Source organism: Rhea pennata, unplaced genomic scaffold (assembly GCF_028389875.1).
Source record: "Rhea pennata isolate bPtePen1 unplaced genomic scaffold, bPtePen1.pri scaffold_33, whole genome shotgun sequence".
In the NCBI taxonomy this organism is placed as follows: domain Eukaryota; kingdom Metazoa; phylum Chordata; class Aves; order Rheiformes; family Rheidae; genus Rhea; species Rhea pennata.
Genome location: NW_026907680.1, coordinates 2,556,348 through 2,626,193, shown reverse-complemented (window position 1 = coordinate 2,626,193; position 69,846 = coordinate 2,556,348). Strand labels below are relative to the sequence as shown.

At 52.3% G+C, this 69,846-nt stretch overlaps 1 protein-coding gene and 1 pseudogene across 1 annotated transcript; one reads left to right on the top strand and one right to left on the bottom strand.

The window, feature by feature from the left end:
• Positions 1-35,096: 35,096 nt before the first annotated feature.
• Positions 35,097-48,805, top strand: LOC134154709 (transmembrane protein 209-like). Its single transcript, XM_062601388.1, has 15 exons — positions 35,097-35,106; positions 37,046-37,172; positions 37,289-37,347; positions 38,088-38,219; positions 39,197-39,435; positions 39,847-40,051; positions 40,521-40,696; positions 41,650-41,721; positions 42,859-42,955; positions 44,324-44,449; positions 44,883-44,980; positions 46,966-47,080; positions 47,181-47,278; positions 48,099-48,172; positions 48,751-48,805. The coding sequence occupies exons 1-15, from the start codon at positions 35,097-35,099 to the stop codon at positions 48,803-48,805; spliced, it is 1,683 nt and encodes a 560-aa protein (XP_062457372.1).
• Positions 48,806-51,527: 2,722 nt separating this feature from the next.
• Positions 51,528-54,175, bottom strand: LOC134154708 (uncharacterized; annotated as a pseudogene).
• Positions 54,176-69,846: the final 15,671 nt, after the last annotated feature.

Genomic DNA, 69,846 nt, shown 5'->3' with positions numbered 1-69,846 from the left:
TCTGGCTGGCTTCGAGGACTGAGTCCCTCATCTCCAGCATCTGCAAAGGTGAGAAACACCGGTGAGATGCTGCCAAGGAAAGAATCTTGCTGCTGACAAAGGCAGCCAAAGTTTCCACTACTCAGAAAAGAAGAAGCTGCCTCTCAGAAACTCTGAAATACCCATCATTGTGGCTCACAGCAGCCCCTCCATTCTACACAAGAGCAGCTGTAGGAGAATATAGGCAAAAGTCTAAAAGCTCTGGCAGGATTATGTCCAGGGCAAGCACAAAGAGGCTAATCCAGCAGAGCATTGGGAAGTCAAGGCAGGCAAGTGCAGGGGAAGGCAGCTCACTAAACTCTAGGGCAATGTGCAGGGCAGTCCTGCTAGGGAGGATGAGAGAGGGCAGTGGGGGTTACGGCAGCTCTGTTTTCCCAGAAGGGAAGGTTCTTTCTCAGCCTCTGCTCTGAGCCTTCCCTGTCAGTGCTCTTTTACCCTGAAGGGAAGCCCAGCAAGGCTGAACATCCCTTTCCTGTTTGAACCAAGCATCTGAATAATCACACCGCTGAACAGAATCTCTCCATCTGCTATAGCAGAAAGGCCCAGCAGTTCCACGGCCACTAGAGCGAGGGCCCCAGAGGCTCTGCTGGGAGACGTTAATGGAGAGTCAAGGAATCATGAGAGATGCATTGCAGAAGTAGAGCACAAGCAGCGCCTTTGACAGCAAACCCCGGGGACAGTCAGGCAGGGCCCAGCGGAACCCATGGGAAGGGCTCTTGTCCAGCCAGCACCCACACCACGATGCTTTGGCAGAAAGCAAGCTGCCAATTGAAGGACCTCCATCAGGAGCACCTACCTCTCTTGAATTCTGATAGCCAATCTCAGGCCCGCCAGCTCCCGCTCTGGCCTCTGGCAGCTGCTTCCTCCAGCCCACTAAATCCTCCTTTGCAGAGCTAGGCTGAATTGCTGGCAGCATGCTGCAAATACACACCGTGGGGAAGTGTGACACAGAGACTCTCCACCACCCAAACACCCAGGGCTGCACAGCGTGCCCGAGGGAAAGCTCTGGGTGCCCACAGTAGGACTTTTTCTCCAGGCACCAAGGAGAGCAGCAGGGTCAGCTCCAAGGACAGGCTCCAGCACACACCATTACCCACTGTCCTGAGCACTCCAGTAGCCACTGCGGTGTGGCCCCCAAGGACAAGCTTTCTTGGAAGCTTCAGAAAGGGAACCGGGAATAACTGCTCTGTCCCTTGCAGTCCTTCCGTCTTCAGGCACTCATGTCCCTCCTTCCCATCCTCTTCAAAGTGCCCGAACAACTCGTCCTTGCCTCTAAGGGTTGCCTGAGCCATGGCCACACCCTCTCAAGCCTGCTGCTCGCCACCCCTGACTGCTGCCTGGAAATGACCCTCCTTCCTCCTTGCTGCTGGCAGTCAAAGGAAGGGCATTGCCCAAGGGGAAACACCACAGCTTTGGGGAGATATTCACCCAAGGCATCCTCCCCTCCAGCAGCATTCCCTGCACACCCCTCTTGCACCTCACACCAGTTGAGCTTTTCCACTTAGCTCCTCACAAGGCCTGACAAGGGCATGCAGACTCTTCCTCAGCCTCCAAAATTGCCCTGAGACACCCAGCCCTGCTCTCCACAGATGAGCAGCATTCTCCTTACTTTCATCTACGGGCTAGGGGAAAAGGCCCTCCTCTTCCCGAAGGACCAATTACATTGAGTTGCCCAAAGGTCTGGAAGCTGGAAGCAGAGGCAGCGGGGGCAGAAAGCCAAGAGCAGGCTCTGCCAGGCACTTGCTCTTGTTTGCCCAACCAGCAACGGAGGCCTAGTCCTCGTGGCAGAGCTTAAAAGGCATTCAGAGCTCCTCAGGACCTTGTGTCCAAGGGAAACATCACCCTCCAAGACACACAGGGCTACAGGGTCACCCTCCGCCATTCCCGGAAATTCCCAAGTGTCTCACCTGCCTTGAGGCTCTTCCTCCACCGTGCCTTCCTCCACATTGGTAGCCACCACTTTGGATTCAGGCTGCCTCTCTCGCTGGAGGAGGCACTGGCCAGATACATGCTCTGCAATCAGAAGGGAAGAAAACACACAGTCAAGCCAAAGGCTGTGCTTTGGGAATGTGTAGGAGAAACACAGAAGGCAAGGGCAGAACGAATTGCTTTGAAGGTGGAAGGAAGTCTTGGCACAAGTGAGCAGATTGTCGACTCCCCATCAGGGCTGAGCTGCCTTGCCTCTAGTGCCTCATGCTAGGCGAGCCACGGTGCTGCAGCCTTGGCTCCAATGCCCTGCCAAGGACCAACAAAAGAGAAGGTGCAAAGCCCAGCCAGGCATCAGCCACTCCATTACCTTCCTTGCTGCTGGCAACATCTAGTCCCTTCTCCTCTTCCCACGTGGGCTTCACAGCTCCCACAGATGGTCTTCGAGGGGCACTCTCAAGCACATACCTGTAAACCAGAAAAAGACACCACTCGCAAGGAAGGGCCCCGCATGTCCTTTGCTGCTTCTGTGAATTCTGGGCGCACAGACACATGGCCCAGCTGCTAGGAAGAGCAGCCTTTCCCAAAGGGGAATATGCAGGACAGGTCTCATCTCCTGCAGGACTCCCTCAGGAAGTGCAGGGACCCAGCATGCCTGCCTGCAGGGCCACCAGCTTCCTCCTCACACTGCTCCAGGCCTTCCCTCTACCCCTGGGGAGAGAGCTCCTTCTCAGCTTTCCAAAGCAAACCCTCCAGGTCAACACTGCAGCCTGTCTGACAGCTCCTGAGCAGGCTCCTGTGCAGGCACATCAGACAAGGCCCCTTTCCTCCAGCTTTCCACCCTCTTAGGAAATTCTAATCTAGACCTCCACAGCCCTTGCAATCCCTCCCAAGCTCAGGGCAGAGCATCTGCAAAGAACAGCCTCCATTCCTGGGCCACTAGTGGAACAAAGGCCTTCACAAGGTGGGAGCCAGCACAGAGCTCAGCAGAACCCCCACACAGAGCCCAAACAAAGCCAGGGCATGGCTGCAGCACACAGGGATCCAACTCCTCGGAAGACTTGCTCTGCAAGCACATCCTGAGCAGCCTTCACTAGCTCTGGCAACACACCTCGACCAAACCTGCAGTGAGGAGCTGCTCTTTGGGTGAGCCAGGAACTCAGGTGGAAAGGAGCAAACCAAAGTACTCACGTTGGAAAGACAATGAGAGAGCCAGAATGGATCAGGGAAGCCGCTGTTTGGGTGCTTGCGAGAACTGAATGCCTCATCTCTGGCATCTGCAAAGGGCAGAGACATGGGTGAGATGCTACGAAGAAAAGGACCTTGCTGTGCACAAGGGCAGACCATGTTTCCACTAATCAGAGAAGAAGCTGCCACTCAGAAAGAGGGAAACACCCCTCGCTCTTGCTCACAGCCACCCCCACCTCCATTCTACAGACCAGCAGGTGCGGAATAATACAGGCAGATGGCCAGAAACACTAGCAGGCTTCTGTCAAGGGCAAGAGCCAAGAGGCTGATGCAGGAGAGCAGTTGTTGCGTAGTGGAGAAGTCAAGGGAGGCAAACAGAGGCCTTCTGCACCAGAAAGCCCAGGCTGAATGACACGGCTGCACTGGAGACCTGGGCAAAGGCCCTGGCTTGCAATGACTTTGTCTGTGACACACCCCGAGAGTCTTCTGCAACTTGAGGAGCAGCTGTTGGACGCACTGCCCCACAATCCCAAACATGGCCAGAGGAGGCCTGGAGACAAATGGGATCCTAACACAAAGACCCCAAGGAAAGGCTGACTTTCTGGAAGACTTCTGGAGGAAGCCTAGCAGGAAAGAACTCCCAGGACCCGGCAGTGGGGGGAAAGCGGTTGCTTTGGACTTGGCCAGGCTTGCAAAGGGGTGAGAAGGAGAGCTGTGGAAAAAGGCAGACTTACATCCAGAAGAGCTTTGAGCAGCTGTGGGGAGGCATTCAGCCTGCGCAGAAAGCCTCTGTAAAACCACATTGTCACCTCTTTGCCTTCAATGAGAAGCACGCCAATGCCCTTGAAAAGAAGGGCCACGTTCTTCCCATTGGCCAGGCAGCAAGACAGAAGGTACACGGTCTCCTCCACGCAGGCCGCCACTGTTTTCCAAGGCACAGAGATGGCCACGGCTACGTGAGGGTACTTGAGGGTCTCAGCTTTCCTGCGCCCTAGGCAACAAGCAAAGAGCAGCCCAGTCACGGACGGAGCCCTTCAGCAGGCTCCCACACAGTGCTGGGCGCCTGAAGGTCTTGCGGCAGCACAGAGCTGCAGAGCTCTCTGCTTTAACCCCCACAAAAGCCCCCACAGGAGGCTCCTGTCAGCCCTCCCTGACCCAAATTCAAAGCACTCTGCAGCCTCCTGGGCCAAGTTTACCGCAGGGCTTCCTTCCCTGCACAGACACCAAGAGCAAGCCCTGGCCACCTCCTGGGAGCGGGAGGCAGGAGGGCAGGCCAAGCAGAGCAGCAAGGGGGCCAGCTGCCAGCAGAAGGCAGTGCACAGAGGAATGGTGCCGGCACTCAGGCCATGCTTTGACGAGCCTTAGCTGTGCCATGTCACGCTGGCTCCAAAGGAGGAGGAAAACACATGGGCTGCACAACAGCCTTCCACGCTGCCTCTTAATCCATCGGTGTTAGGAAGCAATAGGAAGGACTTGTCCTTTTGAGCAGACGGCTGCTGTGGCATCAACAGGGAACAACAGTGGCAACTACACGGCACTGGAAGCAGCAGCCACAAAAGCCCCACTATGGAGCCACGCGTTCGAGCCAGTGCAAGAGAGAGACACACCGAGAGACTCTCGTTGGATTCTGCATTATAATGTTGTGATAATCAAAACACCCTGAAGCTCTGCTCAGCACCCGGGGCAGCAAGTCTCAATTTCTAACAGCCCCTGGGAAACAGCAGAGAGCCACAGCCCCGCGATGTCCCCAGGGGAAGCCGAGGTTTTAGTCTGCCTTCTTACCAGCAACAGAGGCCTCCTCGTGGCTGAGGCCGTGAAGATCCACAAGGTTGCTTGAGAGGCGAAATGCAGGTCTCTGAACAGTCAGAGGACCGTTCTTGCCAGCAACGACTTGTTTTGTAGCAACACTGAAGGTGCCAAGGGGAATAATTCTCACATCCTGCAGCCAGAGAAGTAGAGAGAAGCCTTAGAAGCATGGGAGACAAAGAGAGAGTTGTTCTCCAAGCATGGCCACAGTGCTAGGTGCCCTGCCCATGGCTGGCATGCAAAGGGGCAAGACAGAGCCTTGTGGAAAGCTTGGCGGAAGCCCTGGAGAACTCCCTGAGAAGGCCATTCCCCATAGTTTCCTCCCCCTCCTCCTCAGCCTCCAAAGGCAACGTTGCCGCCCCTCCAGCACACGAAGAAAAGGCTTTCCCAGAACGGCTCCCTTTCTGGCCTTGCACTCTGCCAGGATCTCCAGAGAGGGCCCAGAAAGCCTCCCACCCTTCCAGCAACCACAGCTGCACTGCACATTGGGCACCTCCCTTTTGGGAGAAGTCGGTCTGGGGAACAGCTGTCATTTGCAGCATGCTTCTGCAGGGAGGTTGCTTCTGCTTGGAGAGGAGGGGCAGGACTATTGCGGCCCATGGCCCCGAGGGGTCAGTGCTGCTGCCAGCATGGGTATGGGAGGGGAGGGAGAGGATGGCACATCCACCTTGTTCAGCACCAGCTTCTCCTGGATGTAGTTGGAGACACCCTCCCAGATGGGCACGGCCACTGCAAAGCAAGGCAAAGACACATCATGCCCCCTGCACCACAAGGCACCATCAGCAGAGGACCCTTGGGGCACCCCCAGACTGCCCAGGCTCCCCAAAGCCCCCGGGCATCTACAGCCCATCTTGGCGCTCAGCCTCTCGACAGCAATCCTGGGCAAGGAGGTCGCGAAGGCCTTACCCCGCGGGGGGATGACGGGCACCCGCTGCTCACGCTGCGTGGCGCGGCCAGCGTCCCGGAGCTCCATGTCCGTGCCGGGCGCTCTGGCTTGGCCGCGCAGGGGGAGGGCCATGGCAAAGGCCTCCTGGCCGCTTGGCTGCTCCTGCTGCGCCCTTCAGCGCAGCCCCGCGCTGCCCCGGGCTCCCGTCGCCAGCTCCCGCTGGGGCTCGTCGGCTCCTGGCAGCACAGCGGTGCCCAGAGCAGCCCCAGCGCCTGCGCTGCGGCGGGCTGTGCGGGACGAGTGGGGAGGGTGCGTGGGCGGGCGGGAGAGGGCAGCGGTGGCTGTGACCCGGCAGGGATGTCCCCTGTGACGCCAGCCCATGTCACAGAGGGGACCGGGACCCCCGCAGCCCCTGGCCAGGGCTGGCCCTGCAGTGGGGAGGGGCTGCACGGGGCACTTGTGGGGCTGCCGTGACCCCCGCACTGGGGAGGTCCTGGGGCAGGGATAACCCCACCGGGGGACCGGCTGGGCTGGGTGCTGCGGCTGCACTCAGCCAGGCCATGGCCCCATGCTGGAAACCTGGCTGCGAGGGGAGGGGGGCAGTGGGGCACTGCACCAGCCTCCACCCATGGCGACACAGCACAGGCTGCGGCTCCTGCTGCCCCCAGTGCAAGGAAGTGCTGAGAACGGACCGATGGCAGGGAAACCTCCAGCAAGGCCTTGGCAGGCAGCAAAGCCCTGGCTCAGTGCCGAAGGAGAAGTTTCTTCCTGCCAGGCGTGGGCAGCTGGTGCATCCTGCCTCTGGGAATGTCCCCCAGAGCCCCCAGATGATGCCACACACGGGTCTGTGTCTCTCCACATTGCCCAGGGAGAGCTCGCAGGCTCTTGCGCATGCCCTGGATCACCTCTGGCACCTCTGGTGTCACCCAGTGTTTCCACGGCAGCAGCTGACTCCCACCTTCCACCACCTTGGACTGGAAATGGGAGGGGGGACAAGGAGCTCGCACACTTCTGTGCACCTCTTTTGGGCACACGGCAGCTTAAGCAGGATGAATCCCACAACCGTCCTGGGGGTTGGTGGCGTGCATGGGATGGAGGTGTCTGCCCCACCACCTGGAGGGCTTCTCCCCAAAGAAATGAGGGGCCCAGGCTGACTCAGCTCACTCACTCCCCGAAGCCTGGGGAAATGACTTCCCTGCTGGGTGCAGGAGCAGCTCCTCTGCCAGGAGCCGCAGTGCTGAGGGCACTGCCTGCCCGTGCTGAGCTGAGCTGAGACAAAACGGAGGGAAGCTCCGGACGCTCAGGAGGGAGGCAGCAGCTGAGAGCTCCTTCTGGCAGAAATGGGCAGAGCCCTTCCAGTGGGAAGTCTCTGGCTGCAGGGCAGTGCTGCTGAGCTGCTCGCGGGGTCCTGGAGACCTCGCGCAGGTGATGGTTGAGGCCATCTTTCCAGAGAGCTCTCTCGGTGGAGCAGCTGGTGCTTTAGGGCAGGGACTTGCTGCCACAGTGTCCGAGGGACAGGGCGGCACGGCTTCCTTCTGCCGGGGAGGGTGTAGGGCTGTGCGAGCAGGGCGTGCGTGCAGCCAGGTGTGCCGAGGGCTGTGGCTGAGAGCAGTGTCCTGGGAGGTCAGGGTGCCCAGGGCCATGCCTCTGCCACCTGCCTTGGTCAGCACTCAGCCCGCCTGGGCAACTGCCTGCAGCGCTGCGTGGAGAAGCCATGGTGGGAAGTAGCAGCCCACAAAAGGGCAGGATCTTGCTGTCCCAGATCAGAGGCTGTGTGGGGCAAGGCTGCTCAGAGCTGCTGCTCAGCCCCAGGAGCTTGCCCGGAGGAAAGTCAAGGCAGGGACCACTCCACAGGGAAGGAGGTTTCCTGAGTGTTGGCTTTCTGTTCCACGCTGTTGTTTTGGGGGAAGGGAAAAGGAGGTGCCAAGGCTGGAGAAGAGCTGGAGACTGGGGAGGCTGCTGAGGGGTCAGCAGGTCTGTGGGGAAGCTCAGAAAGTGCTTTTGCCCCTGCTCTGCCCACGCACAGCAGCAGCAGCAGCAGCAGCTCTGCTGGCCCCAGGAGCCTTTGTGGCAGCTGCTCCTTGGCACCTGCCAAGAGGTGGGTGCCCCGAAGCAGTGCCCTGCTGCCGGGAGGGCTCTCTGGGGCACAGCCAAGTGCCCCAGAAGTGGGCTGGTGTGTGTTGGCTAAGGCAGGCAATAGACATGGGAGAAGGCATTTGGTGCTGGCAGGAAAAGCAGCAGGCGGTGGAGCCATGGTGCGAGAAGGGGAGGAAGGCAGAACAGAAGTGCGGTGGGAGGGAGAATTAGGGAATTTAGCTCTCTTCTCCTCCAGTGCAGATGTTTTCCTCCCAGAAAACCCCACATGGCCTCTGCCAGCCCGCAGAGCCTCTGCCCCACAGGCCCCAGGGCCAGGCCAGGCACTGCCTTCTCTGCAGACAGACCTCTGGCTTAGGAGAGAGTCCGATTCCAACGAGATGTTACTCCAGCCTAGGCCTCTCTTGCAAAGGCTGGAGCAGCAGCAAGTACACGGAGGTTCTGCTTGCAGACTGCAGCTCACTAAGTGCTTGAGGCCAGTGTTGCGAGAGCTGCTGGTGCTTCAGCACAGTCTTTCTAGCACAGGCTGGAACAGCAGCAAGTAGGTGCAGAACAGCAAAGAATGCACTGATTGCCCCAACAGGGTCTTCTTCCAGCAGCCTGGGGCCTGGGAGCTTCCTCAGCCAGAGGCAGGAGCCACAAAGCCTTTGCCCGCTTGGTCCTTCCAGAAGCACACCCCCACCTTGGGCTGAAAGCACACCGTCAACCTGTGGCAGGGCCACATGCGGCTCCTTGCTTGGCTTCTCTCTTCCTCTTCAAAGCACTTCTGCTGGGCTTCTTCTCACTTCTGCACGGCAAGGAGATGCGGCTTTCAGCGACCTCTCTCTTGCCTCTCCTTCCTGACCAAGAGCTGTTAGCTCACAGCCTGCCCCGGTGCATGCAAAGTTCAGATGTGGTCATTCTCACCCCAACAGGCCTCACTCCTCCTGCAGCAAATACCCTCTGGCACTTTATTGCCCAGCCATTCCCTGTGCTTTGGTCCTTCTGTAGCTCTTATTTGGGGAGCCTATAACATGGAGAGGAATGAGAGGTTCTGGTTTTGGTTTGTTTGAAAAGATTGATCCCTACCAGAAGCAAGCAAGGCAGAAAGACATCTTGGGCTGGCTTTTTCCTCCAGACCACGTTTGTCACAGCAGAGAGTCAGCTGCCCGTATGGGAGCATGATTTGGATCGGAAAAGGGTGCGGGAACTCCTCATCACAAAGGCCTTAAGCCATACTGGGGAGCCAAAGTCCTCAGGTAAAGCCCACAATTTTCTCAGCCTGGTCTTCAAGTACGGCCTCAGAACACAAGTGGGCCTCTTGGCATGCTGGGCTGCCACCTTCAGCAGGAGCTCTCCTGGACGGGCTGAGTTCTTGCTTTTCTCTTTACTCATACAATTTCAAGAAGAAAACAAGAATTCCCCACCAGTGTCCCCGGCCACACTGAGTTGACTGTGGCTCCTAATGGCTCCATTCGCAGAAGGGCCCAGGAAGAGTCTGCATAGGGATTGTCAGAGAAGGAAAGCTCCTCAGATCCATTGGAGATGTGGGCCTTCCACTCGTGTATGCAGTGTGCTTCCCAGGCTCTGACAAAGGAAAGGTATGGGCGGAGGAGGAGGGCAAACTGGTTCCTCTGGAGTCCCTGCTTTGTGACAGGACCTATTTCAAAGCACAGAGCTCTCAGAGAGGTCCTTTTTGCTCCAGGATCTTTTCCTCACCCAGCACTGTGATTTGTTTCTCTACAGCTTTCAACATTTGCTGGCGTGTCCACAAACCTATTGCCTAACACTAGCATTTTTGAATGTCATCCCGTGCTGACTGGGAGCAATGTCATTTATTGGCTTCTGAGACTTTATCTGATTGTGCTCGATGCAGGAAGACACTGAGGGTCTTCTTGGTTGGTTTACATAGTCCTGTAGAGGAGTTTCCCTGGAAAAAAAGGAAGTTTCGACAGGGCAAGTGGTACCCGTGTGTGTGTTTGTGTATGCATATACATCTCCATCGAGAAGGCTCAGCAGAAAGCGGCTAAAAGATTTGTCCTCCATAAAACTGCCTTTCTGAGCTGTGAAGGAAGATGGGACGCTTGGAGACAGGAGTCCAACCTGCAGGAGTCCAGGTTGGGCAGTGGTGTAAGTAGATATGGTCGGTGGGTTTTCTGAAAACGTGTGGGGCATATCACAGAATCACAGAATGGGTAAGGTTGGAAGGGACCTCAGGAGATCATCTAGTCCAACCTCCCTGCTCAAGCAGGGTCACCTCGACCATGTTAGACAGGGTTGCATCCGGGCAGGGTTTGAATCTCTCCAGAGGAGGAGACTCCACAATGTCTCTGGGAAACCTCTCCCAGTGCTCGGTCACTCTTACAGGAAAGAAATTCCTCCTCATATTGAGGCGGAGCTTCCGCTGGTTCAGTTTGTGCCCGTTGCCTCTTGTCCTGTTGCGTGGCACTAGTGAAAAGAGTTCGGCCCCATCCCTTTGATGGGGATATCCAGTGGAATTTCCTTCACTCTCTTTCAAGAGCCCGTTGAGTGATAATCAAACACAAAAAATCAAATGTCTTCCTCTGTGTGGGCCCCTTTCATTTTGAGTTCCTCTGAGGGCTTTACATCTCTCTACATTTTTGCACTCTCCAGTCCCATGTACTATTTATTTCCACAAACGCTTTGGGCTACGTGTGCTGAAATACTAACACCGGATTTTTTTTCCCCCTCTCCCAGGTGCAAGTGAAGTTGGAAGTACATGTGTTGGCTTCCATGCATCTACTGAAGGATCTGCAGCAAATGCCACTTTCCAGGGCAATACAGAGGAATCGTGATATTCTGAGCAGAAAGGATGTGACCGGCACAAAATACAATGCAATGCTGGTGAAAAATATTTGCTTTACACAGCACGGTAATGGTTTCCCACTAAGTGGTCTGGCTGTGAGAAATCCTTGCTGCAGGCTGAACCTAAACTCCAAGGGGTTTCAAAAGTTGCCAGGCACACTGCACTTCCCTCTAACAAGCCTGCAGGGATACGGAGCATGTCTGGCACCGTAAAGTCCATGTCCCTTCTCGTGCGAGTAACCAACTGGCTAACCTTTCTTCTGCAGCTTAATGGAGCTGCCTAAGTATTTTGTATGGAAGCACATGTGTGGTCTTGCTCAAGTCAGGTGCTGCCTTTTAGCCACAGCAGTCCCTCTGCTCCCTTCCATTCTCTTCCTGCTACAGACATGTAGCATTTTCAGCGTTCTCTTAGCACTGAGCACATTGCTCCTGGATCTGTTCTGTGTCCACTACTTCAGTCCTCCTGCAGTGGAAAACCCTGTAGTGCAGCCCAGAATGCCCACTGGCAGGCACAAGGCTTTGATGCTGAGTGTGAGGGCACTTGTGCCTTGCACCCGGGAGCGTCGCAGCAGGAAAATGGTGTCAGTGCTGACAGGGAGGTGATTCCAGCCCCACCCACCTGGAAGCCAGGAGGAGGAACCTTGCTGCTGCTTCTGCTAGTGAGCTCACTTGGGCCTCAAGACCTGAGAGGCCACCAGTGGCCACAAAGCTGCTGTTAGTGCCTGGGAGGGAGCAACCAGCCTGGGGAGGCAGCAGGGGTGTTGGCAAGCTCAGTGCAGGAGAGGAGAGCAGCAGGTGTTGTGCAGCTGCCTCCAGGAGGGCTCCACGCTGTCTCCCATTGCTTCTTCAACAATGTCCTGATGAAGCAGGGACTTGGTGTGTAACCAGGGAGGGGTGCTGATACCTGGCTGTGCTGGAAAGGAGCTTTTCAGAGAAGGACCTGGGGGCTGTGGTGGGCACCAAGCTGACCATGAACCAGCAATGTGCTCTGGTGGCAAAGAGCAGCCATGGTATCCTGGGCTGCATCAGGAAGAGCATTGCCAGCAGGTGGAGGCAGGTGATCCTTCCCCTCTGCTCAGCACTGGTGAGGCCGCACCTGGAGAGCTTGGTCCACCAGCACAAGAGAAACATGGACCTACTGGAGTGAGTCCAACCACAAAGAAGACTAAGGGCCTGGAGCATCTCCTGTATGAGGAGAGACAGAGATAGCTGGGCCTGTTCAGTGTGTAAGGGGAGAAGGCTCAGGGCAATCTGAATGTACAGAAGTACCTGATGGGGACATGGCATAAAGAAGACAGAGACAGATTCTTCTGTGACAGCCAGTGGCAGGATGGGAGGCAACAGGCACATGTAGAAATACAAGAAATTCCATTGAAATGTAAGAAAAGATTTTCTGCTGCAAGAGCGATGGAAGACTGGACCAAGTTGCTCAGCAGGACTATGAGTCTCCATCCTTGTTGCTGCTCAAAACCCAACTGGACACGGTCTCAGTCAGCATGCTCCAGGTATACCTCCAGGTATAAAAGAAAAGAGGGTGGAGGCAGATGTTCTCTTCCAGGGGTGCTTTCCAACTTCAGCAATGCGTTGATTCAGTGATTTGGTGATGCTGCCATTTGTGAAGTCACTTGTGAGCTGCCTAGAGGAACTTTGCTTCTCCATGGAAGAACTCCTCTGTATCACAGAGCAGTCAGTGCCTCGGCAAATTACTTCTCAAGGACTTCAGCGAGGCGTGGGGGCTTTTTCTTCAGGGCCTCGTACAGGCGATCCTTGCACCAGAAGTCCAGCTCGGCATCAGCCTGAACAGCTCACGCATCATGGTGTGGGATGGTTTCTCCGCCAGAATTCTTTGGTATTGCTCAAAGTCCAGAATGTCCCCGAGCAGGAGGTCCAGGACACCTTTCACTTCTACAACGTGTTCAGTCAGCTCCACTCGGTGCCTATCAACAAAGTGTTCCCCTGGGGAGGCCAGAAGCAAAGGGTTAGTCATCTGTGGACACACTGGTGCTCCTTCAGCTGCTTCACAGGTCATGGAGCAGCAGCCACTTCAGAGAGGGGTTTGCCTGAGCTAGCACGACCCAAGGAGGAAATGAACGGCACCACGGAGCACCCAGTCCTCTCTGTTGTTAGTGGGTGATGGCTCGTGTGAATGTCTAATTCAAACTGGGGCTGTGCCGGGGCCAATGCTGTGTTTTAGAGTGGGTGTTTGAGCCCCTGCCCCTGGTTTTGAGGCATTTTGCCCCCAAAAGTCTCATCTGTCACTGCCAACATTTGAACAGATTCTTTGGGGATTTGTTCTCTGCCCCTAAAGCCTGTGGGACAGCAAAACAGAAAAGAAATGAGAGGGGAAGCAATGGGAGGGAGCTCCAATCTTGCATGGTCAATGGGGCGCTGCAGAAGGGAAGGACAGAGCAGACACCTTTCCAAAGGAGGCTCCTTCCCTTAGGGGACCAGGACTCCCAGGCCACCTCCCAGCCTTGCTGGTGACCCTTTCTCATGGCTGCTCCCATCCCCAGCGAGCCAGTGCCATCAAGTGACAGCACAGCTAATTACAGCCCTATCGGAGACCACTACAGCTGCGCAGTGTGAACTGGCCATGGGAAATGCTGGAGCTATGGATGATGTACGATGAGCACCTCTGACAGGGAGGAGACATCCCATCACCTGGTTCAACCTGTATGTCTTGCTGGGAACTCACTGCATTGGAGTTTTAAGCTAATTTCAGACAGTGTCATGGCAAATACGTTCAATCGAGCTCATCACCCTTGGTTTGTTCTGCAGCAACCATGCACACGTCAACATGGCTGCCCCACAAACACGCTGACATGCACATGCCAACGACACAGCTGGGCCTTTCACAGGCAAAGACACACACACGGCAGCCCCACGCACACACATATGCAGCGCAATGGGGACCACTGGGGCAACATCCCCCCTGCTCCCCCCCACCCCAGGGGTCCAGGCATCTGGGCACTCTCCTGCCCGCCTCTACCCGAGGGGCCCAGGTGTCCAGGCACCTCTCTTCTGCCCACTACGCGAGCGGCCCAGGCGTACGGGCATCCCTCTCCCCGCCCTGACTCCAGGGCCCAGGCATCCGGACACCCCATTGCCTCCCCCTACCCCAGGGGCCCAGGCATCCGGGCCCCTCCTTCCACGTGCCCAGGAAGTCCCCATCCCTTCCCACGTCAGGGGCCCAGGCGTCCGAGCACCCTCCCCCCACCCCCGTTACCTGAGCGCCGGCTCGGACGCCTGGGCCCCTCGCCGCGCCCCCTTCCCTCCCCCAGGCCCAGCGATGCCGCTGCCGCCCCGCGCCGGGAACTGCAATCCCAGCAGGCAGCGCGGCCGCCGAGCCCCGCCCCCTCCCTGGCGCCTCGCGGGAGCAGCCGCTGTGAGGAGGAGCCTTCCTGGCCCCGAGCCCCGGCTGCTCCGCTCCGCTCCTCAGGCCTCCCCAGAGCTGCCGCGCTGCAGGCGGGCGAGCGCGCCGCACACCCCGCCAAGAGCCACCCGGCCTGGGGCAGCTGGTTTAATTCAGCACACCAGAACTTCCTGGGTGCTCGCGCGGCTCACAAGCAGAGCTGCTGCTGCTGCTGCTGCTGCCGCTGCTGCCGCCGTTGTGGCTGCTGCTGTGGCCACCGCCGCTGCCCCCGGGGCTCCCACTGCCGCTTCCCCTCTGTCTGACATGTGGTCTTCGACTGCGCCTGCCCCTGGGGCTGCCGCTGTGCCCGCCACCGGGGCTTCCACTGCTGCTGCCACCGCCAGTGGATCTGCTGCTGTCCCCGCCACTGGAGCTTCCACTGCCGCTGCCGCTCTGTCTGACACTGGCACTGGAGCTGCCGCTGTGCCTGCAGCTGGAGCTTCCACTGCCACTGCCAGTGAGGCTGCTGCTGACACTGGGGCTGTCGCTCTGTCTGACAGTGGGTTTCCCAGTGCCACTGGGGCTCCCGGTGGGGCTGCCGCTGTGTCTGCCACTGGGGCTCCCACTGCGACTGCCAGTGGGGCTGCTGCCGGCACTGTGGCTGCCACTGATGCTGCCACTGCCCCTGCCACTGCTGCTCTGTCTTCTGTTGCCACCGGGTCTGCCGCTGACACTGCCACTGCTGCTGCTCTTTCTCCTGCTTGTCCCTGTCTCCGCCCATGGCTCTTCTTCCCCCTGGAGAAGGAGGCAGAAAGGAACAGGCTGTGCCCTCCTGCGGCAGAAAGGCCAAGGCCGTCCTGCTAGGGAGGACAGGGGTGTGCAGTGGGGGCCAGAGCCGGTCTCTTTTCCCGCAAGGGAAAGGCCTGTTCCCTGACTCTTCCTGTGAGCCTTCCTGTCAGCACCCTTCTTCCCTGAAGGGAAGCCCAGCAAGGCTGAACATCCCTTGCTTGTTCACACCAAAGATCTTACTCATCACACAGCTGAAGAGAAACTCTCCATCTTCTAGCGTGGAAACGCCCTGCAGTTCCACAGCCACCAAGCAGAGAGCCCCAGAGGCTTTGTTGGGTTGCTCACAGACAGCGCTGGAGAGGCAGATACATTGCAGAAGTAGAGCACAGCTGGCATCTCTGAAAACAAAGCCCTGCGCAAAGCCTTCCAGGGCCCAGCAGGGCTCTTGTACAGCCAGCGCCCATAGCACAAGGCCTGGGCAGAGAGCAGGCTGGCACATGAAGGGCCTCAATGAGGAGCACTTACCACTCCAGACCTCTGACGGTCCTCGCTCAGAGGACATGCACTAGTGCTCGGGCTTCTCTCCGTTCCTTCTTCCTGCCCGCTGCTGCACTCTGTGCAGAGCACTCTGAGGTGACTGGCACTGGCCTGCAAATACACACCGCGGAGAGGTGATATGAGCACAGGGAGAGTAGGGTCCCCACCTGGCCCTCACCAGCTTCACACCTGCTCCTGCAGCAGAAGGCAATTCTGCAGCAGAAGCACAGAGCTTCCACTGACTGGGGCCACATCAGAGCATCACCTCCCATCAAAACACCTGGGGCTGCACGTCATGCCTGAAGGAGAGCTCCAGGAGCCCAAGGGAGACTCTCTCCAGGCAGTGAGGAGAGCAGCAGGGTCATCTGCCAGGACAGGCTCTGAAACACACCATTACCTGCTGTCCTGCCAACTACACAAGACTGCTCTGTGGCCCCAAAGACTCTGTGTTCAGGGGTGGGCAATAGGTTGTTGCTGGGCACCCAGTGTCAAAGAAGGAGAAAGGCATCAAGCATTTACACACAAAGCCCTTAGCAGGTGGACGACAGCACAGAGTTCTGCAGAACCCTCTCCCCACCCTCAGAGCCCAGATGTAGGCAGAGCATGCATGCAGGTCACTGCGACTGTATCCCTGCTACCTGACACTTGATGGGAATGGTCCGTGTTGTAACTTTTTGTATCTGTACTACCTGATACTTGGTGGGAATAGTCTAGTGTTGTAACTTTTCAGTGCCTGAACAATACCGCTGTGTTAAGCGGGATACAAATAAGTAACTGACAAGGTCTTGGGAATCTGTGAGAAAGAACAGTGGTTGGTTACATGTAGCTTCGGTGGCTTCCAGCTACAGAATCACCATGAGAAGCAGTCAACATGAAGGTCAGAAGCTGAAGAGTAGTGAAATAGCGACCCCCAAAGCCAAATGTGGCCCCCGAAATAAGTCTGCATGCGTGCGCAGTATCATAGCCTGGTTATGCAACCGGGGTGGAGTTGGGCTAGACTCCCTGCACTTGCTGGCCCCAGGTGCCGGGACTCCCGCCTACCACAAGTAATCATAAATACCGGAGTTTTTCTGAAGGAGAGAGAGGCTGCTACACAACAGAGGACCACGTTGCCTCCTCGGGGACATCCGAAAAGATTGTACCTGCCGATTCTCGCTCTCTCATCATGCAGATGATTGGGACAAGCATTGAGGTGGTCCTCGAGATTACCATTGGGTCGGTCTGTTCGTAAGTATCTACTAATAAACTGCTTGCTCCTAAAGAGTGTTTGTGTGTGTGTGTGTGTGTGTGTCAGTGAGTTTGTGCCGGCTTGCCAACCTGGGCATATGGCCCCCGGGAATCTAACTAGAAGAGGGACCCAGCCGCTGGGAAGACTTGTTCCCAAAGCACTTTCAGAGCAGCCTCCCCCAGCCCTGGCACTGCAGCCCTAACAAACCTGTGCGGAGAGGCTGCTGCCTTTCTTAGGCAGGGGGAAAGAAGCAAGGCAAAGTACTCACGTTGGAAAAATACTTGGAAGAGGTTCAAGGGACACAATCGAAGCTGCTTTAGTGGCTGTCGGGATTGAATCCCTGCGTATTTTCATCTGCAAAGGTGAGAAAGAGAGGTGAGATGCTGCCAAGTAAAGGCTCTTGCTCCTGGCAAGGGCAGCCCATGTTTCCATGCTCCGGAGAAGAAGCTGCCTCTCAGAACTGTAGAAACACCCATTGCTTTTGCTCACAGCAGCCCCTCCATTCCACACAAGAGCAGCTGCAGGGGAATATGGGCAAAGAGCTAAATGTTCTGGCAGGCTTTTGTCAAGGGAAGAGCCAAAAGGCTGATCCAGAAGAGCATGGAGTCAAGGGAGGCAAGCACAGGGGAAGGCAGCTCACTAAACTCTAGGGCAATGTGCAGGGCAGTCCTGCTAGGGAGGACAGGAGGGGGTAGGGGGGGGCTATGGCAGCTCCACTTTGCAGAAGGGAAGGTTCTTCCCCAGCCTCTGCTCTGAGCCTTCCCGGGAGCCTTCCTGTCAGCACCCTTTTACCCTGAAGGGAAGCCCAGCAAGGCTGAACATCCCATTCTCTTTGAACCAGGCATCTGAATTATGACAGAGCTGAGCAGAAACTCTTCACTTTCTATCACAGAAAGGCCCAGCACTTCCAGTGCCACCAGCAGGAGGGCCCCAGAGGCTCTGCTGGTGTGTTTACAGAGAGCAAGGTGCAACAGCGTGTGCATTCCAAAACTACATTCACCACCGATGCCTTTGAAGGCAGGACTGGGCGATGTCGGGCAGGGCTCAGTGAACCCATGGGAAGGGCTCTTGTGAGCCAGCGCCCATAGCACAAGGCTTTTGCAGGATGCACACCGGCGGAAGAAGGGCCTCCAACAGTGACACTTACTGCTCTGGCATTCTCGTCCACTTCATTCCCAAGCCACTCAGTAGGTGCTCCACCTTCTGAAGATGGCTTCCTCCCGCCTGGCACTGCCTTCTGGGCAGAGCACTCTGGGGTGCCTAGGAATGGACTGCAAATACACACCACGGGGAGGTGGCATGAGCACAGGGGCAGTAGGGTCCCCATTTCAGCCTGACAAGTTGGGCACCTGCTTCTGCCACAGAAGGCAGTTCTGTAGCAGAAGCACGTGGGTCCCACTGACTGGGGTCACATCCACAGGAACAGGGATCACCCCCTAACAAAACACCCAGGGCTGCAGATCATGCCCGAAGGAGAGCTCTGGAAACAACCACAGTGAAAATTTCTCTCCATGCAGGAAGGCGAGCAGCAGGGTCATCTGGCAGGACAGGCTCCAAGGCACAGCATTACGCACTGTGCTGCCAGCTACATTAGCCACTGCTCTGTGGCCCCAGGTACTCTGTTCCAGGATGGGCAATGGTTTGCTGCCTGTCTTCCTTGGTCCGGTGGCCTTACGAGGTCATCCTACAAGGGACAGCCTAAGCTGGAATACAGCCACACCGCTGTTGTGTTAAGGCAGGATCAAAGCAGAGAGGAAAGGTGTTAGGTTCTCACTCTGTTGCCAGGGCACATGTCTGGCTGCTTTCTCCCTCTGTCATAGTTTCTTAATTCTGTCTTCAACACTTGAACTGCACCATATTCAGTGTTGCAGAGGTGGGAGGGGACCAGGTCTTGGGGAAGACTTTGCAAGGTACCTATTTACCACTAGCTCACCATGACATGGTACCCACCTACCTGCACCCAAACCTCTTCTGCTCGCTGGAGCTTTAATGGGCAGCAAGTGCTGTGAGCCTGGAGAGTGGCCCTCTCCAGCAGTGGCGCTGACCGGCAACGGCGCAACTGCCTGACAACGGCGGCAACGGCAGCAGCAGCACTGCTTGTGAGCCATGCGAGCACACAGGAAGTTCTCTGATGCTGAATTAAACAAACTGCCCCAAGTCGGGTGGCTCTTGGCTGGGTGTGCAGTGAGATCATCTGTTTGCAGCATAGGAACTTTGGAGAGGCCTGAAGAGTAGAGCTGAGGAGTCCATGGCCACCTGGGCTGTAGCACCTGGGAACTAGTGGAGTTGCAGAGACCGAGGGCAGGTAGGAAGGAGAGCAGCAGAGCCCAGAGCTGGCCTTGAGGCGAGCAGGCTCAGCAGAATCACAGAATCAGGAAGGTTGGAAGGGACCTGTGGAGATCATCTAGTGCAACCTCCCTGCTCAGGCAGGGTCACCTAGACCATCGTAGACAGGACTGCATCCAGAGAGGCCTTGAATCTCTCCAGGGAAGGAGACTCCTCCACCTCTCTGGGTAACCTCTCCCAGTGCTCGGTCACTGTCACTGTGAGGAAATTCCTCCTCATATTCAGGCGGAGCGTCCGCTGGTTCAGTTTGTGCCCGCTGCCTCTAGTCCTGTCGCACGGCACTACTGAAAAGAGTTTGGCCCCGTCCCCTTGACACCCTCCCTTCAGGTACTTAGACACACTGATAAGATCCCCCTCAGGCTTCTCCTCCGCAGGCTAAACAGCCCCAGCTCTCGCAGCCGTTCCTCGGAGGGCAGCTGCTCCAGCCCCCGACCACCTTCGCAGCCCCACGCCGCCCTCTCTCCAGCAGCTCCGTGTCTCTCTCGTCCCCTCTGTCAGGGCTCGAGGAGGCGCCAGGGAGGGGGCGGGGCTCGGCGGCCGCGCTGCCTGCTGGGATTGCAGTTCCCGGCGCGGGGCGGCAGCGGCATCGCTGGGCCTGGGGGAGGGAAGGGGGCGCGGCGAGGGGCCCAGGCGTCCGAGCCGGCGCTCGGGTAACGGGGGGCGGGGGGAAGGGGGGGTGCTCGGACGCCTGGGCCCCTGGTGTGGGAAGGGATGGGGATCTCCTGGGCACGTGGAAGGAGGGGCCTGGACGCCTGGACCCCTCGTGTGGGGGGGGCAGAGGGGTGTCGGGAGGCCTGGACGCCTGGTGTGGGGGGAGGCAGTGGGGTGTCTGGATGCTGGGTCCCTGGGGTGGTGGGGCCCAGGGGGGTCTTGGATGCCCCCCAGGGTGGGGGGCTGAGGGGTGCCTGGACACCTGGGCACCCGGGGTGTAAGGGGGGCAGGGGGGATGTTGTCCCACTCGTCCCAATTGCCCTGCACATGGGTGCGCGTGGGGCTGCCGTGTGCGTGGGGCTGCCGTGTCCATGTCTTTGCCTGTGAAAGGGGCAGCCGTGTCGTTGGCGTGTGTGTGTCATTGGCGTGTTATTGGGGCAGCCATGTTGGCATGTGTGTGGTTGCTGCAGAACAAACCAAGGGTGATGAGCTCGATTGACTGTTTTTGCCATGACACTGTCTGAAATTAGCTTAAAACTCCAATGCAGTGAGTTCCCAGCAAGACATATGGGTTGAACCAGGTGATGGGATGTCTCCTCCCTGTCAGAGGTGCTCATGGAACATCATCCGTAGCTCCAGCATTTCCCATGGCCAGTTCACACCGCGCAGTGGTGGTCTCTGATAGGGCTGCAGTTAGCTGTGCTGTCACTTGATGGCACTGGCTCGCTGGGGATGGGAGCAGCCGTGAGAGAGGGTCACCAGCAAGGCTGGGAGGTGGCCTGGGAGTCCTGGTCTCCTAAGGGAAGGAGCCTCCTTTGGAAAGGTGTCTGCTCTGTCCCTCCCTTCTGCAGCGCCCCGTCGACTGTGCAAGATTGGAGCTCCCTCCCATTGCTTCCCCTCTCATTTCTTTTCTGTTTTGCTGTCCCACAGGCTTTAGGGGCAGAGAACAAATCCCCAAAGAATCTGCTCAAATGTTGCAGTGACAGATGAGACTTTTGGGGGTGAAACGCCTCAAAACCAGGGGCTGCGGCTCAAAAATCCACTCTAAAACACAGCATTGGCCCCGGCACAGCCCCAGTTTGAATTAGACATTCACACTAGAATGCTTTCGGCTTTCGGCTAGACAGTGCCACTTTCACCCACTAATAGCAGAGAGGACTGGGTGCTCCGTGGTGCCGTTCATTTCCTCCTTGGGTCGTGCTAGCTCAGGCAAACCCCGCTGTGAAGTGGCTGCTGCTCCATGACCTGTGAAGCAGCTGAAAGAGCACCAGTGTGTCCACAGATGACTAACCCTTTGCTTCTGGCCTCCCCAGGGGAACACTTTGTCGATAGGCACCGAGTGGAGCTGATTGAACGTGTTGTTGAAGTGAAAGGTGTCCTGGACCTCCTGCTCGGGGACGTTCTGGACTTTGAGCAATACCAAAGAATTCTGGCGGAGAAAACATCCCACACCATGATGCGTGAGCTGTTCAGGCTGTTGCTGAGCTGGACTCCCTGGTGCAAGGATCGCCTGTACGAGGCCCTGAAGAAAAAGCCCCCACCTGTCGTTGAAGCCCTTGAGAAGTAATTTGCCGAGGCACTGACTGCTCTGTGATACAGAGGAGTTCTTCCATGGAGAAGCAAAGTTCCTCTAGGCAGCTCACAAGTGACTTCACAAATGGCAGCATCACCAAATCACTGAATCAACGCATTGCTGAAGTTGGAAAGCACCTCTGGAAGAGAACATCTGCCTCCACCCTCTTTTCTTTTATACCTGGAGGTATACCTGGAGCATGCTGACTGAGACTGTGTCCAGTTGGGTTTTGAGCAGCAGCAAGGATGGAGACTCACAGTCCTGCTGAGCAACTTGGTCCAGTCTTCCATCGCTCTTGCAGTAGAAAGTCTTTTCTTATATTTCAATGGAATTTCTTGTATTTCTACATGTGCCTGTTGCCTCCCATCCTGCCACTGGCTGTCACAGAAGAATCTGTCTCTGTCTTCTTTATGCCATGTCCCCATCAGGTACTTCTGTACATTCAGATTGCCCTGAGCCTTCTCCCCTTACACACTGAACAGGCCCAGCTATCTCTGTCTCTCCTCATACAGGAGATGCTCCAGGCCCTTAGTCTTCTTTGTGGTTGGACTCACTCCAGTAGGTCCATGTTTCTCTTGTGCTGGTGGACCAAGCTCTCCAGGTGCGGCCTCACCAGTGCTGAGCAGAGGGGAAGGATCACCTCCCTCCACCTGCTGGCAATGCTCTTCCTGATGCAGCCCAGGATACCATGGCTGCTCTTTGCCACCAGAGCACATTGCTGGTTCATGGTCAGCTTGGTGCCCACCACAACCCCCAGGTCCTTCTCTGAAAAGCTCCTTTCCAGCACAACCAGGTATCAGCACCCCTCCCTGGTTACGCACCAAGTCCCTGCTTCATCAGGACATTGATGAAGAAGCAATGGGAGACAGCGTGGAGCCCTCCTAGAGGCAGCTGCACAACACCTGCTGCTCTCCCCTCCGGCACTGAGCTTGCCAACACCCCTGCTGCCTCCCCAGGCTGGTTGCTCCTTCCCAGGCACTAACAGCAGCCTTGTGGCCACTGGTGGCCTCTCAGGTCTTGAGGCGCAAGTGAGCTCACTAGCAGAAGCAGCAGCAAGGTTCCTCCTCCTGGCTTCCAAGTGGGTGGGGCTGGAATCACCTCCCTGTCAGCACTGACACCATTTTCCTGCTGCAACGCTCCCGGGTGCAAGGCACAAGTGCCCTCACACTCAGCATCAAAGCCTTCTGCCTGCCACTGGTCTCTCCGGGCCTGAGGGAGTAGTGGCCTCGCAGTCAGCACTGCCATCCTGGGCCTGCCACTGACCTGTCAGGTCCTGAGGCAGAAGTGACCTCCTGAAGTGGAGCAGCAGCAGTGGGCCTGCTCCTGGCCTACCAGAAGTGACCTCGGAAGCTCCCAAAGGGGCACTGGGCCTGGTGGTGGTGGTTCTTCGGGAGAAGTGGCATCAGAACCAGGAGGAAATCCACGTGCCTGCTGCTGGCCTAGGAGCTGATGAGGCGCAAGTCACCTCTCAAGCACCACTGAAGCCAGGTGACGGCTCCTGCCTCTCAGGGACTGAGAAATCCTAGGTAGAAGAGAATTTCCGAGCTCTTTCTTCCCCGCAGTACAACCGCTCTTCCTCAGCAGCCCTTGGAAGGAACTTCCCCTGTCCCAGCAGCCTGGGATCACTGCCCTCCAAGGGGCATGCGTGCAGCTGTGGGATGACAAATGCAGGTGTTCGATGACGGCAGAGAACTCGCTGAGAAACTCGTGTTACTGAGACACCCTTTACACTGCCCTTCAGCAGGGCTACAGCTCTGGCGTGACCAGCAAGTCACAGTAACTGAAAGCTTGGCTCATCTGTCAGGCCAGCTTCTAGAAAGGATTGAGGAATGAGGAGGCGGGGACAGACACACCTGTATCTGAACATCCCTGGACTTCTCAGAGGAAGTGTCCCCGGAGTGGCAGCGTGGTTAGTCTAGTGCCTGAAAGCCTCTAGAGCTGCAACATTAAGGTATCTCCAAACCAACGTGGTGTAGTGAAACTCGTATAACAAAACCACACTGTAGTTGTCTTGGCACTCCTCCCACTCGACCGTGCTTTTACAGCCACCTCCAGAGGTGCACGGAAGCAGCAGCAATCTGTAGTGCCCAGCGCTGCTGGCTGAGCCCTCGGAAAGCTTTCGGCTTCACTACAGGGTTTTCCACTGCAGGAGGACTGAAGTAGGGGACACAGAACAGATCCAAGAGCAATGTGCTCAGTGCTAAGAGAACGTTGAAAACGCTACATGTCTGTAGCAGGATGAGAATGGAAGGGAGCAGAGGGACTGCTGTGGCTAAAAGGCAGCACCTGACTTGAGCAAGACCACACATGTGCTTCCATACAAAATACTTAGGCAGCTCCATCAAGCTGCAGAAGAAAGGTTAGCCAGTTGGTTACTCACACGAGAAGGGACATGGACTTTACGGTGCCAGACAAGCTCCATATCCCTGCAGGCTTGTTAGAGGGAAGTGCAGTGTGCCTGGCAACTTTTGAAACCCCTTGGAGTTTAGGTTCAGCCTGCAGCAAGGATTTCTCACAGCCAGACCACTTAGTGGGAAACCATTACCATGCTGTGTAAAGCAAATATTTTTCACCAGCTTTGTATAGTCTTTTGTGCAAGCCACATCCTTTCTGCTCAGAATATCACGATTCCTCTGTATTGCCCTGGAAAGTGGAGTCCTGGGGTACATCTGCATTTGCTGCAGATCCTTCAGTAGATGCGTGGAGGCCAACACATGCACTTCCAACTTCACCTGCACCTGGGAGAGGGGAAAAAGATCCAATGTTAGTTTTTCAGCACACACAGCCCAAAACGTTTGTGGAAATAAATAGTACTTGGGAGTGGATGGTGCAAAAATGTAGAGAGATGTAAAGCCCTCAGAGGAACTCAAAATGAAAGGGGCCCATACAGAGGAAGACATTTGATTTTTTGTGTTTGATTATCACTCAATGGGCTCTTGAGTGAAGGAAATTCCACTGGATATGCACCACACATTTTGTTTAAACCCAGAGACAACATCTTCTTACGCCGTTGGTCAGCTTAGAACACACACACATAACTTGCCCTGTCGAAACAGCCTTGCTTCCAGGAAAGCTCATCTACAGGAGTATTTAAACCAACCACGAAGACCCTCACTGTCTTCCTCCATCCCACATGATCTGATAAATTCTCAGAGGCCAATAAATGACACTGCATGGGATGACATTCAAAAATGCCAGCGTTCGGCAATAGGTTTGTGGACATTCCAGCAACTGGCAAAAGCTGTAGAAGAACAGCTCAGTGCTGGGCAAGCAAAAGATCCTGGAGCAAAAAGCACTGCTCTGATGAGCTCGCTGCTTTGAAATAGTCCTGTCCCAAAGCAGGGACTGCAGAGGAGCAATTGTTGTGAAAGAGGTTGAATTAGTCTCTGGAGAAATGACCTTTGAATGATGAATTTCCATCTACAAGAGCCTGCAGTATCTGAAGATGTCCAAGGGGGCTGGCAGTGCTTAAAGACTGCTCGGCTTTTCTTCAAGAAAGCCCACCTTCTGGCCTGGTCAGTACTGCTCGTGCTTAGCAATGGATAAGAGCTGTGGCAAACATCAAGCACTATCATATTCACAGAACGTGCCTGTGCTATGCTTTCCTGCTGTCTATGCCCTACGGGTAGGCAGGGAGAGCTGAGGCCCCTGTGGCTGAGACCGCCGCTGCTGGCAGCTCCTGCCCCGGGCTGGGATGCAGCTGTGCCAGGCGCAGCACTGGAGCCAGCTGCAGCTGGGCTTCCTGCTGCGGGAAGCAGCCTGACCTGCTCCAGCACCTCGGGAACAGACATCTCTGGCTGGAGCCCCAGGAGACTAAAGCCCCGCGAGCTCTGCAAACGCAGCCACGTCTTTCCCCAGCTGGAGCGTGCGGAGCCCCAGGGGCTGGGAGAGCGGCTGCTGCCGGCGCTGCTGCCAGGCCAGGAGCTGCCGTGTGACCGTGCTGAGGGGAAGGCGGCCGAGCTGCAGCCCCGGTGCCTGGGGCGAGATCCCTGCTCCGAGGCAGGGCAGGGACAGCTGGGTTGATGGTGAACATGAAGGTGTCAGGTGCACGCTGGCCTGGCACTGCCCGCTTGTGGGTGCTGTGCATGGGCCTCGCCGGGGAGGGCTGCGTGCCAGAGACAAGGGTCCACGCCTGGCCCCAGTGGCAGGACAGCACCTGAGCAGCCTGCAATGACCCAGGCTGCAGCCCTGCTCCACCTGGGCTAAGCCTGGGCTGAAGTCTCACCTCAACCTCATCTACAGGTGGACACAGCAACCTGACCAGGCCATCAAGCAGCCCAAACACCTGCACAGAGCCTCCACAAAGGCTCTCTCTGCTTTCCATCCCACGCAGCATGTGAGCAGAAGCTGCAGTGATGCCAGGGCCATGGCAAGACTCAGCCAGCCCTGGCATGACAGGAGCTCTCCCTGCATGGCCCTGTGCAGGACCTGGCCTCAGCTCTCAGAACCACAGAATCACAGAGCTCTTTGAGGTTGGAAGGGACCTGGAGAGCCTCTAGTGCACCTGCCCTGCTCACGCAGGGTCACCTAGGGCAGCTTGCCTAGGACCCTGTCCAGACGGCTTCTGACTGTCTCCGGGCATGGAGACTCCACAGCCTCTCTGGGCAACCTGTTCCAGTGCTCTGTCACTCCTCCCAGGGAAAAGGCTTATTCCTTTGTCTTCAGATGGACCTTCCTGGGTTTCACTCTGGCCTGTTGCCTCTCATCCTATCGCTGGGCTCCACTGAACAGAGTCTGGCCCCATCCTCTCGACACCCACCCTGCAGATACTTATACACATTGCTGAGATTCCCCCCCTCAGCCTTCTCTGCCCCAGGCTGAACAGGCCCAGCTCTCTCCACCGTTCCCTGTGGGAGAGATGCTCCACTCCCTTCCTGATCTTAGTAGCCCTTCTGGGGCAGGACTCCACCTGGTAGCTCCACGTCTCTCTTGTGTTGTGGAGCCCAGAATTGGACACAGCCTGGAGGAGGAACTCCGGGACTCCAAAGAAGCTTTCTTTGATTTCCCTCTTACTTCTGGGAGCCTCTGGCATGGGGTTCTCCTAGACAGCTGCCTGTAGAGGCCAAAGTCTGCTCTGCTGCAGTCTAGTGTTGGCATCCCACATTTTGTGCTCTTCCATCCTCTCAGGATCCTCAGCTCCACACTCTCACGGCCACTGCAGCCAAGGTTGCTGCCAGTCTTGATATCCGCATGCAGCCTTCCCTTCTTTTTAAGTAGGAGGTCCAGCAGAGCCCGTCTGCTTGCTGGCCCTGCTGTGTTGTCTCTCCAGGAGCTCTCAGGGTGCATAAAGTCTGCCTTTCCTTTGTCAGAGCCTGGGAAGCACACTGCATACACAAGCGGAAGGCCCACATCTCCAGTGGATCTGAGGAGCTTTCCTTCTCTGACAATACCTATGCAGACTCTTCCTGGGTGGTTGTGCAAATGGAGCCCGTAGGAGCCACAGTTACCTCAGTGTGGCAGGGGACAAGGCCGGGGAGTTCTTGTTTTCTTCTTGAAACTGTATGAGTAAAGAGAAAAGCAAGAATTCAACCCCTTCAGGAGCGCTCCTGCTGAAGGTGGCAGCCCAGCATGCCAAGAGGCCCACTTGCCTTCTGAGGCCATACTTGAAGACCGGGCTGAGAAAATTGTGGGCTTTCCCTGAGGGCTTTGGCTCCCCAGTATGGCTTAAGGCCTTTGTGATGAGGAGATCCCGCGCCCTTTTCCGATCCAAATCATGCTCCCATACAGGCAGCTGACTCTCTGCTGCGACAATCGTGGTCTGGAGGAAAACGCCAGCCCAAGATGTCTTTCTGCCTTGCTTGCTTCTGGTAGGGATCAACCTTTTCAAACAAACCAAAACCAGAACCACTCATTCCTCTCCATGTTTTAGGCTCCCCAAATAAGAGCTACAGAAGGACCAAAGCACAGGGAATGGCTGGGCAATAAAGTGCCAGAGGGTATTTGCTGCAGGAGGAGTGAGGCCTGTTGGGGAGAAAATGACCACATCTGAACTTTGCATGCACCGGGGCAGGCTGTGAGCTAACAGCTCTTGGTCAGGAAGGAGAGGCAAGAGAGAGGTCGCTGAAAGCCACATCTCCTTGCCCTGCAGAGGTGAGAAGAAGCCCAGCAGAAGTGCTTTGAAGAGGAAGAGAGAAGCCAAGCAAGGAGGCGCATGTGACCCTGCCACAGGTTGATGGTGTGCTTTCAGCCCCAGGTGGGGGTATGCTTCTGGAAGGACCAAGCAGGCAAAGGCTTTGTGGCTCCTGCGTCTGGCTGAGGAAGCTCCCAGGCCCCAGGCTGCTGGAAGAAGACCCTGTTGGGGCAATCACTGCATTCTTTGCGGTTCTGCATTTACTTGCTGCTGTTCCAGCCTGTGCTAGAAAGACTGTGCTGAAGCACCAGCAGCTCTCGCAACACTGGCCTCAAGCACTTAGTGAGCTGCAGTCTGCAAGCAGAACCTCCGTGTACTTGCTGCTGCTCCAGCCTTTGCAAGAGAGGCCTAGGCTGGAGTAACATCTCGTTGGAGTCAGACCCTCTCCTCAGCCAGAGGTCTGTCTGCAGAGAAGGTAGTGCCTGCCCTGGGGCCTGTGGGGCAGAGGCTCTGCGGGCTGGCAGAGGCCATGTGGGGTTTTCTGGGAAGAAAACGTCTGCACTGGAGGGGAAGAGAGCTAAATTCCCTAACTCTCCCTCCCACCGCACTTCTGCTCTACCTTCCTCCCCTTCTCGCACCATGGCTCCACCGCCTGCAGCTTTTCCTGTCAGCACCAAATGCCCTCTCCTGCGTCCATTGCCTGCCTTAGCCAACAGACCCCAGCCCACTTCTGGGGCACTTGTCTGTGCCCCAGAGATCCCTCCCAGCAGCAGGGCACTGCTTCGGGGCACGCACCTCTTGGCAGGTGCCAAGGAGCAGCTCCACAAAGGCTCCTGGGGCCAGCAGAGCTGCTGCTGCTGCTGCTGTGCATGGGCAGAGCAGGGGCAAAAGCACTTTCTGAGCTTCCTCACAGACCTGCTGACCCCTCAGCAGCCTCCCCAGTCTCCAGCTCTTCTCCAGCCTTGGCACCTCCTTTTCCCTTCCCCCCAAAAAACAGCATGGAACAGAAAGCCAACACTGGGGAAACCTCTTTCCCTGTGGAGTGGTCCCTGCCTTGACTTTCCTCCGGGCAAGCTCCTGGGGCTGAGCAGCAGCTCTGAGCAGCCTTGCCCCACGCAGCCCCCACTCTGGGGCACTGTGATCCTGCCCTTTTGTGGGCTGCTCCTTCCCCCCACGGCTTCTCCCTACAGCCCTGCAGGCAGTTGCCCAGGCGGGCTGAGAGCTGACCATCGCAGGTGGCAGAGGCATGGCCCTGGGCACCCTGACCTCCCAGGACACTGCTCTCAGGCACAGCCCTGGGCACACCTGGCTGCACGCACACCCTGCTCACACAGCCCTGCCGCCCTCCCCGGCAGAAGGGAGCCGTGCCGCCTGAATGCCTTTTAAACTCTGCCATGAGGACTAGGCCTCTCTTGCTGGCTGGGCAGCCCGGAGCAAGTGCCTGTCAGAGCCTGCTCTTGGCTTCTTTCCGCTGCTGCTTCTGCTTTCAGCTTCCAGACCTTTGGGAAAGTCAATGTAAGTGGTCCTTTTGGAAGAGGAGGGCCTTTTCTCCTAGCGCGTAGGTGAAATAAATGTGGATGCTGCTCATTTGCGGAGAGCAGTGCTGGGTGTCTCAGGGCGATTTTGGAGGCTGAGGAAAAGTCTGCATGCTCTTGTCAAGCCTTGTGAAGAGGGAGGTGTTGGTGTGAGCTTTGCCGCAGGGTGTGCGTTGTTTGCTCAGACCTGTGAGTATGCAGTTAGGCAGGAGGAAAGGTGGAGGATGTCTTTTGTGGCCAGGACAGGATCGAGCTTTGTATGTCAAAGTGAAATCGGAGCCCTGCTGGCAGCAAGGCCAAGGAGCAGAGGCTGTTTGCAGAGTTGTGGATGAATTTTGGGAGCTAGGAGCCCTTTTCTTCCTTTGAAGTCCCCTCTGGTGGCTGGCACCAACAGAGTGTGACTACACCCCACTGGCTGGCATCTCTGTGTGTCACTGAAGCATGACACACACTTGTGCAGAGTTGGTGGATGTGAATGCAAAGGGGAGTCTATGTGTGTGCACATACATGCAGGGCCTGGAAGAGGCAGGAGGGCCCTGTTTCAGGTGAGAGAGAGCCTCTGTGCCTGCTGCCACAGAATCCTTTGCCAACAATGTCTCCAGGCATGTAGAGCTGTGGTGAGCAGCCTAGTAGAGAGGAGTGAGGTGGAAGAGAGGGCTGCAAGGAATGCTGCTGGAGGGGAGGAGTGCCTTGGGTGAATATCTCCCCAAAGCTGTGGTGTTTCCCCTTGGGCAATGCCCTTCCTTTGACTGCCAGCAGCAAGGAGGAAGGAAGGTCATTTCCAGGCAGCAGTCAGGGGTGGCGAGCAGCAGGCTCGAGAGGATGTGCCCTTGGCTCAGGCAGCCCTTAGAGGCAAGGACAGGTTGTTTGGGCTCTTTGAAGAGGATGGGAAGGAGGGACATAAGTGCCTGAAGAGAGAAGGACTGCAAGGGACGGAGCAGTTATTCCCGGTTCCATTCCTGAAGCTTCCAAGAAAGCTTGTCCTTGGGGGCTACACAGCAGTGGCTACTGGAGTGCTCAGGACAGTGGGTAATGGTGTGTCCTGGAGCCTGTCCTTGGAGCTGACGCTGCTGCTCTCCTTGGTGCCTGGAGAAAAAGTCTCAACTGTGGGCTCCTCGAGTTTTCTTTTGGGCATGTTGTGCAGTCCTGAGTGTCCTGTGGCACACATCCCCGTGGTGTGTATTTGCAGCATGCTTCCAGGAATTCACTCACATTCTGCGAAGAAGGAATTACTGGGCAGGAGGACGCAAATGCCAGAAGCTCGAGCAGCAGCTGCGTGGCCTGTACATGGCCATCAGAAGTCAACAGAGGTAGGTGCTCCTGATGGAGGTCCTTCTTTTGCCAGCTTGCTTTCTGCCAAAGCATTGTGCTCTGGGCACTGGCTGTAGAAGGGCCCTTCCCATGGGTTCTGCTTAGCCTTGTCGGACTTTCCCTGGGGCTTTGCTTTCAGAAATGCCACTTGTGCACTAGTTTTACAATATATCTGTAACTCCTGCACTCTCCATGAACACACTGCTCTTTCTGGTGGCCATGGAAGCACTGAGCCTTTCTGTAATACGAGATGGAGAGTTTTTGCTCAGCTGTGTGATTATTCAGATGCTTGGTCTGAACAAGAAAGGGATGTTCAGCCTTGCTCAACTGCCTTTCAGAGCAAAAGGGTGCTGACAGGAAGGTTTAGGGAAAGGATGAGCGCAGGGACTGAGAAAAACGTTTCCTCCTGGTAAAACAGATGTATTGCAGCCCCCACTGCTCTCTCTCATCCTCCCTAGCAGGCTGACCGACACATTTCCCTAGAGTTTAGTGAGCTGCCTTCCCCTGGGCTTCCCTCCCTTGAATTCTCTATAGGCAGGAACTGCTCTCTTAACTCAGACTCTCGGCTCTTGCCCTCGACAAAAGCCTGCCAGAGCTTTTAGCCATTCTCCCCTATTCCCCCACAGCTGTTGTTGTGTAGAATGGAGGGGCTGCAGAGCAAGAGCAAGGGTTGTTTCTGCAATTCTGAGAGGCAGCTTCTTCTCTGAAGCATGGAAACATGGGCTGCCCTTGTGAGCAGCAAGATCCTTTCCTTGGCAGCATCTCACCTCTCTTTCTCACCTTTGCAGATGAAGGTGATGAGGGACTCAATGTTCACAGCCACTAGAGCGGCTCCTTTTTTGTCCTCTACTCCTCTTCCAAGTATTTTTCCAACGTGAGTACTTTGCCTTGCTTCTTTCCCCCTGCCTGATGAAGGGAGCAGCCACCCAGCACAGGTTGGTTAGGGCTGCATTGCCAGGGCTGGGGCAGGCTGCTCTGAAAGTGCTTTGGGAGCAAGGCTTCCCAGCGGCTGAGTCCCAGTGACCTGCACGCATGCTCCGCCTTCATATGGGCTCTGTCTGTGGGGAAGGGTTCTTCAGAGCTCTGTGCTGGCTCCCAGCTGCCAAAGGCTTTGTGCTTGACTGCCTTGATGCCTTTCTCCTTCTTTGACACTGGGAGCCCAGCAACCATCCATTGCCCATCCCTGAACACAGAGTCTTTGGGGCCATGGAGCAGTGGCTAATGCATGTGGCAGGACAGGGGTAGTGGTATGAGTTGGAGCCTGTCCTGTAGCTGACCCTGCTTCTATCCTCACTGCATGGAGAGAAAGTCATGCTGTGGGCGAGCTTAGAGCTCTCTTTCGGGCATGATGTGCAGCCCTGAGTGTTTTATTTGGGGGTAGTCTTCACAGCTGTTGATGTACCTGCAGTCAGTGGAACCCCTGTGCTTCTGCTGCAGCACTGCCTTCTGCTGCAGAAGCAGGTGCCCAGCTTGTGAGGGGGGAGTGGAGATCCTACTCCCCCTGTGCTCATACCACCTCCCCGTGTGTATATTTGCAGTCCATTCCCAGTCTCCTCACAGTGCTCTGCACAGAATGCAGCAGCAGGTGGAAAGAAACCACGTCCAGAAGCTAGGGTACGTGCTACACAGCCTGTGAATGTAGGCCATCAGAACACAGGAGTGGTAAGTGTTCCTGACTGGGGTCCTTCTTGTGCTAGCCTGCATTCTGCAAATGCATTGTCCTGTGGTTGCTGGTTGTACAAGAGCCCTTCCAGTGCCCTTCTTTGAGCCCTGGCTGACTTTGTCCAGGGCTTTGAGTTCAAAGGCGGTGCTCTAGTTTTACAATGCATCTCTCAGTGCTGCACTCTCCATGAACACGCCTGTAGAGCCACTGGGGTCCTCTTTCTGGTGGCAGTGGAATTTCTGGTTCTTTCTGTGATAGAAGATGGGCAGTTTCTGCTTAGCTGCGTGATTATTGAGATGCTTGGTGCAAACAAGAAAGGGATATTCAGCCTTGTTCAGCTTTCCTTTGGGGCAAAAGGATGCTGACAGGAAGGTTCAAAACAAGGTTCAAAGGAGAGTGTAAGTAACCTTCCCTTCAAGAAAACCACCATGTTGAAGCCCGCACTTGCTGCTCCTGGAAGTGACAATGCCCTCCACAATTTATTTGGCAGCAGGAGACATCGGAGACTGATCCCATGGGAAAGGCAGGGAACCCTGCTCAGGCTGTGATGTAGCTGGGGAATGTTGTGGAGCCCCTTGCTCTTCTGCAGCTGGGGCTGCAGAGTCCCTGCCTGCAGCAGCCGTTGTCCGGCGGGGGGCCCAGGCCAAGCCAGAGCCAGGGGCCTGGTGATTGCCGAGGTCCTGCAGTCTCCAGATGCTGATGAGGAACATGTGGAGAGCAGCGGAGTGGACTTGGAAGTGGGGCACATTGCACAGTGTGGAGTTGTCTTGCAGGTGCAGGAGGGTGCTGAGAATCTGGCTGAAGAAAAGCCCAGTATTCAAAAGATCATCCAATACCAGCTGGGAGAAGACAAGCAAGTGACCCTGAAGGTCTACTTCTCCTGCCTAGAGGAAGAGGAGGAAGGACTGGACAGTCAAGAGGGGCCTTGCAAGACAGGGCAGGTATGTGGCAGCTCCAGGAGAAGCCTGGCAGAACTGAGGGGCAGTGAGGCAGCAAGGGGTGCCACTTGTAATCCCGGAGCCACTGTGCTGCCTAGAGCGTGCTGTGACTTTTCCTGACATGGGCTTGATGTGGCTTAAAGCCTGTCACTAAGTCCCTCTCCGCAGCCCCCAGCAAAAGCCCAGCACTGCTGTGGAGCTGAAGGGCTGTTTCTGCAAATGGGAGCGGGGTTGAGGGAGTAGGGGAGGAGAGAAGCAGGAGGGCTCTGAGGCCGAGCGAGAGAGACAAGGTGCAACCCCATTGCCCCATGAGCAAGCCACAGGGCTGGCCTGGGCTCAGCCTTGCCTTCCAGCCAAGGGGGCAGCTGTTGAGTGCTGAGAATGGCCTCCAACAGTGGCACCTGCAAAATCTGAGTAGCTGAGCGCAAGGGGATGCTTCCAGTGTTGGTGTGCCCCTTTGCAAAGCTCTCCTTGACTGCTGAATACTGGACACAGGTACCCCCCCAGTCTTGGTTCACAACAGATTAGCAGTGTCCAAACAAGGTCTCAAGTCCCATGACAGTCAATATAGCAAAACCATCAGCGAACACTAGCCTGCACTACTCTGCAGACTTTCTCAGCCTTTCTAGTGGGGCAGAACACAGCCTGTTCATTTCTACCTTCTTCCCAGGGGTTAGAAGAGCTGTGTGCAGAGACACAGCCAAGTAGCAGCAGGAGCAGCAGCAGCAGCACCAGCACTACTTGTGAGCCACGCGAGCACCCAGGAAGTTCTCTGAAGCTGAATTAAACCAACTGCCCCAAGTCGGGTGGCTCTTGGCTGGGTGTGCAGTGAGCTCGTGCGTTTGCAGCGTGGGAACTTTGGAGAGGCCTGAAGAGCAGAGCTGAGGAGTCAGGGCTCAGGGGCTGCTGCCAGGGCAGCTCTCTGCCGCGGTCATGCTGTAGCTCTTTGGCTGCAGCTGTGGTGGCTGTGGCCTAGGGGTGTGCTGCGTCTTGTTGGTGCTGGAGAGAGGCGTGGAGAGGGCCCTGCCATGGCCAACGCATGTCCTGGGGCCAGGGGGCCTGTGGGGAGAGGAGGAAAAAGCTGCTGTACGCCTCTGAGGGGAGGAAGTGCTTGAGCCTGGGCCCCCCTTGCTGGGGCCCAGTGCTGGCTGCGTGGTGGGAGGGAACTGCCAGCTCTTGTGTGTGTCTTGGGTGCCCTTGAGTGCTGGGCTTTTGCAGGTGTGAGGGGAAGAAGGCGGGTGCCCAGGGCCAGAAGGGGAAGCGGCCACCCCGGAGGCTTGGTGCCAGCAGCGTCCATGGCCACCTGGGCTGTAGCACCTGGGAACTAGTGGAGTTGCAGAGCCTGAGGGCAGGTAGGAAGGAGAGCAGCAGAGCCCAGAGGCTGGCCTTGAGGCGAGCAGGCTTCCCCTTCTGCAGAGACCTGCTAGGGGGACGCCAGGGGAGGCAGCTCAGAAGGGCAAAGGAGCTCAGGAAAGCTGGCAGGCCTTTAAGCTGCTGAAGGAGAGCCTCCTCCAAGTGCCACTCTGCTCCACCTTGACACTCCAGCAAGCCCAAGTCAGGGCAAAGCCTGCGGCCCCTCACTAGCAATGGCGATTCTGGAGGACCAGGCTTCATCGTTCCATCTGGTGCGCGCGCATCTGCAAATGCAGGAGCTTTGCTTGAGCGCCTGCTCAGGGAGACTTTCATCAGCACTACATGAGGATTGAGTCCCCTTCTCTCTGCAGACTGACAAGCCTCGGTAAGGATCCGCACCTCAGACCAGCTTCTAGCCTCTTTGTCCTCCACGCATTTTCCATTCCCCCCACAGCACGAGCTGCGAGAGAAAGCGCCCATCACAGAATCATCGAAGGGTGGAGGTTGGAAGGGGCCTCTGGAGATCATCTCGTCCAACCCCCCCTGCTCAAGCAGGGTCACCTACAGCACACTGCACAGAGTGGCCAAGCGTTAGACACTGTGTTTATCGATAACTGTGCGGTCTAGGCTTGTAGTTAATCTCCTTTTTTAGGCTTTCTTACTTTCAGGTTGGTGCTTGGGATCTGAGGCAAAGGCAGGAAGGGTTTTGGAGCAGCTGAGGTTGTCCGCTGGCCCGCGCTCACAGAGCGGTCTGCTGTAACTCGTTGTGCTCCCTTTCAGCGGCCAGCGGTGCTTTTATTCCTCCCTGCTCCTCGCGGTGAGGTTTGCAGGCAGGAGCAACACGTTTGGCCAGGCTCTGGCGTGGGGCAGCCGGGGGGTGTGCCCGCACACGGCCGTAGTGGGAGCCGAGCAGGGGAAGGGTACGGCCGGGTGTGGGCACGGCCGGTGGCGGCCAAGGCGGGCAGCAGGGCGCGGGGGGCGTCGCGGCCGCCGCGCTGGGGCCGCCATGGCGCCTGGCACCGCTTGCGGCCGGGTCGGGCAGGCGCCATCGGCCGGGGCGTCCGGGGCGGCTGCGCGTCACCCTGGCAACGGCGTCCCCCTGGCAACGGCGTCCCCCTGGCAACGGCATCCAGCTGGGATCCGCGTCCCCCTGGCAACGGCGTCCCCCCGGCAACGGCATCCAGCTGGGATCGGCGTTCCCCTGGCAACGGCGTCCCCCTGGCAACGGCATCCAGCTGGGATCGGCGTTCCCCTGGCAACGGCGTCTCCCTGGCAACGGCATCCGGCTGGGATCGGTGTTCCCCTGGCAACGGCGTCCCCCTGGCAACGGCGTCCCCCCAGCAACGGCGTCCCCGCCCCCCGCGGAACTGCCTCCGGTGACGTCACAGGTCCGCGCGACCAATTGTTGGAGGCGGCTGCGGTGAGAGCGGCTGCGGTGGGGGCGGCGGGCGGAGCCTGGGCCTGGGGCGGGGCCTGGGCGCCCTCGGGGGCGGAGCGGAGCGGAGCGGCGGTGTCGCCGCCCTCCCGGGGCGCCTGCTCGTTGCGGGGCCGAGTCTGCTTGTGGTCGGCGGGGTTTGGCTGCGGGGGAGCCGGGGCGTGCGCGCTCAGCGCCTGTCAGCGAGGCCTGGGAGCGCGGCGGGCCGCTGGCAGGTGACAAGTGTCCGTGCGTGTCGTGGTGTGTGCCAGAGTGGGGGGGGTGTGGGGAAGGGTCTAGGGTGGTGGAGGTGGGAGAGGGCTGTGTGTGTGAAATCCTGTCATTTCAGTTAAACCGCGTGTTCTCTGAGGTAACTCTTGTATGTTTGTGTTCAGCGACGAAGTAGCTGAGAGGTTTTGAAGCCTGTGGCCGGGGGAGGCGTGGCAGTTTCCTGCGCTGATGGGAGGAGCAGGGAAAGTGGCCAGTGTTACTGCTGTTGTGTGCGGCATTTTGTGGCATAAAGGCGGGAGGGTGTGCGGAGGGTCTGGAGACGGACACGGGCGGGGGTTTTCAGTAGGAAAGCGGCCGGGCTGTGCACGGGCGAACGTTGTTTTTCAAAAGCGGAGTCGTCTCCCCCGCCCCCCTCCCCCCCCGCCGTTAACGGCATCTCCCCGGCAACGGCGTTCCCCCCCGCCCCGCCCCCCCCCCCCGCAGAACTGATTCCGGTGACGTCACGTCCGCGCAACCAATCGTTGGAGGCGGCTGCGGTGGGGGCGGTGGGCGGGGCCTGGGCCTGGGCCTGGGCCTGGGCCTGGGCCGCGGCGCCCTCGGGGGCGGAGCGGAGCGGAGCGGCGGTGTCGCTGCCGACTCAGGGCCTGGCAGCGAGGCCTGGGAGTGCGGCGGGCTGCCGGCGGGTGACAAGCGCGCCCGCGCGTGTGTGTGTGTGTGTGGCATGGTGTGTGCTAGAGTGATGAGAGGAGTAGAATATGTAGGAAGCGTTATTTCTGTTACATAGGGCATTTTGTGGTGTAAAGGGGGGAGGGTGTGGGGAGGGTACAGAGCTGTCCTGAGCTGACAGAAGGAGATAGGTGGGTGTTTTCAGTAGGAAAACTGCCAGGTTGTGCAAGATGTTTTCTTGGTCTGTTTTCCTTGCTTGGAGAAGGCAGTGTTGCCTCAGCATTCCGAAAAATGCTATTTCTCAAAAACGCTGTTGGAATCTGGCTCTCTTTTCTGTCCTCTGTACCTCAGTGGAGAAAATGGAAACTGTTTCACTGTGAAGAGGTGACAGTGCTTATGCAGTTTATAAGAGGAATATTGTTTTGGGTTTTTTGTTTTTGTTTTTTGTTTTTTGTTTTTAAACCACTGAAGCTCATTCTTAACACTACACACGATTTGGTACCTCAATGTGAAGTCCTTTTATGTAATTTCTTTTTGCTTTTTTACTTTTTTAAAGGTCTTGTACAGAGTGAGAATCTAACTGTATATAAATTTTCAGTCTTTAACTTTCTTTGTGTGCTTCCTGTTGCAGACAATGGCGGCAGAACAGATTTCTGCAGCTTCGCTCCTTGACAGGACTGTGAAGATTAGGAGGGAGGCTGAAGAGCGGAAAGTGGTCTGGGCCTGGGGCCTCCTTAATATGTCTGTTGGGGGGATGATATATACTGACATGTATGTTGATTGTTATATCTGACTCAACTAAGTAAAGCATTCTACTTTGTATATGCTTAAATATTTCATAGGACCCAGTTACTGTTAAATTGATCGCTTCTTCCTTTTCTTTTTAGGACTGGAAAACTTATAAGTTCCTATTACAACATCGCATTTTGGCCGCTCTGGTATATTGGTGAGTTGTCACAGCATGTGAATTAGTTTTAGGGAGGAGGGAAGGTTTCAGCCTTCATTCTTCTTGCTGGGGAAAGCATTTTTAAGGTTTGGGGTTTTTCGTTGTTGTTGTTGTTTTTTAATAACCAAGCTTCATTTTGTTTTCCTTTATCCCTTTTGGTGCTGTTGGAATTTCATCATTTTAGTGACAAGTAAGAAAGAGGGTGAAGAACAGGTTTCCTACCTTAAATGTGTTTAATGTGTGCAATAAGGCTTTGGGGAATAGTTGAAATAGTAGCGCTGTGTTGTATTGTAGGGCTGCAGGACATTTCCAAATAATCAAATTTGGTTTCAAATGAGTAGGCTCAAAAGTAATTGTATCTAATACTATTAGCGGATGAAAAGGAAGAAGAGTGAGAGCAATGTCAGGTAACGAGTGACAGAAGGTTTGGCAGAAGACACTTGATAAATAGCATGAAACTTCATTGCAGTGCTTTGTATCCTGTCTGGAAAATACCTTTCGCTTTTACAAATACATATTGTAGCAACAGAAATGAATTTCAATATAGAAAGGAAATTTATCTCTAATGGTTCTTGCATGAAAAGGAGAAGTTGTCTTACGTCCGTGCTCAGACTGGCAGTTATTGGTAGCCCTAACAATAAACTATTCTTGATTTGTGTATAAACTTGTTTTCTCAGATCATTTACTGTTACTCCTGTTTATGGTGCCTAGCATGATAAAAACCTTTGTGTTTGTTCTAGAGCTTGCGCTTGTATCCCTGTTCAGTCTGAATGCCTTATTTGATTTTTGGATGTACTTCAAGTACACAATGGCACCAACTACCTTGGTCATGACTCGTAGACAGCAGATCCTTCTAGGGATGCAGAATGCAGGTAGGTGTTATAAATTATAAATACTTTTTTTAAAGATGATATCTTTCTCAAGCCCATGAATCTTTAGTGAAGTGAGTTCTCAGTTACCTCATCTGACAAGAGCAGTAAGATGAACTAACTGCAGCCTATAAAAATTCAAAATAAAAGTGATAAATTGATGAGCAATTAAGGGGAGAAGTGGAGAGGAAGCAACCAATACAAAAGGAGAGTGGGCTGTTAAAGGGCAGTGAGAGAGACTTAAACTTTATGAAGCTGGACAAGGAATTTGTAACCTATAAATGGGATTGAGAACAAGGCAGAGTGTATAGGTTTGTATTTAAATTTGGTATCCTACTATCATCATACTGACTGGAGAGCGCCAAATTAGAAAGAGAAAAGAGACCTTAGTGTGCAGTCTGAAAATGACAGGCTAGAGAGGAGTTGCTCTGAAAAGTTCTGAATGTCTGAGTGATGTTGTAAAATATAGAAAAACTTGGCAGAGTTTGAAAATACAGCAAAAGCAAGGTGCTAGTACAATGTGTTACATACTACTAGGCTGCCTCCAGAGAAAGAGCGGCAGATACGGGAGTAGGGTTATATCACCGCAGCTGAGGAGTGTAATATCTGGGTTTGCACAGGTAAATGAGACATTAGATGTGCTAAAGACACATGAAGCAGGCAGGTAGAGTAGCTGACCAAATAAGTTAAATAATTGCCTCGGGCTATGCAAAGGTGCTTGGTAGAATTTAACTGAAATTTTAAATTGTAGAATTTGTATTGAATTATGATCACGTGTCCCAGTTTTCTGATTTTTATGTCTTTGGGGTTGACTGCTGAATCCTGTAGGGGTCAGACTAGAATAGTCTTTTTAGTGTCCTAGAATTTCCTTAAGGGAAGAGAGTTGTGTATGTGTGTTTTACTGTGTATTTAAAGTGAGGAGGAGAGTTCTGGGCTGCTGCATGTACAGTGCTGATTGTGGTTTTTTTTGCTTATTGCAGCGGTACAAATAATTCCAGCACATGAGCTGGCAGCGAAGAAAGTCCCTTCTTCTACGCCTTCTCCTAGAGTCCAGGGTCAAACTGTGCTGAGTTACAGCCCATCCCGGCCCTTCAGGGCCAGTCCAAAATTTACTTCTGGTTGTATCTCAGGGTACAGCCCTCAGCAGCAGGCTCTGTCAAGCAACAGCGCTTCTTATAGCAGTGCTTTAACCTATTCACCAAGCAGCAGCTACAGTAAGGTAATGACCAAGGTGGCTTCAAGGGGAACGGTTTGGCTTTGCTTATCGTGTCCTTGTGTTGTGCTGTAAGCCATTGGAGGTGTGCGGCCGGCAGTGGAGGGTCCTGTGTGTGTGTTCGCTTTGTTTGCAAAGCAGATGAAATTTGTCTTGTCAGTATTCATCCTCTTTCCCTGGTGTTAATTTATTTGTTTTAGAGTAGCTAGCTTGTTTCAGAGCACAGCAAAAATAAGAAACTAGAATGTAACTACAAAATAGCAAAAACCTTCCCCCAAACGAGAGCATATTTTATAGCAGCAATCAGCAGAGTAATCAATTCTTATGTTGAGTCGATCTATTCATTTAGTTTATAAAGTCAAAATGGAACTCTCACTTTCCTCATGTGACACAACTGTTTGCTTTTGTTTCCCAAAGCTTTCCAGCTTCAGCTCTTCTCCTGCTGGTTCACCATATGCCTCAAGTGTTGGGCCAGTGGAAAGCACCGGGCTAAGGTCTCGTTGCCACTTTTCACCAATGCGGTATAATTCCCGTATGAGTCAAGATGATGAAATCACAGACCGCAAGTCACTGCAAAAATACCTTCGAAGCGAAGAAGAGAAACAGCGTAGACTTCAATTGGGTACATAAATAACTTCATGTAGCCTGAAAAGCTTGGCAAGGAGGGGATGTTGGTTTTATTTGAGAGTGGATGAGAAAAGTTGGAAAAGATTCCTGCAGAGAAAGAGAGCTGCTGAAGTACTAGTCTATATTATAGATATACTAATAATCTCTGTAGCATTTGTTGTGTATAGTGGACTATAATGAGTTGAAGGGCTTTATCACCTCGATGAGAGGGATATTTTGTGGAGAAGGCAGTTGAGCTAAAGGTGGTAAATTACCTGCAGGCAGTTTTTGTCTGGGATAGGGACAGTGCCTTATTAATATAAAGATGAAATCAGTGTTTATGCAGACAGATTTTGGTGTATGTATTTATGATAATTCATGAGCACGTCTCTCCTGTCAAAGCCTTAATATAGTGACCTATTGCCTGTAGTGTTGCTTCTGTGATTACTTGGTGATAATTTTATGACTGTTCAATGTCATTTCAGCAAGTTCATGTTCCAGCTCTCCTTCCAGCAGCCCAACCTTTTGGAACTACAGCCGTTCCTTAGTAGAGCAAGCACAGGTGCTGAGAAAGTACCAGTATCAGGTGGCTTGCATGCCCCAGGCTCCATCAGCACACAAGGACGAAGCTCGTCTGAGCTCTCCACTGACTGCAGAAGAAGTAAGCTCAGCACCAAAGGAGCCAAGAGAGAAAAACAGGGCTCTAAAATATGTGGCTCCATCCAAATGTGAACTCCGTCAATGGTGCTAGAAAGGGAGAAATCCTATAGCATTTAACCATTTTCATACAGCTTGTAAGACTTTTTGCCACAAAGGGTATACATTTCAAATTCCGGACTGTAAAATTTTACAATTGTAAAATTGTAAAATGATTTCTTCCTTGGTGAACAAGGTACCTGTGTTTAGGTGGAAAACTGACTCCTGAGAGAATTTCAGGTTTCATGCTTTGTGGTCTTTGTAATTAACTAATACTCACCGTGTGGGCCACGGTGGAAAGCTGGAAACTTCTGTTGGTTTGGCCAACTGTTCAGAATTATTTTATCTGAAGTTGTTTAATATTACTGTGTAATCTGAGAACAGATAGACTTTGAGTTCAACTCAAGAATGGTGGTTGCGGAACTTTTTTTTACCATTTTGTACTCTGGATAAAATAAACTTGTGACATAAAAATTGACTGGAAACTGACCTGTACCTAATGTAGTGAAATAGTTGAAGGTGTGTAAAATTGTTCTCCTTTACACTTGTGTCTGGAATAAGTCTGATTCAAAAGAATGTCATTAATGTAGCTTTTAATTAAATTTGATCTGTTTTCTTTATGTCGTACATTAACTTAGTCTACCCTGCAACTTGGACCAATTTTATCCTAACAGAGCAGGGAACGCAAAACTGTGCGTTTGGACTCACGGGAGATTTAGTGTACTGTGAAAAGAGAGTAGGAGAGTAGTATGGTAAGCTACTGTAGAATTCACATGATACAGACATTAGATGAGAGTTCTGGAAGAAATGCAATTTGCATTATGTGCTGTGGCTGCGGTCAGAAAACGTCGTAGGCCCTAAAAACTCTTTAGTATTCTGTTAGGTTGCTGTATGTAGGTAATAATGTTCTTTCCATAGGTTTGGGCAAGGGTGATTGTGAATCGACGACAGCTTGATTACCTGGATTCCTGGACCGCTAGGTTCAGAAGTGTAAGTCCGGTCCCTGTGAACTGCCTGTTCTTGCTGTTAGAATAGGTACAGCAGAATGAAAAAGTACCTCAGTGCTCCCTGTATACCTAAGGAAGTGAGAAGAATTACATATTTGAGTCTATTTGAGGATTAGGGTGGGCTTGGACATGGAGACTAAAACAGCATGCTTGTAACCAAGAAGTATTAAGACACATTTTCAACCTGAACTTTTGCACTTGCTGACCTAGGTGTTTTCTGTTCTGAAAACTTCACAGTTGTAAAGTTCACCCACCTTTGAATGAAGACACGTGCATCTTAACACACAGTGGATGTGAAAAGACTTGTTTTTTCTTTCTACAACCCAATTTTCTGAATTTTTTCTGTTTTTTTTTCTCCTGTATTTCAAACTCCTTCTGGACTCAAATAAAGCATGGGAAATGCCAGCCCGTTGACTTTTTCCAACAGCCTTGAGGAGTGTAATAAGAAAACAAAAAGAAAATTTTGGTCTTAGGCAATTGCTTTAGCAGAGGAAATACAATCACATACTATGACAAAATAATTTGTAAGCCTAACTTTGAATTACCCCTTCAGTCAGCAACTATCACATATGTAGTTCTTCTAAGTAGTGGGACGAGTGAAATGTAAAAGATTTCTATGATATGTGGGATTATGACTGTTCTGTACCAGATTCCTAAGCATCTGTTCATAAACCTACAGGCAGCTTGGCTTCAGTTCCCAAACTGTGTCACATACAAGTGTCACATACTGTGTTTATCAGGCCCTTCATTTCCTGAAAGGGTTTTGAGAGGGAGTGGACCCATGAAAGTTTAAATTACCACTATGAGTGACATGCAGTGCCTCAGAATACCCCTTTTCTCATTGTACAGGAAAGCTTTATCAGTATCACTGCTTTCTGGAGATTTGTTTTCCCAAGTTCTCTATAGTGAATTTTTGGCATTTTAGAGGGTCTTTCTAGAGCCAATCACCCCTATCTAAATTGATGCTCTTAATTACTTTTGCTCCTTGGTTGACTTCAAAGTTCCTGTTGTTAAACTCCTTTGTGATTGTAACAGTGATGCTGACTAGAGAGTAAACTAACATTTTTGTCACATTCTTGTTGCTTCTAAGCTTTTTAATTTTTGCATTTCTCTTTCCTAGTGGATTAATGAGACTATTTTAGTGCCACTTGTACAAGAGATTGAGTCTGTGAGCAGTCAGCTGAGAAGAATGGGGTACCCAGAAATGCAGGTTGGAGGTATGATGATAGAGTAACTGGGGGGTTCCCTGTGGTGGTTGGTAGCAGGCCACCCCATAGCAGGGCACTGCATAGGTAGTATAGCAAACAAGTCTGCTAAGAATTACAGTTCCGTTTCCTGTTTGTATTGGTGTGATCTTTGCTTCATGTAATGCATTTTACTAAACTGGAAGGATTCTTCATAGGATTTCTGGAAATACTGATAAAGGCATGCTGATGCTGCAATAGCATAAAATTCTTAAGCCTCTTGTTTCCTCTGAATTCATTCCTGGAGAGTTAAAGGCTCAGATTAACATCCTTGTATTTTAAACTGTCAGAAAACTATCACACGTTGCAAGGATGGTTGCCTGTCAGCCCTCTCTGTCTACGTTAGTATGTGTCTTTCCAAACTTAAAATCAGCTACTTCCTGAAAAACCTATTGCTGTTACTTCCTTAAATTGTTACCTGCTATCTTGTCTGAAAGCAAACAGGCCACAAAAAGTTTTATGAAAACTTAGATGTGATACATTGTGTCCAAATAGTGTTTAAGAACTGAGAAGTCGTCTTATGACTGTGATAATAATAAATCTATAGACCTAGGAAGTATTTATTTATTTATTTATTTTAACTTAAATTAATTCTGTTATCACAGGCGATTAATCGTTTGCATTTAAGATCTAAGATCATTTTAAGGTTAAGATACATTAAAGTTTATTTATTTATTTATTTTAACTTAGAATAGTTCTGTTATCACAGATAGGCTATTAATCGTTTGCATTTAAGATCTAAGATCATTTTAAGGTTAAGATACATTAAAGATTATTTAAGTACTAGGTGTAGCACTAAGTGGGGTTGGGGAGGATAATCTCAGGTGTATTTTGGAGAGCTATGGGCATTAGAAGAAAAATTTTTTTTTTTGGCCTGTTTGTAGTCTGTCCTCAAGATCTGCATCTGTTGTGGTGCCTGTGAAAAACTGATCACTTACTGACCTCATCTCCACCTTGCTGCCCTCCTACTGCTCTTTAAAATGGATGTTACTTCTTCCCTTTTTCACACCATATGTTTCTGTTTTCTTATGGAATGCAAGCCCTTCAGATAAGGGTCTGTCGTCTTTTGCAACCGCACAGTGCTGCATAGCGTTTATGTTGTGTGGTTTAAGGGAGACAGCTAGTACTTCACTGGGATTGGAAACAAACATTTGGAGTATTGGATAAGCTGTTAACTGTGTATAAATCTTAGTAAATTATCTTAGTAAGTTACCTTAGTAAATAGTGAGACAAAAAAGCCAGTTCCTCCTTGTAACAGTGCATTTGTTAACGCCTTGTAAGGGAGAATGTTCAAATTTCTGTCGTGGATGCAGATGTCGTGCTGGCTCTTGTCGCATGCAGAAGCCAGCGTCAGCAATCTGAAACAAGCAGCGCTTGTTAAAGCTCCAGTCATGCCAACACTGTACGCTATAATGCAGTATTTGGATATTGCAGCGAACCAAGAGTATTTGTTTGAAAGGATCAAAGGTATGTGGTCTACCATACTGACTTTAAAACGTTTCAGTTAGCTGGGTCAAGCGTCGGCGGTGTCAGATACCCCGTCAATTAAGAGGTTTGAACTACAGTCACAGCAGGGAGAAGAGCTGCTTTTCAAGTAGCAGAGGTAGTTTTTGCAACTTCCTCTTTTCAGACCGATGTAATGATGTGGGACTTGGCATGGAAGTTTTTATTTCTTCTCTCAGTTTGGGGTGTGAAGTGTCCTATTTAATCCCTTCATTAATTACCAATAAAAAATACCTTGTAAACTCCACTCCCCTAACTTTATATCTTTATAAGCACTTCCTTAGTTTAATTTTTCCTATTTTGTGCACTGAAAATACATGCAGTGTTCTTGAAGCTAGTGTCAAATATATCCTTGCACCTTCAACCTCCAGTAGCTGAATAAATTTTGTTTTTTCAGAGCTTTCTCAGGGAGGATACATGAGCTCATTCCGATGGAACAGAGGAGGAGATTTCAAGGGCCGTAAGTGGGATGCTGACTTGCCCACTGACTGTGCTGTAAGTTTTCAAAGAAGGCTTAATATAACTTCCTAAAGTGTGTCTTTCAGGGTAGATTTTTGTGTGTGGTAGCAATTAAGTCTTTTGAGGAACATGGTCAAAATCCTGTTTGCCTCACGATCCTGATATTCTCATTGTAGTCAGTGAAATTATGCAAGGAATAATGCCAATGGGATTGGACATTGTGCAGATCACAAAAACGCGATTTCATGTCTTAGTCTTAAGCCAGTCTCTTATTTAGACTCACCTGAGATGTCAGTCAGGTAACTGTTTTGGGAGCAACCTGACAGAAGGTTGCGGATTTGTTAGAGCAATATTCTTACCTTATTAAAAAAAAAAAAAAAAAAAAAAAAAAAAAGTCTGCTTTAACCAAGTTTCTCATGCAAGATGAACCTTAAAATTTTCCTTTGCTGTAATGGTTAGAAGAACAAACGGATTATTAAGTGGCGTGTCTTGATGTTTATTTAATTCAGTAATATTTCTTGAGAGATCCACAGGGATTACATTATCTTACTTGAGAACAGACTTGTAGTCATGCTTAGCCAATTAATGCAAAAGGTCAGGAGAAAGCACTTCAGTGAATACAGTGACTTGAAAATTCAACTGAAATAGTTAAAAGAAAGGCCACAAGATAACCCAGGGAGTGGAGAACAAGCTTCACGTGTGACTCTTCAGTTGAACTCTGTATTTGAAAGGAGAGTTCAGGTGATTTGATTCCCTCTATAGATGTTCAGTTACTGGGGAGAAGCAGAAAGAAGATTCATATGCAAGTTTTACAACCTTGCTGACAAAGATGCAACAAGATTGAATTGCTGGAAGCTAAAGCTGAGCAAAATCTGTCTTGAAATAAGATTTGATTTTCTAGTTGTGAAGATGACTAAATATTTGGGACTGACAAGCTGGGAAGCAGCTCTAGCTATCTTGGTAGACAGCAAGCTGAGCAGTTTGAAAGTATTAAAGACCGTAACACAGACCATCACACCCTGAATTCATTGTCTTTTAATGAAACCAGCTAAGAGAGGTAGTGTTGGACAATGTACTAAACTTGTAAAGATTCTGGAAAAGAAGTTCTGATATAACAGATGAAATTAATATTAAACATTGTCTCGAAGCTTTGGCATTAACTTAAGACAATAAGTGCCAAATGAAGAGTTTTTAACGGTAATGTTAGTCTCATTGCATGCAACTTAAAGCAATAATTTCCGCTAGACCTTTTGAGGCTTTGGGCATTTAGCCCATAGAAATTCTTCTGTCTGCCAAACAAATCCTATGTTGAACACAGGAGGTATCATACTACAGAGTAATTTGGTCACGCTGCACCCAAAGAATGTTGAGAACTCTACTGTAAGAGTTAAAACACAACATGCAGTACTGCGATTTTCTCGCTGTTAGCTAAGAAGATACTTGTTCTAGGACTTTCTTCCAAAATGTTGAGAGCTGGTAAGATTCATGAGCAGTCCAAGTTTGTCCATTGATTTTGTTTTGCCATTTTTGACAAGAGAGGAGCAACTTGCTGGGTAAGTGTAGTGTTTGGAAAAGTTGTCATTAGATCGGATCGGCCTCTCTAAGCCAAATCTTTGCAGCTAGCGTAGAAACCATCATGAAATCAGGTATCTTGTAGTTTGTCCTATACATGCTATTCAGATCTGTGACTTTGCAAATTCTGTGAGATGTGAAGATAGTTACTTGTATGTCAGGAGTTCAGTTCACATGCAGCACCTTTTTAACGTGTTGTGACTGAAAGGGTTTCATTTACAGGAAGAATAAACTTGTCTTGATGTCTGTGGCGTGCCCTGGACCATTGAATTCAGTGCTCTAAGTGTTAAGCTGCCTTGGGCTTCTAAACATGGTGGGATTAATTAAGTCCATGATGCAGCAACAGACTCTCAAATACCCTAACTAATGTCTGAGATTATGGAAAGAAAGCTGCTGTCCTGTCAGTCTTCTTAATGATACTAAAATGAGATTTGTTTTTGTTTGCACAGATCCTTATGCACATATTCTGCACTTACCTCGATGCCAGACTGCCCCCTAGCCCCAAATACCCCGATGGCAGAACCTTCACTGCCCAACACTTTGTTCAAACACCAGATAAACCAGGTATTGGCATTCTTGGACTGCTTGTTTAGCTGCTGTTTCCTGCTTGGATCCCATCAGCGCTCTTAAAATCCCTATCTTATTTTAAAACTTTAATTCACAGACATTACAAATGAAAATGTATTTTGCATCTACCAAAGCAACATCAATCCACCCCACTATGAGCTGATCTACCACCGCCAGGTCTACAATCTGCCCGAGGTATGATCGTGTTAGTTTTTTCTGCTGTCAGGAAACCTTGAGCAGACCTGATCTGTTTCTTTTTCATTCTTCCTTTTCCTTTGGAACTAGCCACATCCATTGAATATGTAGGCTGGCTCAGTGCAGAAAGCAAATGTTACCACGATCTTTGACCATCATGTGGTATTTAGTCTGCTGCTGAACGATAGCTTCAGTGCCTAGCTTAGGTACATCAGTGCCCAGGCAGCAGCTTCCTCTTGTTGTTTATTTTCTGATGATTTATTCTAAAATCCTAATTTATGTAAGCTCTGAGGTGTGTTGCTATTCCTCAGTGCCAACGAGACTGATGCTTGTCTGTACGAGCTTTTGGAGGGAAACATCTAATCTCAATATCAAAATACTAGACTTTTCCTGTACATCTTGATTTTATGATTGAGCCCCGATTGTGACTTGATTTTCTGATTTCAGAAAAGCTCTTTTAAAAAGCATTTAAAAATATTTGAGGGTGATAATCCATCTAGAAAACAAGCTTGGTCTTTTTCTGGTGTTTGCCTAATTGAAAGATAAGAATTGAGGCAAAACCCCAGCAGTCTAAGCTGTAATACCATTTCGCGAGGTCTCTGTTATAGTTTTTTCTCATCTCTGATGATATAACAGGCCGACAGGGCGCACACTGCAGTATATGTATCTTGCAAAAAGTTTTGAAGGAAAAATTGTGCTGCTCCACCTAAGATCAGGACAGGGGATGACAGTTGTTTTAAATAAGACATTCTAAGATATTAGTGTGGTTGTTTGCATGTGATTTCATTTCCAAGTTTTTTTCTCTTCCCGTGGTATTCAGGGCAGAAACAACATGTTCCATACATTGCTTATGTTTCTGTACATCATAAAGACAAAAGAATCTGGGATGCTTGGGTAAGTGTCAAACGTTCCGTATCATTGCGCTGCGCACGAGATCTGAGCAGGAGCTTTCTGTTTTGAAATACCGTAACTGAAGTTGCTATCATAGGACGATACTGATGGAATTAAAATGCTCTTCTCATTTTAAGTAATGGCAGCCTTTTTACAAAATCATGTCAGTTTTGTGTGCATGAGCGTGCAGGAAATGTTTTGTGCTTTTCTTTGGTCTTGTGCTGGCTGAAAAATCCTGTGGAGTCCATGCTGCGGAATAGTGGCCTTGGCCAGACAACCAGGTTGCTACCTTCTTGCTAGAAGTACTGTGCTATTTATAAACAGGAGACAGACACTGCCATAGTGCTGTAATCTCTTGGTTTTGGCATAACAAGAGGAGTTTCGAGTGCACAGTGAAAGCCGGAAATGTCCGGACTTTTTTGTTCTGAAAGAGCTGTCTTTAATTCGAGGTGAAACACGATACCTACATAAATGTTAAAATGCTGATGTGTGGGATTGGCAGTTTTTCTTGTAATGAAGATTTGTTTTAAATAGGAGCTTTAACTTACTTGTGTCTTATCGTTATAATGCTGTTTTTGCAGGCACGTGAATTTTGGTGCATCAGGAGTCAATGTTCTAGGGGTGTTTGGAGAGTAACATCTCCAGCAGGACTGCAGCTCAGAAGAACGATCCTGCTTCTCCTACAAGACGAACTGAGCAGCATTGTTTCACTTGTTGCCTTGAATATGGACTATGAAATGGGATAATTTAAACTCTGCTTTATGGACAGAGGGGAAATGTTTGTAATTTCTGTACAGTTTTGGGGAGGATACTCTGTAAAACGTTGTATTGTTTTTTACTGATGAAATGTATCTAAACAGGAACTCCAGGCAGGTCTTTTCTATTTGGCTCCTCACCTTAACAAATCGTATTTAAACCCCCCTTGCTATTTCTGTTGCATTTACTCTTCAAGCACTCTAAAGAGCTTAACTGCCCGCAGGGCTCAGCAATGAACCCGCGCTTGCCGCGTTTGAGGGTGGAATGCAGCAGCGCAGCTGGGACGTGTCTCCCGCAGTTGTACCCAGCCGCTCGCTGGCGAGCAGTCCCTTGAAAAGACAGTTACTGCAACGCGGCCAACTGCCGGATTCACAAGATCCAAGAGATTCCAGACGGGCATAACAGGCGCCAAGTTAGCGCTTACACCGATTTTTGGTTAATTTAATTACATGCGATCTGAAAGGACGTTGTCTTTTATCCCTGCTCATTGGAATAATTGGATTTTGTGACCTCTCTGGATGCTTCAGGTGTTTCCACTGCAGATATAAGGGAAAGAGAAAACTTTTTGACTTGCTGGTTTCAGTAGGTGTTTATAAGATAGATTTAAACCAAAACAAAATAAGCATACCATTCAAATGTGACCATCTTACGAGACAGAAGATGTTGTGGGTGATCGAGTACGACTAGAACATTACCCTGCCTTTGCTTTTTAATTTTTTAAAAATTCTTTTATTTCTCATGTTAGCTTTTCTGCTAGCAGCTCCTTACTTTTAGGGCCTTGCAGACTGGCATGTGGCTTCAGCATCCCCACATGAAACCAGAGTGGATACACCTGCGTGGGCTCATCCCAGGAACTTCGGGGAACACCCCGAAGTTCCTGCTGCCTCGCCAGGAACTTCTTGGGGGCGAGTGGCCGCCGCCTGGCCAGAGCCTCCGGCTTCTCGGGAACGAGTCAAGCTCTGGGGCCGCCGGCCAAGCTGCGGTTCCCGTTGCAGTGACGGTCTCAAAGCTCGGGCAGCAGTGGAACGTCCCCGCTGCGGAACGACGCCTGCGCGAGCGTCTCACCACGCCTGCACGTGCCGCCGTTCCCCTTCTGCGGAATTGGCTTTTGGGGGAAAACACTTGCCTTTGTTTCAAAGAGCGGGCCCCACTTTTTAAGGGGGGGATCCATTGCAAATTCAGGCAAATCAAAAAGGGGGTTAGAAGTTGATGTGGTTTATTTTTTTAAACAGAGGGGTAAAACTGCGATACTGTTGTCCCAAAATCTGGGTTCTGTTACCCGGTGTGCAAGCAACCAATAGACACACAGGGTCGAGATATTTGTTCATTTCATTTCTGTGTAGAGATGGGGGCTAGGTGGTAGATCCACAAAGCTAACACACCTCCTCCCCCTCTCATTCTTGATTTACACACGCTTTCCAGGGAGTATTTTATACAAATCTTTCTATTGGTTACAGTTTCATTACCTCAGGTAATCGCTCTGCGCTTGCGCTTTCACATTCTTGTTAATTAGCACAGGAAGCGAAGAAGAGGCGGTAACATCATTATCATGTCATTTCCATCTCATTATTCATTTAGGAGTGTGAAGTTTAATATGTTAATAAGCCTTAATGAACCTAAGGTCACTTCTGGGTTATTCTGCTGTTTTTGTCTTACCTTCCCCTCACAATCTTCACAGCGCTGTGGTTTCATCAAGGTTATTTAGCCGGAGCTGGTTATCCTTTGCAGTACTGTTTTTCTCTCTCCCTTGTCCTTGAGTCGTGTTAACTATTTGCAAGTTTTTTTTCTCACAGTATTTCTCTAACAATTCCCCCCTTCGAGACTTGTTAATATCACTTATCTAGCAAGTCTCATTTAAACAACTTCAATTATTCTTACATGGATGTTAAATTAATTCTAAGTATTTCCCATGGCATGGGTAATCCGGGAGATTTGGGGAACAGGGAAGCAAGCGGTAATCTGAGTCACTTTTTCTGAAGGTCCGTATAAGCTACAAAATCAGGTTAGTTGTACCAATGAGCGTGCATAACAAAGTTAACAATGTCCTCATTTTCCATCTTAACTCTATAGCAAACAAATTAAATTAAACAAATCAATATTCTTGTAAATCAGCTCTATCTATAATTAACAATACTATCAGAATGCAAAATAACACCTAATAACACTTAAGAGCACTCTATTTCCATGTAAAAGAGTTCAATTTTCCAAGTGCAATTCATCACTTTTGTAACTTCTGTATTATCTTGGGACCTATCTTGTGGGTGTGGCAGTCCACGAGTCATTCAAAGGTGCCTTCTTTATTCGGGAATAGTGGGTCCAGGAACTTATTCCCTCCACCTTTACTGCAGTACCAGTTGTCAGAAGCACCAGGTAAGGTCCTTTCCACTTTTCTCTTAGTGGTTCTTCTTTCCATGTCCGAATATAAACTAGATGCCCAGGCTTGAAGTCATGCACAGGGGAATCCAATGGAAGGGGGGGTACGTTGATTAAAGTACCTATGTAAAGATGTTAGTACCCGAGACAAAGACAATAAATACTCCCTCAACATTTCTTCCCCTCTTACATGCCTTTGATCACTTCATCCCCCTATTTCATTAATTGGGTAAGGTTTCCCGTAAAGTGTTTCAAAAGGGCTTACTCCCTTTTTTATTCTTGGGGTTATTCTTATTCTCATCAAGGCCATTGGTAATACATCTACCCATTTAAGATGGGTTTCCTGACACAGTTTTGAAATACGTCTTTTAAGTGTTTGGTTCATTCTTTCTACCTTACCGCTAGACTGGGGTCTGCATGGAGTGTGTAATTCCCATTTCATCTGTAAAAATCTGGATGTTCCTTGAACCACCTCTGAAATAAAATGAAGTCCATTATTTCAGGATATGCCTTCAGGAATCCCAAATCGAGGAATTCTCTTTTAGTAAAATTTTAATTACCTCTTTTGCACTATTGGTGGAGCATGGGAAGGCTTCTGGCCAACCAGAAAATGTATCTACCAAAACAAATAAATATTTAAACCAACCGCATTTAGGCAATTCAGAGAAATCGATCTGCCAGTGTTCCCCTGGGGTTAACCCTCTTCTTAGTTCTCCCATAGGTGGTTTCTTCTGAATTTTGGGGTTAGTTGCACAACAGGTGGGGCATCTCCTTACAATAAGGTCAGCATTTGATAGCATCTTTGATCCCACGGCATATCTTTTTTACGCTGCTTATCATAGCATCTGCTCCCATGTGAGTTTCTTCATGCAGTCTCTTGAGGAGCACTTCCATCATTTTGGCTGTAGTTAAAGCTTGTCCATTTGGAGTGACCCACCACCCTTCAGCATTTTTTGTACATTTTAGCCTTTCTGCCAATTGATTGTCTGAATATTCAGGAGGTCTCATTTGCATTTTTCTACTGGGTAATAAAGCCCCAATCACCTGTCCTGCTAGTGCTGCCTTTTTGGCTGCCATATCTGCTCTCCTGTTTCCTTGTGCCACTTCACTATTTCCCTTCTGGTGGGCTTTGCAATGCATTATAGCTACTTCTTTGGGTTCCACTGTTGCTTTGAACAATCTTAATATCTCTTGTCCATACTTGATATTACTTCCTTGAGAATTTAAGAGCCCTCGTTCTTTCCAAATCGCTCCATGAGTGTGAACTACCCCAAAAGCATACTTTGAGTCAGTATCTATATTTACTCTTTGGCTCTTTCCGATTTCAAGGGCTCGTATAAGGGCAATGATTTCAGCCTCTTGTGCTGAGGTGTTTTGTGGCAATGGTTTAGCTTCTACTTCTTTCCATTGAGTCACTACTGCATATCCAGCCTTTCTCTCTCCATTCTGTACAAAGCTGCTACCCAGAGTCAATGTGCGGGCCTCTTGTATTAATAAAGACGGTGGCTGCTATAGCCCGGAGGCAGGCCGGCCATCCTTTACTTACTTTGTCTAATTGTTTAGAAAGATATGCCACCGGTCTTTTCCGGCTCCCAAGCATTTGGGTCATTACTCCCGAGGCCACCTGCTGCCGCTCATGCACATACAATTGAAAGGGTTTAGCCATATCTGGGAGTCCCAGTGCTGGAGCTTCCGTCAATTTCTTTTTTATTTCATCGAAACTAGCACGGCATTCTGGGGTCCGCTCTAACCATTCTCCCGGACCCTTTAGGGCTGCATATAAAGGTTTAGTTATCAGCACAAAATTAGAGATCCATATACGGCAAAATTCTGCCATTCCCAAGAATCTTCTCAGCTGTCTTTTTGTGCGGGGTCCTGCAATTCGGCATATAGCCTCTTTTTTTTCCGCTCCTAGTGCACGTTCTCCTTTTGATATTTTAAATCCAAGATATTGGACTTCCTTCTTCGCAATCTGAGCCTTTTTCTTTGAAACACGATACCCGGCAAGTCCCAAACAATTGAACAGACTCACTGTCGCCTCTAAACATATTTGCTCTGAATCCACTCCACTCAAAATATCATCCACATACTGTAAAAGAGTGACATTTTTGTTACCTTCCTGCCATTGGGCTAGTTCTTTGGCCAAGATCTCACCAAACAGGATAGGGCTGTCCTTGAATCCTTGAGGAAGAACCGTCCAGCATAACTGCTCCTTCTTCCTTGTAGTGGGACTTTCCCATTCAAAGGCGAAAATTGTCTGGCTTTGTTCCTCTATAGGAATACAGAAAAAAGCATCTTTAAATCTAGCACTGTAAAACAATTGTTAGTCTCAGGCACTGAGGCTAAAAGAGTATATAGGTTTGGCACACTTGGATGGATATCTTTTGTTATTTGGTTCACTGCCCTCAGGTCCTGGACCAGTTGATATTCTTGGGAGTGCGGTTTCCTTACCGGCAGGATTGGTGTATTGAATTCAGACTGACACTCTCTAAGCAAGCCATATTGCAAGAAGGCATTAATTAGGGGTTCCAATCCTCTACGTGCTTCTAGCTTAACAGGGTACTGATGCACCCTAACTGGCTTCGCTCCTGGTTGCAGCTCTATTTTGACCAGAGTCGCGTTTTTTGCTTTGCCTGGCTTTGTTGAGGCCCAAACCAAGGGAATCACCGCATCCAATACACTTGAAGGGATACTTGCACTGTTATCGTCTGGAGCCGATCCCATCAAAAGGCAGATCTGTGCTCTCCATGCCGATTCTGGAGGGCTGTGGAGCTGCACGGAACTCTCAGAAAAGGTCACCTGCGCATTCAGTTTGCATAGTAAATCCCATCCTAATAAAGGGAGGGGACACTCTGGCATAGAGAGAAATTCATGAGTCAATTTAGTACCTCCAATCGTGCACTCCATTGGTTGCAAAAAATGGCCTCAAAGCTTTCCTTCCCGTAGCCCCAACAATGGTGGACCCTTACTTAAGGGTCCTTTACAACTAGTTATCACTGAATGAGTGGCTCCACTATCTAATAAAAAAATCTATAGTTTCATTCCCCAGCTTTACTGGAACCAGGGGATCAGCTGAGGAAATTCTGATTTTCTCCCCTGGTCCCCTTCATTCCATATCTGACTCCTCTAACATAATTAGGTCGGTGTTTGCTGGGCTCTGTAGCTTTGTTATCCTTCTTTGCTTTGGACATTCATCTTTCCAGTGCCCTTCCTGCTTACAAATTGCACATTGATTTGGACCCAAAGCGGGTCTAGGGAGGCCTCCTCCTGGCCTCCCTCCCCTTCCACCTCTTCCTCCTCTGTTACCTCTCCTGCTTCCCCTGCCCCTGCCTTGGGATTCATTCCTCTGGACAGCTGCCAGGAGAGAAGCCTGCAGTTTCATTCGATTTTGTGTTTCTCTTGTTCTCTTTTCATCTCGATTATTATATACCTTATACGCTATTTCTATCAGCTGTGGAATAGACATTCCCCCAGCTCCATCTACCTTCTGCAGCTTCTTTCTAATATCCTGAGCTGACTGGCCAATAAAGAGCATATTAAACAGCCTTTGATTCGCTTCCTCATTTGGATCCAGGTCTGTCCATTTTCTGGCTCTTTCGCATAATCTTTCATAAAAGGCAGAGGGATTTTCTTCAGGCCCTTGCTTTACTTCATACAGTTTTGATGCGTTCTTTGGTTTCGGAACTCTGTACCGAAACCCGTATAAGATTAGCTGTTGATACTGCCTCAATAGCTCCCTACCCTTGCTCCTATTTGGATCCCACTCTGGATCCTTTCTGGTGCGTAAATAGACCTCAGGATCCCCCTTTCTGTCCCTTCTCTCACCCTCTTCTTTTGCCTTAGCAATTACCAGCCTCCTTTCTTCTCCCGTCAGGAAAGCATTCAACAGCGCCTGCACATCTCCCCAGTTCGGATTATGAGTTATCATAATAGTCTCCAAAAGCTGATGCAGCTTCTCAGGATTTTCCCTATATGATCCAATAGACTGCTTCCAGTTTAGTAAATCCAAGGTAAAAGGAACATGTACAAATACTGGCAGCCCTTCTGGTCCCACCGCTTGTCTCAAAGGAGCCTGTAGAACAGGTTGTTTCCGTCTCCTAGTTCGGCCAGAAATAGGGCTGGACTCTTGGCTTTCTAGCGGGGGGGCCGATGCTTCAACTGCGGTGGAATCGTTTCCACAAGAGGGGGGCACTGTCAGTAGTTGTACATCCTCCTGCTCCTCTCCATTCAGAATTTGTCTGTTAGCACAATACCCGCTCTCTTCCTTCTTTCCTACTGCAACCATTACAGATTCCTCCTTACTTATAAGTTCACAATCCCTCTGCATTTCTGCTTCCCTATATAGTGACACAAAAGCCTCCACATAGGGTATTTCATCCCACTTCCCCTTCCAGCAACAAAACAGCAGTAACTGTAATATAGTGTTATAGTTCATTTTTTGGCCATTTCTCATCACATTCCAGCTTATATATTGGCCACCATTGATTACAACATCTTTTCATTCTTTTTTTTTTTGTCATCCTATCTCCTCCAAAAATATTCCAGTGTTTCAAAATACAACCCAAAGGGCTACAGGGAGGAATCATGGATTGGCTTGATCCCATGTTAATTACCTAGAAATACCAACCTTATTACCTAGAAATACCTTTTTTCCCGTACCTTTGTGCGCACTCAGCTCTGACCCCTCTGGCCAATTTAAGGCAACCTTTGCCGAGTGTCTATGTGTGACATAATCCAACATAATCTTCCGTGGAAGTAGGTAAAGTTTATACTCACCAATCCAAAGATTCACCCCCCTTTCACCCTGGCACAAATACCTCTGGTCAGCGTTGCACCTTTGCGGCTCTTGTCGCCCCGACTACGGAGGGAGGTCGGAGGACTCTCCCATCAACAGGTCAGTGCATCCTGGAGCTTGATCCGATCCAGTCCGCTGTCGGGAATTGCAAGATGATCCGGGCAAGGCCTTCTGGCAAGTCCCACCTGGGTCGCCAAACTGTTGTCCCAAAATCTGGGTGCTGTTACCCGGTGTGCAAGCAACCAATAGACACACAGGGTCGAGGTGTTTGTTGATTTCATTTCTGCGCAGAGATGGGGGCTAGCTGGTAAATCCACAAAGCTAGCACACTTTCTCCCCTTCTCGTTCTTTGTTTATACACGCTTTTCAAAGAGTACTTCATGCAAGTTTTCCTGTTGGTTACAGTTTCATTACCTCAGGTAATCGCTCTGCGCTTGCGCTTTCACATTCTTGTTAATTAGCATAGGAAGCGAAGAAGAGGCGGTAACATCATTATCATGTCATTTCCATCTCATTATTCATTTAGGGGTGTGAAGTTCAATATGTTAATAAGCCTTAATGAACCTAAGGTCACTTCTGGGTTATTCTGATCTTTTTGTCTTACCTACTCCTCGCAATCTTTACAGCGCTGTGGTTTCATGAAGGTCATTTAGCCGGAGCTGGTTATCCTTTGCAGTACTGTTTTTCTCTCCCCCGTGTCCTTGAGTCTTGTTAACTATTTGCAAGGTTTTTCCCACAGTATTTCTCTAACACCAACACCCCTGCTGCTTCCTCGGGCTGGTTGTGCCCTCCTAGGCACTAACAGCAGCCTTGTGGCCACTGGTGGCCTCTCAGGTCTTGAGGCCCAAGTGAGCTCACTAGCAGAAGCAGCAGCAAGGTTCCTCCTCCTGGCTTCCAGGTGGGTGGGGCTGGAATCACCTCCCTGTCAGCACTGACACCATTTTCCTGCTGCGAGGCTCCCGGGTGCAAGGCACAAGTGCCCTCACACTCAGCATCAAAGCCTTGTGCCTGCCAGTGGCCATGCTGGGCTGCACTACAGGGTTTTCCACTGCAGGAGGACTGAAGTAGGGGACACATAACAGATCCAAGAGCAATGTGCTCAGTGCTAAGAGAACGCTGAAAACGCTACATGTCTGTAGCAGGAAGAGAATGGAAGGGAGCAGAGGGACTGCTGTGGCTAAAAGGCAGCGCCTGACTGGAGCAAGACCACACATGTGCTTCCATACAAAATACTTAGGCAGCTCCACCAAGCTGCAGAAGAAAGGTTAGCCAGTTGGTTACTCGCACAAGAAGGGACATGGACTTTACGGTGCCAGACAAGCTCCATATCCCTGCAGGCTTGTTAGAGGGAAGTGCAGTGTGCCTGGCAGTTTTTGAAACCCCTTGGAGTTTAGGTTCAGCCTGCGGCAAGGATTTCTCACAGCCAGACCATTTAGTGGGAAACCATTACCGTGCTGGGTAAAGCAAATATTTTTCACCAGCTTTGCATAGTGTTTTGTTCCAGTCACATCCTTTCTGCTCAGAATATCACAATGCCTCTGTATTACCCTGGAAAGTGGCATTTGCTGAAGATCCTTCAGTAGATGTGTGGAGGCCAACACATGTACTTCCAGCTTCACCTGCACCTGGGAGAGGGGGAAAAAAAATCCAGTGTTAGTATTCCAGAACACATAGCCCAAAGTGTTTGTGGAAATAAATAGTACATGGGATTGGACAGTGCAAAAATGTAGAGAGATGTAAAGCCCTCAGAGGAAATCAAAATGAAAGGGGCCCACACAGAGGAAGACATTTGATTTTTTGTGTTTGATTATCACTCAACGGGCTCTTGAAAGAGAGTGAAGGAAATTCCACTGGATATCCCCATCAAAGGGATGGGGCCGAACTCTTTTCACTAGTGCCACGCAACAGGACAAGAGGCAACGGGCACAAACTGAACCAGCAGAAGCTCCGCCTCAATATGAGGAGGAATTTCTTTCCTGTGAGAGTGACCGAGCACTGGGAGAGGTTTCCCAGAGACATTGTGGAGTCTCCTTTTCTGGGGAGATTCAAACCCTGCCCGGATGCAACCCTGTCTAACATGGTCTAGGTGACCCTGCCTGAGCAGGGAGGTTGGACTAGATGATCCCCTGAGGTCCCTTCCAACCTTACCCACTCTGTAATTCTGTGATATGCACCAAACTTTTTCAGAAAACCCACCGACCATATCTACTTACACCACTGGCCAACTTGGACCCCTGCAGGTCTCTCTGTCTCCAAGCATCCCATCTTCCTTCACAGCTCAGAAAGGCAGTTTTATGGAGGACAAATCTTTTAGCCGCTTTCTGCTGAGCCTTCTCGATGGAGATGTATATGCATACACAAACACAGACACAGGTACCACTTGCCCTGTCAAAACATCCTTTTTTCCAGGGAAGCTCCTCTACAGGACTATGTAAACCAACCAAGAAGACCCTCACTGTCTTCCTGCATCGATCACAATCAGATAAAGTCTCAGGAGCCAATAAATGACATTGCTGCCAGTCAGCATGGGATGACATTCAAAAATGCTAGTGTTAGGCAATAGGTTTGTGGACACGCCAGCAAGTGTTAAAAGCTGTAGAGAAACAAATCACAGTGCTGGGTGAGGAAAAGATCCTGGAGCAAAAAGGACCTCTCTGATGAGCTCCGTGCTTTGAAATAGGTCCTGTCACAAAGCAGGGACTCCAGAGGAACCAGTTTCCCCTCCTCCTCCCCCCATACCTTTCCTTTGTCGGAGCCTGGGAAGCACACTGCATACACAAGTGGAAGGCCCACATCTCCAATGGATCTGAGGAGCTTTCCTTCTCTGACAGCAGGCAAGCTGACTCTTCCCATGTGCTTGTGCAAATGGTGCCCTTAGGAGTCACAGTTGTCTCAGTGTGGCCGGGGACACTGCCGGGGAGTTCTTGTTTTCTTCTTGAAATTGTATGAGTAAAGAGAAAAGCAAGAACTCAGCCCCTCCAGGAGAGCTCCTGCTGAAGGTGGCAGCCCAGCATGCCAAGAGGCCCACTTGCCTTCTGAGGCCATACTTGAAGACCAGGCTGAGAAAATTGTGGGCTTTCTCTGAGGACTTTGGCTCCCCAGTATGGCTTAAGGCCTTTGTGATGAGGAGTTCCCGCACCCTTTTCCAATCCAAATCATGCTCACATACGGGCAGCTGACTCTCTGCTGTGACAAACAAGGTCTGGAGAAAAAAGCCAGCCCAAGATGTCTTTCTGCCTTGCTTGCTTCTGGTAGGGATCAATCTTTTCAAACAAACCGAAACCAGAACCACTCATTCCTCTCCATGTTATAGGCTCCCCAAATAAGAGCTACAGAAGGATCAATGCACAGGGAATGGCTGGGCAATAAAGTGCCAGAGGGTATTTGCTGCAGGAGGAGTAAGGCCTCTTGGGGAGTAAATGACCACATCTGAACTTTGCATAGACCGGGGCAGGCTGTGAGCTAACAGCTCTTGGTCAGGAAGGAGAGGCAAGAGAGAGGTCGCTGAAAGCCGAATCTCCTTGCCCTGCAGAGGTGAGAAGAAGGCCAGCAAAAGTGCTTTGAAGAGGAAGAGAGAAGCCAAGCAAGGAGCCGCATGTGGCCCTGCCACAGGTTGACGGTGTGCTTTCAGCCCAAGGTGGGGGTGCGCTTCTGGAAGGACCAAGCAGGCAAAGGCTTTGTGGCTCCTGCCTCTGGCTGACGAAGCTCCCAGGCCCCAGGCTGCTGGAAGAAGACCCTGTTGGGGCAATCATTGCATTCTTTGCTGTTCTGTGCCTACTTGCTGCTGAGGCAGCCTGTGCTGAAACACCATGTGATTGGAGCCAGTGCTCTCTGCTCCTGCTCTGCTAAGCTGTTGGCCTAAGCCTCTTCACTCCCTCGGCATCCATGGCAAAGCCATCAAAGGACGCCAGCTTCGGATGAGATCAGTCTAATGCCTCGTGTTTCCCAGCACTGGAGCTCTGGCTCCCTCCGCTTGCTGCTTAGTTTGCAAGAGCAACCTCTTTTTGTCTCTCAGAGTTCTACCTTTGAAGGGCAGGCTTGTTCCATTTGTCGTCCCCTCAAGGATGAGAGGTGCAAGAGCAGAAAAATCTGGCAGAAAATAGGACGCAAGCACAGAGCTGAGGAATGAGCCCAAAGACAGCAAAGGCCTCTTCTCCCACTGCGGGCTGCAGCTCTCGGAACCCTGGCCTCAAGTACTTCGTGAGCCGCAGTCTGCAAGCAGAACCTCCGTGTTTCCTTCTCTGGAGACATTCAGAGGCTGCCTGGTGTGATCCTGTGCAGTGTGCTGTAGGTGACCCTGCTTGAGCAGGGGGGTGGACGAGATGATCTCCAGAGGCCCCTTCCAACCTCCACCCTTCGATGATTCTGTGATGGGCGCTTTCTCTCGCAGCTCCTGCTGTGGGGGTAATGGAAAATGCGTGGAGGACAAAGAAGCTAGAAGCTGGTCTGAGGTGCAGATCCTTACCGAGGCTTGTCAGTCTGCAGAGAGAAGGGGAGTCGATGCTCATGAAGTGCTGATGGAAGTCTCCCTGAGCAGGCGCTCAAGCAAAGCTCCTGCATTTGCAGATGAGCACGTACCAGATGGAACGATGAAGCCTGGTCCTCCAGAATCGCCATTGCTAGTGAGGGGCCGTAGGCTTTGCCCTGACTTGGGCTTGCTGGAGTGTCAAGGTGGAGCAGAGTGGCACTTGGAGGAGGCTCTCCTTCAGCAGCTTAAAGGCCTGCCAGCTTTCCTGAGCTCCTTTGCCCTTCTGAGCTGCCTACCCTGGCGTCCCCCTAGCAGGTCTCTGCAGAAGGGGAAGCCTGCTTGCCTCAAGGCCAGCCTCTGGGCTCTGCTGCCCTCCTTCCTACCTGCCCTCAGGCTCTGCAACTCCACTAGTTCCGGGGTGCTACAGCCCAGGTGGCCATGGACTCTGCTGGCACGAAGCCTCCGGGGTGGCCACTTCCCCTTCTGGCCCTGGGCACCCGCTTTCTTCCCATCACACCCGCAAAAGCCCAGCACTCAAGGGCACCCAAGACACACACAAGAGCTGGCAGTTCCCTCCCACCACGCAGCCAGCACTGGTCCCCAGCAAGGGGGGCCCAGGCTCAAGCACTTCCTCCCCTCAGAGGCGTACAGCAGCTTTTTCCTCCTCTCCCCACAGGCCCCCTGGCCCCAGGACATGCGTTGGCCATGGCAGGGCCCTCTCCATGCCTCTCCCCGGCACCAATAAGACGCAGCACACCCCTAGGCCACAGCCACCGCAGCTGCAGCTGCAGCCAAAGAGCCACAGCACGACCGCGGCGGAGAGCTGCCCTGGCAGCAGCCCCTGAGCCCTGACTCCTCAGCTCTCCTCTTCAGGCCTCCCCAAAGCTCCCACACTGCAAATGGACGAGCTCACCGCACACCCAGCCAAGAGGCACCCGACTTGGGGCAGTTGGTTTAATTCAGCTGCAGAGAACTTCCTGGGTGCTCGCGTGGCTCACAAGCAGTGCTGCTGCTGCTGCTGCCACCGCTGCCGCCGTTGTGGCTGCTGCTGTGGCCACTGCCGCTGCCCCTGGGGCTCCCACTGCCGTTGATGCTCTGTCTGACACTGGGTCTTCGTGTGCCACTGCCACTGCCAGTGGGGCTGCCATTGTGTCCAGCATTGGAGCTTCCACTGCCACTGCTGCTACGAGCGGGTTTCTCGCTGTGTCCAACATTGCAGCTCCCACTGTCACTGCCGCTGTGTTTGCCGCTGGCACTTGGGCTGCCGCTGTGCCCGCCACTGGGGCTCCCAGTGACGCTGCCACCGCCAGTGGATCTGCTGCTGCGTCTGCCACTGGGGCTTCCAGTTCCGCTGCCGCTGTGTCCGGCACTGCCACTGCCGCTGCCACTTGGTCTGACAGTGGGGCTTCCAGTGCCACTGCCATTGACACTGGGGCTGCCGCTGTCTCTGACAGTGGGGCTTCCAGTGCCACTGCCACTCTGTCCTGCACTGGCACTGGGGCTGCCACTTGGTCTGACACTGGGGCTTCCACTGCCCCTGCCGCTGACACTGGGGCTGCCGCTCTGTCTGCCACCGGGGCTCCCACTGCCACTGCCACGCTGCCTGCTACTGACACTGGGGCTGCCGTTCTCTTTTGCAGTGGGGCTTCCACTGCCGCTGCCTCTGGGTCTCCCGCTGACACTGCCGCTGATACTGCCCCTGCCACTGCTGCTGCGTCTTCTGCTAAAACTGGCTCTGCTGGGCTCTTTGCCACTGCTGCTGCTCTTTTTTCTGCCTGCCTGTGTCTCCGCACACGGCTCTTCTTCCCCCTGCACAAGGAGGCAGAAAGAACAGGCTGTGTTCTGCCCTGCCAGAAAGCCCAGTAAGACTGCAGACTCGTGAGGGCCGGGGATGTTTGCGGGAGCTTCTGAGGGTGTTGCCAGCCTCACCGTCATGAGACATGGGAGCTTGTTTGGACACAGCTCATCAGCCTGTGGCTGAGGCTGCTGGTGCCAGGACTGGCGGGTACCTGTGTCGTCTTGGCTTCAGCAGTCAGGGAGAGCTTTGCAAAGGGGCACACCAACGCTGGAAGCATCCCTTTGCGCTCAGCTGCTCAGATCTTGCAGGTGCCACTGTTGGAGGCCATTCTCAGCACTCAACAGCTGCCCCTTGGCTGGAAGGCAAGGCTGAGCCCAGGCCAGCCCTGTGGCTTGCTCATGGGGCAATGGGGCTGCAGCCGCACTGACACCTTGTCTCTCTCACTCGGCCTCAGAGCCCTTCTGCTTATCTCCTCCTCTACTCCCTCAACCCCGCTCCCATTTGCAGCCACAGCCCTTCAGCTCCACAGCAGTGCTGGGCATTTGCTGGGGGCTGCAGGGAGGGACTTAGTGACAAGCTTTAAGCCACGTAAATCTCATGTCAGGAAAAGTCACAGCACGCTCTAGGCAGCACAGTGGCTCCGGGATTACAAGTGGCACCCCTTGCTACCTCACTGCCCCTCAGTTCTGCCAGGCTTCTCCTGGAGCTGCCACATACCTGCCCTGTCTTGCAAGGCCCCTCTTGACTGTCCAGCCCTTCCTCCTCTTCCTCTAGGCAGGAGAAGTAGACCTTCAGGGTCACTTGCTTGTCTTCTCCCAGCTGGTATCGGACAATCTTCTGAATACTGGGCTTTTCTTCAACCAGATTCTCAGCACCCTCCTGCACCTGCAAGACAACTCCACACTGTGCAATGTGCCCCACTTCCAAGTCCACTCCGCTGCTCTCCACATGCTTCTCACCAGCATCCGGGGACTGCAGGACCTTGGCAATCATCAGGCCCCTGGCTCTGACCTGGCCTGGGGCACCCCACCAGACAATGGCTGCTGCAGGCAGGGGCTCCGCAGCCCCAGCGGCAGAAGAGCAAGGGGCACTGCAACATGTCCCAGGCTTTGTGACCTTTCTCCTGAGCCTTCCTGCCAGCACCCTATTGCCCTGAAGGGAAGACCAGCCACGCTGAACATCCCCTTCTCATCCACACCAAGCATCTCAATAATCACACAGCTGAGCAGAAACTCTCCATGGTCTCTCACTGAAAACCCCAGCACTACCATGGCCAGAAAAAAAGAGAGGGCCCCAGGGGCTCTGCTGGAGTGTTCAAGGAGGGAGCAGCAGCAAGAGCTATATTGCAAAACTAGAGCCCAAGCAGTGCCTTTGAAGGCAAGCCCTGGGCCAAGTCAGCCAGGGCTCAGCAGAGCCCATGGGAAGGGCTCTTGTCCCAGAGAAGAATGCTTCTGCAGACAAAGGAGCTCAGGGAGGAGCACCTACCTGTCTTGCCTTCGGAGCGCTTTCATTCACAGCCCACACAGCTCGCACTCTAGCACGTGGCGGTTGTTCCCAGGCGCCTGGTGCCGGCCGTTTGGCAAAACACTCTGGGGTGGTGGAAAACATCCTGCGAATAGGCACCAGGGAGGTGGCATGAGCCCGGGGAAGCTGGGGAGTTTGGACTCCACGCAGCGCTCCCAAGGGGGGGCACCTGCCTCTGCAGCAGAAGGCAGTTCTGCAGCAGCAGCACGGGGGTTCCACTGATGGGGATCACATCCACAGACACGGAAATCACCTCCCGCCAAAACACCCACAGCTGCACAACGTGCCCGCTGGAGAGCTCCGGGTGCCCACAGCAAGACTTTCTCTCCAGGCAGCAAGGAGAGCAGCAGGGTCCCCTACAAGGACAGCCTCCAACTCACACCATTACCTGCGTCCTGCCAACTGCATTAGCCACTGCTCCGTGGCCCCAAGGACTCGGTGTTCAGGGATGGGCAATGGATTGCTGCTGGGCACCCAGCAACAGAGAAGGAGAAAGGCATGAAGGCAGCCCAGAATAAAGCCCTTGTGTGGTGGGAACCAGCACAGAGTTGGCCAAAGCCCCCCACAAAGCCCACATGAAGGCAGAGCATGCCCGTAGGTCACAGGGACGCTGTCGCTGGGAAGTCTTGCTCCCAAAGCACTTTCAGAGTGCCTCCACCAGCCCTGGCACTGCAGCCCTAACAAACCCGTGCTGAGAAGATGCTCCCTTGCTAAACTGGAGGCTAGGGAGCCAACAAATATACTCACGTTGGAAACATATGGTGGCGGGGAGTACGGGCCTGGACATCGAGGGCTTTGGTGGCTGCAAGGATCGAGTCTCTCATCTCCAGCATCTGCACAGGGGAGAAACACAGGTGAGATGCTGCCAAGAAGAGGATCTTGCTGCTCACAAGGGCAGCCAATGTTTGCACTGTTCAGAGAAGAAGCTGCTTCTCAGAACAGCAGAAACAACCTTCTCTCTTGCTCACTGCAACCCCTCCATTCTACACAATAGCTGCTCCCTGGACATACAGGCAAATGGGGAAAAGCTCTGGCAGGCTTTTGTCAAGGGCAAGAGCCAAGAGGCTGATCCAGGAAAGCAGTTCTTGCCTAAGGGAGAGACTGAGGGAGGGCAGCGCAGGGGAGGGCCGCTGACTAAGATTAAGGGCAATGTGCAGGGCAGTCCTGCTAGGGAGGACAGGAGGGGGCAGTGGGGGTTACAGCAGGTCTCTTTTCGCAGAAGGGAAAATTATTTCTCAGGCTCTGCTCTGACCCTTCCCATGCGCCTTCCTGCAAACACCCTACTGCCCTGAAGGAAAGACCAGTCACACTGAACATCCCGTTCTCATTTGCACCCAGCATCTCAATAATCACTCAACTGAGCAGAAACTGAATTTTCTATCGCAGAAAGGCTCTGCAGTTCAGAGGCAATCAAAAACGGGACCCCGGTGCCTCTGCTGGTGTGTTCAAGGAGGGCGCAGCAGCAAGAGCTATATTGCAAACCTGGAGCACAAGCGGTGCCTGTGAAGGCAAGCCCCGGGCCAAGTCTTGCAAGGTTCAGCAGAGCCCATGGGAAGGGCTCTTGTACAGCCAGCGCCCATAGCACAAGGCCTGGGCAAAAAGCAGGCTGGCACATGAAGGGCCTGACTCAATGAGGAGCACTTACCACGCCAGACCTCTGACGGCCCTCGCTCAGAGGACATGCAGCTAGTGCTTGGGCTTCTCTCCGTTCCTTCTTCCTGCCCGCTGCTGCTGCACTCTGTGCAAAGCACTCTAAGGTGACTGGCACTGGCCTGCAAATACACACCGCGGAGAGGTGATATGAGCACAGGGAGAGTAGGGTCCCCACCTGGCCCTCACCAGCTTCACACCTGCTCCTGCAGCAGAAGGCAATTCTGCAGCAGAAGCACAGGGCTCCCACTGACTGCGGCCACATCAGAGCACCACCTCCCACCAAAACACCTGGGGCTGCACGTCATGCCTGAAGGAGAGCTCCAGGAGCCTAAGGGAGACTCTCTCCAGGCAGTGAGGAGAGCAGCAGGGTCATCTGCCAGGACAGGCTCCAAGGCACAGCATTACCTGCTGTCCTGTCAGCTACATAAGACCTGAACACTCTGTGTTCAGGGATGGGCAATAGGTTGTTGCTGGGCACCCAGTGTTGAAGAAGGACAAAGGCATCAAGACAGTCAAGCATTAAGCTCCTGCATAGTGGGAGGCAGCACAGAGCTCTGCAGAACCCTCTCCCCACCCACAGAGCCCAGATGTAAGCAGAGCATGCATGCAGGTCACTGGGACCCAGCCGCTTGGAATTTTTGCTCCCAAAGCACTTTCAGAGCAGCCTGCCCCAGCCCTGGCAATGCAGCCCTAACAAACCTGTGCGGAGAGGCTGCTGCCTTTGTCAGGGAGAGGGGAAAGAAGGAAGGGAAAGTACTCACCTTAGGAACATGTTTGGAAGAGGTGCAGTGGACACAATCGGAGCTGCTTTAGTGGCTGTCAGGATTGAATCCCTGTGTATTTTCATCTGCAAAGGTGAGAAAGAGAGGTGAGATGCTTCCAAGGAAAGGCTCTTGCTGCTGGCAAGGGCAGCCCATGTTTCCATGCTTCAGAGAAGAAGCTGCCTCTCAGAATTGCAGAAACAGCCGTTGACCCTTTGCTCTTGCTCACAGCAGCCCCTCCATTCCACAAAAGAGCAGCTGCAGGGGAATATGGGCAAAGAGCTAAATGATCTGGCAGGCTTTTGTCCAGGGAAGAGCCAAAAGGCTGATCCAGGACAGAACGGAGACATCAAGGGAGGCAAGCGCAGGGGAAGCCAGCTCAGAAGCTTCTCCAGAAGGGAAGGTTCTCCCCCAGCCTCTGCTCTGAGCCTTCCCGGAAGCCTTCCTGTCAGCACCCTTTTTCCCTGAAGGGAAGCCCAGAAAGGTTGAACATCCCTTTCCTGCTTGAAAGAAGCATCTGAATTATCACAGAGCTGAGCAGAAGCTCTTCACTTTCTATCACAGAAAGGCCCAGCACTTCCAGTGCCACCAGCAGGAGGGCCCCAGAGGCTCTGCTAGTGTGTTCACAGAGAGCAAGGTGCAACAGCGTGTGCATTCCACAACTACATTCACCACCGGCGCCTTTGAAGGCAGGACTGGGCGATGTTGGGCAGGGCTCAGTGAACCCATGGGAAGGGCTCTTGCAAGCCAGCGCCCATAGCACAAGGAGTTTGCAGGAAGCAAGCTGGAAAAGAAGGGCCCCCAGCAGTGACACTTACCGCTCTGGCATTCTCGTCCACTTCATTCCCAGGCCACTCAGTAGGTGCTCCACCTTCTGATGATGGCTTCCTCCCGCCTGGCAATGCCTTCTGGGCAGAGCACTCTGGGGTGCCTAGGGGTGGACTGCAAATACACACCGCGGGGAGGTGGCATGAGCACAGGGGGAGTAGGGTCTCCATTTCAGCCGGACAAGTTGGGCACCTGCTTCTACCGCAGAAGGCAGTTCTGTAGCAGAAGCACGTGGGTCCCACTGACTGGGGTCACATCCACAGGAACGGGGATCACCCCCTAACAAAACACCCAGGGCTGCACGTCATGCCTGAAGGAGAGCTCTGGACACAACCACAGTGAAATTTTCTCTCCATGCAGGGAGGCGAGCAGCAGGGTCATCTGCCAGGACAGGCTCCCAGGCACAGCATTACGCGCTGTGCTGCCGACTACATTAGTCACTGCCCCGTGGCCCCAAGGACTCTGTGTTCCGGGATGGGCAATGGATTGCTGCTGGGCACCCAGTGACAGAGAAAGGCATCAAGGCAGTCCAGAATAAAGCTCTTGCGTGGTGGGAGACAGCATAAATCTTGGCTTAGGGCCTCCAACAGACCCTGTATGAAGGCAGAGCATGCGTGCAGGCCACTGGGATGCAGCCGCTGGGACGTCTTGCTCCCAAAGCACTTTCAGAACAGCCTCCCCCAGCCCTGGCACTGCAGCCCTATCAAACCTGTGCTGAGAGGCTGCTGCCTTCGTCAGTCAGGGGAAAAGAAGCAAGGCAAAGTACTCACGTTGGAAAAATACTTGGAAGAGCACAAGGGGCCTCAGTCTCACTCCTCTGGCTGGCTTCGAGGACTGAGTCCCTCATCTCCAGCATCTGCAAAGGTGAGAAACACCGGTGAGATGCTGCCAAGGAAAGAATCTTGCTGCTGACAAAGGCAGCCAAAGTTTCCACTACTCAGAAAAGAAGAAGCTGCCTCTCAGAAACTCTGAAATACCCATCATTGTGGCTCACAGCAGCCCCTCCATTCTACACAAGAGCAGCTGTAGGAGAATATAGGCAAAAGTCTAAAAGCTCTGGCAGGATTATGTCCAGGGCAAGCACAAAGAGGCTAATCCAGCAGAGCATTGGGAAGTCAAGGCAGGCAAGTGCAGGGGAAGGCAGCTCACTAAACTCTAGGGCAATGTGCAGGGCAGTCCTGCTAGGGAGGATGAGAGAGGGCAGTGGGGGTTACGGCAGCTCTGTTTTCCCAGAAGGGAAGGTTCTTTCTCAGCCTCTGCTCTGAGCCTTCCCTGTCAGTGCTCTTTTACCCTGAAGGGAAGCCCAGCAAGGCTGAACATCCCTTTCCTGTTTGAACCAAGCATCTGAATAATCACACCGCTGAACAGAATCTCTCCATCTGCTATAGCAGAAAGGCCCAGCAGTTCCACGGCCACTAGAGCGAGGGCCCCAGAGGCTCTGCTGGGAGACGTTAATGGAGAGTCAAGGAATCATGAGAGATGCATTGCAGAAGTAGAGCACAAGCAGCGCCTTTGACAGCAAACCCCGGGGACAGTCAGGCAGGGCCCAGCGGAACCCATGGGAAGGGCTCTTGTCCAGCCAGCACCCACACCACGATGCTTTGGCAGAAAGCAAGCTGCCAATTGAAGGACCTCCATCAGGAGCACCTACCTCTCTTGAATTCTGATAGCCAATCTCAGGCCCGCCAGCTCCCGCTCTGGCCTCTGGCAGCTGCTTCCTCCAGCCCACTAAATCCTCCTTTGCAGAGCTAGGCTGAATTGCTGGCAGCATGCTGCAAATACACACCGTGGGGAAGTGTGACACAGAGACTCTCCACCACCCAAACACCCAGGGCTGCACAGCGTGCCCGAGGGAAAGCTCTGGGTGCCCACAGTAGGACTTTTTCTCCAGGCACCAAGGAGAGCAGCAGGGTCAGCTCCAAGGACAGGCTCCAGCACACACCATTACCCACTGTCCTGAGCACTCCAGTAGCCACTGCGGTGTGGCCCCCAAGGACAAGCTTTCTTGGAAGCTTCAGAAAGGGAACCGGGAATAACTGCTCTGTCCCTTGCAGTCCTTCCGTCTTCAGGCACTCATGTCCCTCCTTCCCATCCTCTTCAAAGTGCCCGAACAACTCGTCCTTGCCTCTAAGGGTTGCCTGAGCCATGGCCACACCCTCTCAAGCCTGCTGCTCGCCACCCCTGACTGCTGCCTGGAAATGACCCTCCTTCCTCCTTGCTGCTGGCAGTCAAAGGAAGGGCATTGCCCAAGGGGAAACACCACAGCTTTGGGGAGATATTCACCCAAGGCATCCTCCCCTCCAGCAGCATTCCCTGCACACCCCTCTTGCACCTCACACCAGTTGAGCTTTTCCACTTAGCTCCTCACAAGGCCTGACAAGGGCATGCAGACTCTTCCTCAGCCTCCAAAATTGCCCTGAGACACCCAGCCCTGCTCTCCACAGATGAGCAGCATTCTCCTTACTTTCATCTACGGGCTAGGGGAAAAGGCCCTCCTCTTCCCGAAGGACCAATTACATTGAGTTGCCCAAAGGTCTGGAAGCTGGAAGCAGAGGCAGCGGGGGCAGAAAGCCAAGAGCAGGCTCTGCCAGGCACTTGCTCTTGTTTGCCCAACCAGCAACGGAGGCCTAGTCCTCGTGGCAGAGCTTAAAAGGCATTCAGAGCTCCTCAGGACCTTGTGTCCAAGGGAAACATCACCCTCCAAGACACACAGGGCTACAG

Coding starts and splice junctions, on each gene's coding strand:
- LOC134154709 (XM_062601388.1), top strand. Junction 38,220..39,196: donor TCTAGGGATGCAGAATGCAG/GTAGGTGTTATA, acceptor TGCTTATTGCAG/CGGTACAAATAATTCCAGCA. Junction 47,279..48,098: donor AGGTCTACAATCTGCCCGAG/GTATGATCGTGT, acceptor CGTGGTATTCAG/GGCAGAAACAACATGTTCCA.